Source organism: Sapajus apella, unplaced genomic scaffold (genome assembly GCF_009761245.1).
Source record: "Sapajus apella isolate SASKATOON/1434 unplaced genomic scaffold, GSC_monkey_1.0 scaffold102, whole genome shotgun sequence".
Lineage (NCBI taxonomy): Eukaryota > Metazoa > Chordata > Mammalia > Primates > Cebidae > Sapajus > Sapajus apella.
In genome coordinates, this window is record NW_022437042.1 from 2702817 (window position 1) to 2773474 (window position 70658).

The following is a 70658-nucleotide window of genomic DNA, read 5'->3' on the forward strand; positions in this document are numbered from 1 at the left end:
GTGGTGCCCACAGCTGAGGCTGAGGCGGCCGGAGCTGGTGACGGGGATGGTGGCGACTCTGGCCCCAACAGTGGCGACGTGGTGCCCACAGCTGAGGTGGCCAGAGATGCAGGGCCCATGGGAGGCCTTAGGGAGGAGGAGGGTGAGCAGGTGGCAGACCTGGCTGCAGCCCCCAGGAGCGGGAGCGCCAAGGAGGAATCCGACATTGGGCTGGTAGAGGTAGAGGTGGAGATGGAAGAGGAGTCAGAGTCAGATGATGAGGAGGAGGATGAGGAGGAGGAGGAGGACGAGGAAGAGGATGAGGAGGAGGAAGACGAGGAGGAGGAAGAAGAGGAGGAGGAAGACGAGGAGGAGGAAGAAGAGGAGGAGGAAGAAGAGGAGGAGGAAGAAGAGGAGGAAGAGGAGGAGGACGACTTCGACTTGGTCGCGGCCGCCCATCGCTACCCCATAGTAGGCTTTCGCGTGGAGTTCCTGGACATGGTCCACAACCTTCTCCACCGCATCTATCACAACGACCACATCCTGATTGGCATCCGTGGTGGCCGCCTGATGGAGGGGCCCCGCCCTGTGATGCCCAGCTCTGATGAGCCCCCACTGCTGGTGTCCGAGAGGCTGGGTGAAGGGGCCGGGGCCCCAGAAGGCGATGACCTGGGTCTGATCGAGGAGGCCGAGTTGGTCCCAGAGCCTGAGGTGCCAGCAGACCCGGCCGAGATGGCCAGGGAACCCGCAGAAGAGCCCGCGGAGGAGGCTGCAGAGGAGAAGCCTGCAGGGGAGGAGCCCGCAGAGGAAGCAGTGCCCAAGGGTGAGGAACAGGCTAGTGGCCCTGGTGGGGAGGCGGGGATCTGTACGCCTGAGGGCTCTAGGCAAGGTCACAGTGAGGGCACAGCTGGTAAAGTGGGTGGTGAAGCGGGGGTCGGGGCCTCAGATGGTGAAGTGGGGGTCAGGGCCCTCCTGAAAGCTAAGGCCGAATGTGTCCCAATGAGTTGAAGCCCAATTCTCTAACGACCTCTATGGTTTTGAGAAAACATGCCACCCTCTACCAAACTGTTTTTGATAGGAGATCTATCATCGATCTCAGAGGAACCAGCCACAGAGGAGGCCACAGAGGAACCAGCAGTGGAGGAAGCAGCCACAGAAGAGAAGCTGGAAGTGGCTGCAGAGGAACCAACCGCAGAGGAACCAGACTCAAAGGAGGCCGTGGCTCGTGAGGGTGAGGAACCGGCTAGCGGCAGCCAGGGGGGTGGGGTGGGGTGGGGTGGGTGGGGTCGGGTGGGGGAGGTGGGAAAGAAACATGTGCACCCAAGGGCTCTGGGCAGCGCCGTGGTGTGGGCACAGCTGGTGAAGCGGGTGGTAAAGCGGGGGTCGGGAGGCCCTCCTGAAAGTTAAGGCCGAATGTGTCCCAATGAGTTGAAGCCCAATTCTCTAACGACCTCTATGGTTTTCAGAAAATATGCTGCCCTCCAGCAAACTGTTTTTGATAGGAGATCTGAGATCAACGATCTCAGAGGAACCAGCCACAGAGGAGGCCGCAGAGGAACCAGCAGCGGAGGAAGCAGCCACAGAAGAGAAGCTGGAAGTGGCTGCAGAGGAGGAACCCGCTGCAGAGGAACCGGCCGCAGAGGAACCAACGGCAGAGGAACCAGCCTCAAAGGAGGCCGTGGCTCCTGAGCGTGAGGAACTGGCTAGCGGCAGCCAGGGGGCCAAGGCGGTGGGAGGGGAGAAGGAACACTTGCACCCAAGGGCTCTGGGCTAGCGCTGTGGTGTGGGGACAGCTGGTGAAGCAGGTGGTGAAGTAGGGGTTGGTTGGGACCTTCCTGAAACTTAAGGCTGGATGTGTCCCAATGAGTCAAAGCCCAGTTCTCTAACAACCTCTATAGTTTTGAGAAAACATGCCACCCTCTACCAAACTGTTTTTGATAGGAGATCTGAGATCTGAGATCTCACAGAAACCAGCCACAGAGAAGGAGCAGGAAGAGAAACGAGCTGCAGAGGAGGAGCCCCCAGAGGAACTGGCCGCAGAGGAAGCCGTGGCCCCCGAGGGTGAGGAACAGGCTAGCGACAGCGGCCAGGAGGCAGGGAGGCGGGAACCGTGCACCCGAAGGCTCTGGGCAGGGCCGCGGTGCAGGCACAGTTGGTGAAGCGGGTGCTAAAGCGGGAGTCGAGGCCCTCCTGAAAGTTAAGGCCGAATGTGTCCCAATGAGTTGAAGCCCAATTCTCTAACGACCTCTATAGTTTTGAGAAAACATGCTGCCCTCTACTAACCTGTGTTTGATAGGAGATCTGAGATCATTGGTCTCAGAGGAAGCAGCCGCAGAGGAACCGGCGGCGAAGAAACTTGCCGCAGAGGAGGAACCGGAAGATAAACCAGCTGCAGAGGAGGAGCCTGCAGAGGAACCCGCCGCAGAGAAATCGGCCGCAGAGGAACCGGCGGCGGAGGAACGGTCCACAGAGGAGTGGGAAGAGAAACCCGCTGCAGAGGAGTCTGCAGAGGAACCAGCCACACAGGAGGCCGCGGCCCCCGAGGGTGAGGAACTGGCAAGTGGCAGTGGCGAGGAGGAGGGAACACGGGTGCCTGAGGGCTCTGGGCAGGGCCACAGTGCGGGCACAGCTGGTGAAGTGGGTGGTGAAGTGGAGGTCGATGCCCTCCTGAAACTTAAGGCCGAATGTGTCCCAATGAGTCAAAGCCCAATTCTCTAACGACCTCTGTGGTTTTGAGAAAACATGCCGCCCTCTACCAAACTGTGTTTGACAGGAGATCTGAGATCATCGATTCCATTTGCAAACCTACAGATGAATGGCCGGGTAAATAGGGGTTTAGGAGGGAGCTCCACAGGAAACAGAAGGGACACCCAAAAGAAAAGAATAGGCAAATGGCACACATCCTTTTTGGTTCGTGGCTTTTCTTAGAAAGTTGATTCCCCAAGTAATGAAGTGATACAGGAGCCCTTGGTAAAAATGAAGCATTCAGGGGTTTAGGAACCAATGAGCTTCACCACAGAATTTGTCTTTTGAGGCAACAAATATTTTCCCAACAAGTTCTGACCAAAACACTTAGAATATGATCAGCCCTGATGATTCTGATCTCTTTTTCTCCAAAGAACTAGAAAGAATCAGCAGTTTTGGGTGGAAGATTTACTGGAAAAAAGGGAAATAGTGTCACTGTGGAAATGATCAAGTGGCAGCAATGTGAGGGCCATGGAAATGTTGTGAAAAACCAGTAGGAAGGTGCCTAGCTATTCCTTTCTTAGTTAAATCTATCCTCCTGCTCCTGAGGCTGGAGTACTGGATGCTAGTTGTAAATTAGGCTATATTTTCTGTGAATGCCTAGTCCCAACATCTGTATCATTCTTTACTAAAGAAGTCACTAAATATCAGTATGAAAAGTGGGATGAAGAGGCCCAAGGTGCTGCAGACGAGGAAGAAAAAGAACAAGAAAAAGAGAAGGATGCGAAAAACAAGGTGAAGAACTCCAAAGGCACAGCAGGGTGGAAGCCGAGGAAATCCAAGTATGTGTGTATAGCTTTCAGAATCACTCTACTATTCCTGGCATTTACCTGTTACTGACAGTTTTATTTTTTTTTTAATTCCCAGTAAACTAAGAAAAAGTTTTAAATTAGTTTAAAAATTCAATTTAACTTACTTAAAATGTTACTAGAATATTCATGTACCTAGTAATATGAACTGCAATGTGGTCTGAAATATACTTCATGGCTACTCATTTGTTCATGTTGAGGTCTTTTTTCCTCTAGCTGCAAGACTATTAACAAGTGGCCAATGTATCAAACCTAATACCTAAGACCAATATTTGTGTACAAACAGTTTCCAGATGCAGCAGCTAACTTAGCTGGGCCACATATTAGTTGGGCCTTCATTACTTAGCCACAGAAATGCAGGCTCCCATAGTAACTAGGAGACAACTCAATGCCCTTTACAAAGTGACTAGTTACAAATAGCAAAAAGCTAAGAATTTCAAGTAGGACCACATTTAATGACTAATACCTAAATATTTGTTTAGCTCTATATTTTTGTATTTTATGTGACAAATGAAAAGAATGTGTGTAATTAAGTCTTAAGGTATATCTGTCTTTGAGTATATTTCAATGGTTAACAACTTTTCTTTTTCTTTTTGCATTTTCACAGCTGTATATTTCATAACAGCTTCTTCCCCATATGGTAGATATGGAAACCAAGGGTCTGGGAGGGTAAAGGAGTATCATTTGTGGAACTAGCACAGGCTGTTAAAGCTTGAGAGATTTATTTAAATCCCAGAATTGCTTCTCACATAAAAACAACAACAACAAGCTTTTCTGGTGCTAGGCAGACAAGGTTGGTGTGATCATTTGACTGGAACCAGTTCCACAAGCACCCTGATATCTAAGCTTGCGAGTTACACACACACACACACACACACACACACACACACACACACACACACACACAAAAGGTGTTCTCTATTTGTTTAAGACATAGCACACAAATGTTGCAGATATACACAGAGCTGACCATTTTCTTCTATTTAGAAAGTTGGTGCTGGTTAATGTTATACCATTGTTTGTTTGTTTTTTCATTTCATCCTGCAGTTGGGAGGAATAGAAAGATGAAGAAAGAAAACTCTGTTGTTCATTGTTTTTATTTTATTTTTTTCAGATCCCTGTGAGAATTTATGACATGTATTATTCCAAAGTTTGTTACCTCAAAAGTAATATGTAGTGACACCTAAGTTTTATCTTTAGTGAATGTATTTGACAGTATTTGTTCAAGTTAAAAATAAAAGTTTGTTTCAAATGAATAAACTGAAACATGGCCAAAAATAATTAAAATGTCAAATTTAAAACAATTTTTGAAAAGAGAGAGATGGGGCTCAAGTCTTTAGAGCTGTGTCATCTACTACTTTAGGCACTAGTAATGTTATGGCTAGTGAGCACTTGTAATATGGCTAGTCTGATTTAATATATGCTTTAAGTGTGAAAATAATATTGCACATTTTACTAATGATTGTTACACTGGTTACATGTTGAAATGATAATACTTGAAATAAAATGAAATATTAAAGTTTGTGTTGGTTTCTTTTTGTTTTTTAATGTGGCTACTAGAACATTTAGAATTACCCATGTAGATCACATTATATGTCTATTGGACAGTGCTGCTCTAGAGCATGGTTTTGAAGAAAACTTCACGGATGGCCCATGTTGCCTGGAGGCCACATGGTATTGCTGAGCTTGGGTCCAGACTTTGATCTGGAGCAGTGGTTCTCAAAGTTTGGTTCCCCAAACAGCATCATCAGCATTACCTGGGAATTCTCAGACTCCACCCAAGACCTATGGGATCTGAAAATCTGGGGTGGGGTCAGCAAGCTGTGTTTTAACAAGTCCCCCAGGGGCTTCTGATGAACACTAAGGTTGGAGAGCCACTGGTTTCAAGCAACAGAGGAAGAAGCTGTGCTTCACCTCCTGTCAGACCGGCCTTAACTCACTGGCTAGGGGCTGTTTCAGGTAAACCGAAAGGGACAGCAAGGGCTGGGCTGGGGAGGAGACTAGAACTCACAGGGGCTGCGGCCTGCATAAAGGAAAAAGTCGGTCCAAAAGGATACAAACATGATACCATGTATATGACTTCTAAGAAAACATACTAATGATCACCATAAATTGATTGTGGGTATATACATAGAGACTAAAAGGTGTACATGTAAGAGATGGATACAAATGAGGCATACAGAAAGGTGTGCATTTGAAAGACGAGCACTTTTGAGACGATGGTTACCTCTCAGGGAAAGAAAGGGAGGGATATTCAAGTAGAGAAGGCTCCACAGCAGGCATCAACTGTATTTGTAATGTGACATTTCTTAAGCTGAGTAGTAGATACATGGATGTTTATAGTAATGTTTTCTACAATTCTGTGTAGGTCTGAAATATTTCTAAAGCGGGACGGGGAAGGGGAGCAGTTCTTCCCACACCGCTGGGGCAGGAGTCAGAATTCTAGAACCCAACCTGGCCTTTGAGGTCATTATGAAGGTACAGTTGTCATAATGATAACTGTAGATAAACCATTAAATAAAACATGTTGTATTCATTGATTTAAACATTTCAAATATTTAGACATATGGTATGTGGATCCCAAGTTGAACTCTTGTTCTGAAACCTGAAAATGTTACAGGTGGGACAGGCTCAATATCTAGCTGATAACCCCTTTCCCTTCCTCCCTCCCTGCCGCTTTGTTTCCTGAGCATGGTGGGGCCCCTTGCTTCTGAAAAGCACTTGTTCCAGTAGCCCATCTTGCTATACAACTTGGACTTAATCCCTGACCCAGGCTAGACTGCAACCACCAACCGCCGTGTCCCTTCTACTCACCCCCAAGCGCACCCCTCTCCATTCGCTCTCTTTGCTCTCCAGGCGTTCATACACAAAACCTAATAGCCCTTCTCCCCCATACCAAATATCAGTGCCCACCTGGAGGCCATCAGCTTGGTCAGGCACACCTGTGTGGAGGCCCTTTATTCTCAGCACCACCTCTTAAGAACATTTGACTTACCTGACAACCTTCAGCTTTGAGTTGTCAATATCCTATCTGATTTCCTGCCCCATGTCACAGACAGAGATGGACTACAGAATAGGCTTTATTGAATTTATTTGCTTTGCATATATCATAAATCAAGAAAGCTAAAGAAGTAGAAAACTTGTCAGAATGTGCTTTTAGCATTTAAAAAGAACTCAATCTCTTCATTTCAAAACAGAGCTTTGTTGTTAACTGTGGAAAAGAAATTGTTACTGGAGAGTTGTCAGAGTGAGAATAACTGAATACAGGTTCACTGTAAAAAAGGGAAGGGAGGTATAACAGCTAATCTACCAGGAGTACTGGGATAAAGGGCATCTACCTTAATATATTGTTCACTATGGGAATACAAAAGAAGTGAAATTCACTCAGTCAAAAACCTAGCATTATCCAAATGGCAAAGGCACAGTATCAGGAAAAATAGATGTTATATAGAGAAAATGCAAAATCTAGCATGTGATTGTACCATGTCACATTATACCAGCATCAACAAAATCCAGCACCAAGTGTTTAGCTCTGACACCTCAGTGCCTCTCTGGATTTTTTTTTTTTTTGCATGGGGCAGCACCCCACTCAGAATATAAAGGCACAGTCGGATGCCCAGGCCTGCATTTCTATTTAGCAAAGCAGCACAGTGTCACAGAAGCAGACACAGTCATAACTATACTGAGAAGTTACTTCTGGGTCTCCTAGAAAAAATGAGCTAGACTTACTACCCAGGCATCCAAAGGGAGCTCTCCTTTAGTGTTTGGTGGGTTTGGGGGATGGAATGAAGGGAAAGACATAAAAAGGAAGATTTAACTAACTTCTAGTGAACCTAGATGAGATTCTGGGGTGGTCTGCATATTAGAAAGCCAGCCAATTAAGGAACCGGCTCTGGGGGCAAAGGTGCCTACATCTTTACCCTCAGCCGAGGAGCTGTTAATGGAGGCAGTGCTGCAAAAGAAAAAGGCTGTGTGGCAAGATGGAAAAGGAGGCATCAACATGTGCTGGGCTACTTGCCCCCTCCCCTCATAGCTGACCATCCCTCTCATCCTCTTTCTCACTCTTCCGTTTTGGCCTTCCCTCTTCTCCGTGGCTGGGGGATGAGTGGGTCACTGGAAGGTAGGGTCTCTCCAGCCTAGTAACTTTTGAGGTGTGTGCCTCTAGGAATGAGTGGGAAAATACTGATTTACTCAAAGCTTCCAGTTAGCAGAAAGTTCATTTCTCTGTGGCTTTTGGATTGCACTCTTGCTTTGGGCTAAAACCTTGTGAAGCAAAGACAGCTGAGGAAAAAGGACAAGAAGCTTCATGGAGTTCTGCACCTTAAGGCTGGAACCAGAGAGGAAGGAACTCCAGTTGCCCCAGATGTGCATCAAGGTGGCAAGCTTGCCATCTGCTTGATGGTAAGTACAGCTTTTGGCACCTGTAGAGCTCTAATTTCAAAAGGGTCTTCAGTGCTTAACAGGATATATATGACAGGCAGTGATTTCTGTGCAATCAGCGGGGGTCACAGTAGTATTGGGATGAGAGGCAAAACACTGATGGACTAACCATCCAGAGGATGAAGATAATTTCCAAGAAGCATTCTGCCTCATAGGGAGGTGCTGCAGCCAGGCCTGTGACAGGTCGACATGGGGCATGTGCCAAGAGGGAGCTTTGTGTAAGTGTTCTGTATGTTACTATCACTCAAGGTGAAAGCATCAGGGGCCCTCAGGGACACAGGGAAGATATTTCAAGGGGTGGTAGGCTGATTGGAGAACTGGCTGTGCAGAGATTTTCTTGGAGACCCAGAATTTTCACTTCCACCACCTCTTCTAGGAGCCTTTGCAAAGCTTGGAGCAACAACCAAATAATTGTAGCATCCATCTAGGCTCATAAATCCTAAAGGCCAATCTTTGCATCAAATCATCCGAATGTTTCCATTAGAATCACTTTATTTGGCTAAGAGAAATGACAATTTTTTAGTTGCTCCAACAAAATGTTTTTGTTTTATCCCTTCTAAAGCACATTGTCCAAAGTTAAAGACTTTGCAATTCTACAGCAGTGCAAATGTTTCCCATAGTTTTAATAGAGAAAATGCTAGGTTTCTGGATGCTGGCAGTGACTATATGGAAGGTGAAGCATTCACGGCATTTATTTCATTCAAATAATTATGTTTTAATTCGCATTTCTAATGCTATGTTGCTTAATAAATTCTTATTTTGCTTAATAAATTCATACTTTGCTTAATACTTATTTTGCTTAATAAAAGTGGTCACACGGTGAAAAGATCACTACATAGAATTAATATGGTTATTAGCAATTATCATTTAAAATGCTGATGCTCCATACAAGAGCTCTTTATTCTGTGGTCTCTGCCATATGGCTCCATGCTTTGGCTTTCTTCCTGGCCAGGGAGAACCAGACAGGCTCAACTGGCTCACCTGGCTTTTGGAACTTGGCTGGGAGAGTTGAAGATCGTTTGGTTTCTTTTTCCATGGCAGGCATTTGCAGTATCTTCTGAGCCTCAAATCCAACTGGAACCACAGAAAATAACACACAAGCAATAAAGAACCCCAGAGATACTTGGGTATGTTGTTTATAGAATGTCCTAAAATGTTTCTTCCTTTCAGGTTTCCTCTGATCCCCCTGCTCTAGTGCTTTATAGACCCTTCTCCCTTTGGTGCCAGACCTTCTAAAAGTTAATGCCTACGTGATGCCAAGAGTGGTATGTCAAAGGGGTAAAATCAACATGGCTATGGCCACAGGGCCATGGGCATCAGAAGGCCTGGGAGGTAGTACTTATGGCTGTAACTGCCAATCTTCGGGTGGCTATTACTGGATTGTCTTACATCTTCGGACTGAGACCAGAGGGAAACATATCGTATCTGCTCAGTTTCGAAAATTTCACATAAGGTAATGTTATTTGTGTTTTGCATGAAGCGAATTGATTGATGACTCAATAGATGCACGCAGTAAAAATTGATGGTAAATAATATTGTACTAACCCAACTACCCCATCCAAGCAGACTACTTTCCCTATTCCTAATTCTACTCCCTCCCTCATCCTGCTTATGGTCAATTTACCTAGTGATTTAGACTCAACCAGTGGTTCTCAATCCTGGCTACACATTAGAATCACCTCGGGCTCTTTTAAAAATACCAATGCCCATGGTGTTTCCAGAAGCAAATGAACTAGAATCTCTAAGGATAGAGCCAGGACAATCTGTAATTTTTAAAAAAGCTCACCAGGTGATTCTGATGCAGAGTGACAGTTGTGAAACACTTGATAGTAGTATAGTGCCCATGAAGCCATTAATAGCTGTGAGCAAGTCAACTGCTGCTATTTCATGGCCAGACAGTGGGTTCCTGAATTCCTACTCTAATTTCTTAAAGATGGTTCAATATAAATCCATCCTGTCCTCCCCTGCTCCTGCTGAAAAAAAATTCTCTCTAGCACACAACTCTTTCTGGTGAGATCACATTCTATTATGTCCCAGTGGAGTATTCCTCTCAGCTGTCAACATTTCCTCACCACTTACACATCCCTGCTCAGAATACAGAGAAGCTGAAACAAGCCTACTAAATAATTTAAAACAATTTAATACCATTGGGCCTTTACAGTGAATTATTTTCAACAGTTTCATTGGAGATGTAGAAAGTGAGAAAATACCACTTTGCTATGAACTGGAAAGTGACTTGGTACTTTCCTCTTGCATAACCAGCCAGAAGAATGTTTCAGTGAGTGACCACAGTTTTGTGCCTAGACAGCTTCTTTGATGAGCCAAAAGACTGGAAGACCCTCTGAAAGTTATACACTGGACTTGTATAAGTCAAAATAATTAGATTTTCCTAAAATAAGCTAATATCTCTATCTAATTAAAGAGCCATGAGAGAAATCATTAAGCTGACTTGGGAGATAAGAGACAAGTATTATCTGAGCTTGAAATTGCAAAAGTTTCAAAACATTCTGCCAGGGCTGTTTTTTGAGAGATCGGAATATATGCTTTTACCTGATTTTATAGGCTTAAGTGGCTTCATCTGTGCTCTCTTCTCCTGTTTGTAGACATTGGAAGTGAAAATCTTTTTAGCTTGGTTTTCATTTGCAGGGCCAGCTCCCTTTAACACAAAAATGAAAACAGAAAGCTTGTTAAGTTTTGACATTAAAATGGCAGATTGCTTATACAGAGGGCCATCAAGTGCAAGCCCTGTCCTGGGTACTATGAGTTCAACAGTATCCAAAAGGAAAGATTAGAGATACAGAGATAGATAAGGAGAGAAATAGCATTGAGTCTTTTTGCTTAAAATTTACATTCACAAAACCTAAACTGGCTCAAGTTTACCACCTTTCAGACTAGAAAAAAAGAATTGTCTAAATTTACAGATAGTGTAAGCAGGTTAACAGGAGAATTATTTAACTTGAGAACAACCTTTTCCTTAGCACTTTACTAGCACTTAACAGCAAGCTAAGTTGCAAACTTAATAGTTTAATAATAGTTGCAAACAAATCTGATCAATTCATTGAAGTGAGTTCCATAAGATTTCTACTTTTCAAAACTAGCTGACATATGTCTTGAAGGGTTCCTCACATTAGAAAGTAATATAATAGTAGGTCTTTCCAAAATTTTGCAGTTTATTCTTTTTAAATTAACCTCTCCACAATTGGTCTAAATTAGTGAATTTATAAACACTAACTTATCCCTCATGACAAAAGCTTTAACCAGGCTGAGAGCTGAGTTGCCTATAATCCCAACACTTTGTGAGGCACAGGTGGGAGGATCACTGGAGCCCAGGAGTTCAAGACCAGCTTGGGCAACATAGTGAGCCCCATCTCTACAAAAAATTTAAAAATTAGCTGGACATGGTAGCACATGCCTATAGTGCCTATAGTCACAGCTACTGTGGCGGGGATGAAGGGGAAAGATTGTCTGAGCCTAGGAGGTTGACGCTACAGTGGGCTGTGATTGCGCCACTGAGCTTTAATAAAGGTGGGCTTTACCCCCATATGATCCTGCCCCCATGTATATACTAATGATGAAAAAGAAAAGACCTTTAAAGCAAAGAGTTAAACAGGTCCTCGCATGGTCCTTCAACAAATTTAGTAAGCACTTAAAAGTATAGGAACTTAAACATATCTCTTGATATGTGAATTTGGTATGTTTCCTTAAGTCAGTTTTCTGCAGTTTTGATGAGTGGGGAGAAAGGCATCCCATCATCTCTTATCCACATGTGGTAGTTAGCCTAGTTCACTACATAACATTTTTTAACTTACAGGTAGGTGCCACACCAAACCAAATCAATATATAGAAATCCAAACATCAAACGAAGAAAGGGAATTTGTGTACTGATATGGAAAAGGGCCTAGAAATAAAATGTTAAATGTAAAAAATAGTATTTATAGTTTGATTCCGTATACATTTTGATAGGCATAAAATATCTGTAAAGATAGTCAACTCTTACCCCAGTGATTACCTTTAGATATTTTTTTAAGCTATGAGGATGCAAAGGCATAAGAATGATACAATGGACTTTGGGAACTCCCGGGGAAAGGGTGGGAGGGGGTGAAGGATAAAAGGCTATGAATTGGGTTACAGTGTGTATTGCTCGGGTGATGGGTGCACCAAAATCTCACAAATCACCACTAAATAACTTACTCATGTAAACAAATACTACCTGTTCCCCCAAAACCTATGGAAATAAAAAATTTAAAATATAGTAAAATGACTTACTCCTTTTTTCTCAACCAATTTGTGGAACTTTGCTTTAGAATATTGAGGGCAGGACTTGTTGTGTAGATTCTCTCTATATTCATGACTTTGCATAACCTCTCCCCTACTTTTGAGACAGAGTCTAACTCTGTCACCCAGGCTAGAGTGTAGTGGTGTGATCATGACTCACTACAGCCTCCACCCCTGGGCTCAAGCAATCCTCGCACCTCAGCTTCCTGAGTACCTGGGAATCAGTGCATGCCATCACACCTGGCTATTTTTTTGTATTTTTAGTAAAGACAGAGTTTCAGCATGTTGCCCAGGCTGATCTTGAACTCCTGAGCTCAAGCAATTCACCTGCCTTGGCCTCCCAGAGTGCTGGGATTAAGCAGGAGCCACTGCACCTGGCCTGCACAAACCCTTTAAGAGCATAAAAGCAGGGCATGTTTGTATAAATGCAAAGCAAGTCTTTTTCCCCGAAGAGTCCCCCTGCCTTGATTAATGCTCCCAAAGAGATGGGGAGCTGCATGTCAGCAAAGTTCCCAAAGGAAGCCTAATCAGTGATTCCAGCAACCTTTTTGGAGTGTTCTCTAGGCTACCCCAGTTCCTACCCCATATTTAGGCTCCTTAGTTTCAGCCTTGGCTCCAGCTCTGCTCTTGGTTTTCAGCTCTTTCATAGGAATATGGGCCTTGAAACCCATCTGCTTCTGCTTTGCCATAGTTATCCAAGCTGGCTCTGAGATGGCATAATCTGACTGTTGACCAGCAGGCTTTCCTGAGAAAGGAATGAAAGAAGTTAGAACTGAAGCAAGGCAGGCAGGGTCCTGAACCTGGCTAGGGCTTACCCACAATAATATTCCAAATGGGAACTTGTTACTTGCCAAAGGAAAATAAACACATATCAAGCATAGAAGCCCCCCCCCCCCCATTTTGGGCCCTCCCTACAGCTTGGCAAGGCAGAAGTTCCTTGGGCAGTAAAGAAGCTGACTTAAAAGTGGGCATACTGTCCCTTTATTGGACCTTTCCCTTCCCTTGTCCATCCCTCTTCCCATCTGCAAATCAGGGCAAGACAACGTTTGCCAGGTGGGTAGGGAAAATTCCAAGGAGGCCAGAGGCTCAGGCCATTGATGCCTTTCCTCTAACTCCAAGAAAAATCTTAGAGTATTTATTGCTTCATAGTCCCTCGCACAAGTATGTGGTTACATGAGTGTGGTTACAGGAATATAAAAGACTTTCCCAAGGACAGAGTGTGAAAGTCCAAAGGTTTTGGGAGACGTTAGTGCCCCAAAGATTACCTAGCTCTGGATTCTTAGATATTTCAGGTGAGTGAAGAAACATTTATGGTAAATTAAGATTTCAGGCTGAGAGACTGAACATAATGCTCTACTAATGAGTTGGCCTCAAAAATCCACATGATGTTAGGGAGGGGCTTAATACATGTAAAAGTATTTTAAGAAAAGCATAAAATTCCATCCAAATATAAGGTGTACAGAGGGTGTGGAAGAGAGAATGGGGAGGCGGTTATGTGTTTATTATGGAATGTGGATGAATGTCCAGAGGGGAACTGTATTGGGAAAGGGAAGACTCAAAATTACCTCCGAATCTATTAAATCTAGAATGGGGCACTATTATGCTCCCAAACCCATTAGCAAGCCCTGTCAAAGCCACAATTCAGTACGCAAGGCCATAACAGACTTTAATGCCCATTCAAGGCTTTGCTTTCCAGTTCTTCTTTCCACTTGATATCTACTAGCCATCTGGAGAGATAAAAGCCTTACCTGGGGTCTTGCAAGCAGGTTGCTTCTTGGCCATGCTTTCAGATTTTGGCCTGCTCTGTTGCTTCTCTGCAAAGTTAGATATTTTGGTGAGGTTCCCTGCAGCACTCAGGAGCCCCTCGGAAGTGCTTCTTCTGATTTTATGCTCCTTACCTACAAAGGATGAAACTGGGCCCAAGGGCACTGAAGCAAGCTGGGTGAAGTAATCTTGTTTCTCACTCTCATACTTCTGCAAGGAAGGGACTCTTCTCAGTCGAACTCCAAAAAGGTTTTCAACATGAGCCTGGTTGGATAGGCCTGAATGCTGGTTATTATTTCCATCACTACTCTCAAGAACTTCTTCCTTGGAGTAAATGCCCTTAGAAGTGGATGTTTGCCCAGTAGGGGCAATAGTGAACTTCTCAGGTTTGGTAGCAGGGGCCAGGATGCTCTTTATGCGGTTTTTGGAACCTTGGCTGAACTTCTTGGTTTTGTTTGCAAAAGCTTGATCTCTTTGTAGGAACCAGTTGTCAGAATTGCTCTCAAAAATAGATCGCCCAGCACCAGCACCCACAGAACTTGAATGAACCTGTCGCTGGAAAGGGCTACTTGGAGGCAGGTGCTTCTCACTGCTGCTCCGCTTTATAGGTACATTCGCTGGGCCCATTGATGACATCCGTGGCTGGACTTGAGACCTATCTGAGGCTTGGGAAGAATGTTTGGGAGGCAGCTGCTTTTTGGAATTCCTCCACTCTTCAGGAGAGCTGGCAGAAACAGAAGAGACTTCTTGCTCATACTCAAGTTTCCCCAAGGCCTGGGAAAGCTGTCTGGGAGGCAGCTGCTCTTTAGAACTGCTGCATTTCCCAGGAGCACTCTGTGAATATGAGAAAACTTCTTGAACTTCTTGGGGGTCTTCAGGTCTCCCCAAGGACTGTAAAGGGTGCTTCATAGGCAGCATCTTCGAAGCAATGCCTCCCTTAGGATTAGCATTCCCCCAATCTGAAAAAACTTGGTGCTTGACTTTAGGCTTCAACGAAGATTTGGAAGGAAGTTTTGGAGGCAAAGGTGCCACATCACCACCCCTCTTAAGAGCAGAGCTCTCTGAAAAGATCTGCTGTGCCATAAACTTCACGAATGACTGGGCAGGACGTCTGGGAATCAGTGATTTCTTAGAAATGCCTTCAACAGCTGTGTTCTCTAGACGCGAGGCCATTTCTTGAACTTTAGACCTCGTTAAGAACTGGGTAGGATATTTTGGAGGCAGTGGCCCCCCAGAAATGCCTGCTTCAATGGCAGTGCTCTTGAAATTTGAGGACAATTGCTGGATTTTATCCCTCACAGTAAACTGGGAAGGATGTCTGGGAAGCAGCGGCTCCTTAGAAATGTTCCCTTCAACAGTAGTGCTTTCTGGATCTGCAGAGAGTTGATACAGTTGCTCAAATTTAGGAGTCACCCATGGCTGGAAAGTGTATTTGGAAGATGCCACAGGACTGCTCCATTCTGAAGAAGTGCTCATTGAACCTGAGGAGACTTCTTGCTCTACTGCTGGTCTCATCAGGGGCTGAGAAGGCTGTCTGGGAGGCCTCAGCTCCATAGAAGCAGTCCCTTCAGCTGCAGTGCTCTCTGGAGCTGCGGAGACTGGTTGCTCAAATGTAGGGCTCACCTGTGGCTGGAAAGGGCTTCTGGGAGATGTTGGCTCCACAGAGCTGCACCTTTCTGCAGAAATGCTCATTGAATCCAAGGAAATTGCTTGCTTGGCTCTTGATCTCATCCTGCGTTGAGAAGGCACTCTGGGAGGCAGTGGATCTGTATAAATGCCCCAGTCAGCAGCAGCAGTCTCTGGACCTGCAAAGACTTCTGCAAAGACTTGTTGCTCAAATGTAGGGATGACACATGGCTGGAAAGGATGTCTGGGAGGCATCGACTCCATAGAAATGCTCCCATCAGCTGCAGTGCTCTCTGGACCTTCAGATACTTGCCGCTCAAATTTAGGACTCGCCCGTGGTTGGAAGGTTTGTCCAGTAGGCATTGGCTCCACAGGACTGCTCCATTCTGCAGAAGTACTCATTGATTCTAGGAACTTAGGCCTTCCAGAGGGCTGGGAAAGGCATCTGGGAGGCAGCGGCTCCACAGAAGTGCCTTCCTCAACAGCTGTGCTTTCTGAGATTTGCTGGATTTGAGGATCTGTCAAGGACTGAGGAGAATATCTGGGGAGCAGTGGCTCCGCAGAGATGACTTTCTCAACAGCAATGTCCTCTGAATCGGAGAACATGTTCTGTTGAACTTTAGGGTTCATCAAGGGCTGGGAAAGAAGTTTAGGAGGCAGAGGCTTCCTAGAAACACTTTCTTCAACAGCCATGATCTTTGGAGATGAGGAAACTTCTTGCTCCACTTTTGGATTCACCCGTAGCTGGAAAGGGTGTTTGGGAGGGATTTGCTCCACAGAAATGCTCCCCTCAACAGCAGCAGTCTCTGGACCTGCAGAGACTTCTTGCTGGACTTCTGGGCTCATCAGGGGCTGAGAATGCTGGCTGGGTGGCGGGGCCTCCACAGAAGCAGCCCCTTCCATGCTTGTAATTTCTGGACTTGAGGAGCCTTGTTGCTCTGCTTTAGGCCTCATCCGGTGCTTAGAAGGAATTTTGGGAGGCAGGGGTTCAAGAAAAATGCCCCACTCAACAGTAGCACTCTCTGGACCTGTGGAGACTTTTTGCTCAGATTTAGGACTCGCCCATGCCTCGAAAGGGTGTCTTGGAGAGACTGGCTCCACGGAACTGCTCCATTTTGTAGAAGTGCCCACTGAACTGGTGCGAACTTGTTGCTGAACAGCAGGACTCATAATGGGCTGAGAAGGGCGTTTGGGAGGCAGCTGCGGCACGGAAGCATTCTGCTCTTCAGGAGTATTCTTTGAAGCTGAGGCGACTTCTTGTTGGTCTTTGGGCTTCTCCAAGGCCTGAGCAGGGTGTCTGACAGGCAGGTCTTCCTCCGAGCTGCTGCAATCCTCAAAACTGTTATACTTCTCAATATAACTGCTTGAGTCTGTGAAGACTTCATCTTCGGGCTCTTCTAAAGCCTGGGAAGGGCATCTGGGGTCCAGCTCCTCCTCAGAGCTGCTCCAGTCCTCAACCAAACTTTTTGATTCTGAGAAGACTTTTTGTTCATCTTCAAACTTCCACAAGGACTGGGAAGAGTGACCACAAGCCAGTTCTTCAGAACCATCCCCCTCCTCAGGAATATTCTCTGAATCTGAGGAGACGTCTTCAGCATCAGGCTTCCTTGAGGACTGAAAAAGGCTTTCAGGAGGCAGACTCTTGGCATAAACATCTCCTTTGGCTGGAGTACCTGTCGTACCCAAAACACTTGTTGTAAAGGCCTGGTGAACATTTCCAGAAGGCTTTTCTTTGCAGATAGTTTGAACATCCTGGGCTGACTCCGTTTTGGATTGGGCCTTTTGTGACTCAAAGCTGAAAGCTTCTTTCTCTTGTGACTGGATATGAGAAGGATCTGTCAACACTTGAGCCTCTGCTGCCACTGAGAGAATGGCCTCCTCTTGGGTTGTAGAAGGGCTTTCCACCATCAATGAAAGAGAAGCTGTGGCTTCTGTCTTCTCAGCTGCAGGAGCCCCATCTTCATGGTATGGTTGTGGATCAGTAGCCATGGGATTTTTCATGTCTTCAGGTATAGGCTGTGTTGCTGATGCTTTTCTGGATCCGAAATCTATGCCAGCATTTCTCTTTCCCATGTCATCTTTATCTGAAAGCAACCCCTGAGGGATAGTGGTTTCTGGTTGTGGAGTTGTAGGCTGCTCCGTGTTGTCCTTCTCCAAGGATAAGTGCCAGAAAGGCACATTCCTGGCAGTCTTATCAGTAGGTGAGGATGCAGCTCTATCGCCCAGGCCATACCCTTCACTGGATTGTTTAAGGCTTCTTCCTTTGAATTCACACTCACTCAATCCTGAAATACTTGCTCCTTTTTTTCTCCGTCTTCTTCCAGATGCTGCTGGCAGTGGATGGCCCTGACTCCCAGTAGCATCAGAGTTTGGAGCCTGGTCTGTTGTCTTCTTGTCATATATCTCAGTTTTGTTGCTCTGTTCCTTGCTTGAGGAACCTGCAGCAAATAGAAATAAGAAAAAGAGAAATAGTGTGACTTTGACTTCCTAAAATAAGAACACTGTGCCCTGGCCCAATGGTACCTATTTGCTAATGAATTCTCTAGTATGAGGAAGCAGGTATTTGGAAGACAGGAGGCAACTTGGTCACTATTAAGTTTCTGCAGTTGGACGTTTTTAAGCCAAAGGGGAATCCTAGTTCTAGGAACTGAGTGCAGGGTTGGCTTGTCACATTTTTACCAATAGTTTGGTCCACCATTTGGTGTGAGACACATCAGAAGGCAAATTCTGAACCTGTAACAATGATTGCCTTTGGGGAAACTGACAGGAAAGAGGAATGGAATTTTTTACTTTCTAACTAGCATTTCTATTTTCTACATAATATTTATCTGAACTACTTGAAATTTCATATCATGTGCATGTATTGCTGTTTTTTTTTTAGAAAGATGTCAATAGGAATTATCTGGGAGGTAAGATTATGGCCCTCTTCTTTTTTTCTACTCTCTCATATTAAAATGATCCTAGTTGTTTTTATTTCCAAGATGCAGATTGGAGGCATTGTTGGCATGTCTCTCCCACTTGGAAAGACAAAATAATATGTAGAGATTCATGTTGTGAGCTTTTTCCAAGAACCAAGACAGGAACCTAACAGAAAGACTTAAAGAAACCACAGACACCCCCCCCCCCAAAAAAAAAAAAAAAAAAAAAAAAAGAAACCACAGACCCTTTGAAAGAAGTGTCGGGCAGCAGGCTACACTGTGAACCAGATGAAAACTCCCCATAGGAGACAGTGAACCTGCGCACAGACCCAGCATATTACTACTACAAGCAGCATCTGAGAAAGCCATCACACAAAGATACTCTACAATCAAGGAACTCATACAGAGTGTTCAAAACTGAAAGCACCCAGAGCTGAAACCAGGTGACAATAAACTATAATAATCCATTAAAAAGTGGGCAAAGGACATGAATAAACAATTCTCAAAGATATTCAAATGGACCACAAACATATGAAAAAATCAATATCACTAATCATGAGGAAAACGCAAATTGAAACACAATATGATATCACCTTACCCCAGCCAGAATGGCCATTATTAAAAAGTCAAAAAACAATAGATGTTGGGATGGATGTGATAAAAAGGGAATACTTATACACTGCTGGTGGGAATGCAAATTAGTACAACCTCTGTGGAAAACAGTATGGAGATTCCCCAAAGAACTAAAAATAGATCTATGACTCAATCCAGTAATCCCACTACTGGGTATCTACCCAAAGGAAAAGAAGTCATTATATCCAAAAAGACACCTGCACACGTATGTTTATAAGATATGGAATCAACCTAAGTGCCCATCAACCTATGAGTAGATAAATAAAATGTGATATATATGCATATATATACACACACACACACACACATATACACACACACATATATATATATACCATGAAATAGTACTCAGGCATAAAAAAGAATGAAATAATGTTTTTGCAGCAACTTGGATGAAACTGGAGGCCAATATTCTAAGTGAAGTAACCCAGGAATCGAAAACCAAATACCACATGTTCTTTCTTATAAATGGGAGCTAAGCTATGAGTACACAAAGGCATACATGAGTGGTATAATGGACATTGGGGACTCGGACAGGGAGGAGGGTGTGAGAGGGGTGAGAGATGAAAAACTACATACTGGGTACAACGTACATTACTAGGGTGACAGGTGCACTAAAATCCTAGACTTCACTACTATACAATTCATTCATGTAACCAAAATCCACTTGTACCCTGAAAGCTGTTGAAAGAAAAATTTTAAAAAAACCAATTGTATGTAATATACATGCAAAGAAATTCTCGGAATGCCTTAGCAATTGCATTGGTCCACTGGCTTCAGGTCAAGCACAAGGTCATAGTTGTACAGGTTGCTCCCCTCCTTTCTTGTAGTACTTTTCTAAGAAACTCAATTTGATCTTCAGGTGGACCCCTGCTGCCTTTCTTTACTCACTATCTGCTGCATCCCTAGCTCTATCTAGTGATTTCATAGCCAGCATACAGCGCTGAGAATAACTGATTGTGCTCCAAACCACTTCCATGATATGGAAAATCAAGTAAAGTGTCTGCCCCCATGGACACTGGCTCAGTTCTATCCTCTGTGTGCAAAAGAGACAACTATTAAAACATAAATCTCAAAAAGATAAAAGAGTACTAATTTAATCTTTCTTTTTCTTTTTTCTTTCTTTCTTTTTTTTTTTTTTTTTTTTCTGGAGAGTTTTGTGGTTTTCTTAGTTTTCATGGGAAAATGTGCTTAGGAATATCCTGTCTTTGAACCCACATGTGAAATCCTTTGTGGCAAAAGCGTGACATAACTTTCAACTTAAGTTGAGGAACTGGAATTTTTATCAAATATTGCTTGAAATTAGCTTGCCATCAGTTGGAGCCAACATCGACATATGTACACACAGAAACAGAGAGCTTTTCACTCTGGTGGTATTTGTTGTTTGGGAATTTGATAGGTGTTGGCTGCCAAGGACATCTGTCTGCAGCTGCCAAACCCTCTTTGTCCATGGATGTGGGCAATAGTCTCATTATTAACAAGGACATTTTCGCTCTACAGGAAGAGAAAGACAACTTTAAAAAATGATTTTTTTGGCCAGTTCTGTTATTCCTTTCTGGTTCTGTTGCAGAGGGGGAATGCTGAAGGAGAAATCACTGGCTGTCCTCTCACATCTGGGCTCACTGAGGAACTCAGCATGTACATTACCCTCAGAGAAGATGAAATAAATTTATAAACAAAGCACCTCTCTTGTTGGAAATTCATTTAGATAAAATAAGAATCCAGGTATGATCCTTTACCTGAACCCCACACAAGTGGCAATTATATTACTTTGGCAGTTTAGATGGAGAAGTCTGGACCACATTATCTGCATCTTAAATTGAAAGGACCAAGGACAGCAGTCTTGGGTAATTCTTGGGTATAGCTCCTATCAACATAGCACTGTGTGATGAAGTCTGTCATACATGTTTCTGGGTGAGGGTAAAAATATGCTAACCTGCACTGTCCGTACCCAGCTTCTTTTGGTTGGTTTCTTTTGGTTTGGTTATACTCTTTTCTTCTCCAGAAACCAATGGAAGGTTTGGCTCCTCCTGGTTTGGTTTTACCTGAAACAAGAAAAGAATGAGCTTGAATCCTACTGAAGTGCTTTCCAACAACTCCTGCACAGTTGTAAAAAAAAAAAAAAAAAAATCAGGAAAAAAGTTCTTGATGCTGGGCATGTAACAATACCTTAAAAGATGGAAGTTATTTCAATGGAGATATTTCCAGGGATTTCTTAATGGAATTCTTTCCACCAAGAGATCCCTGGGGATCATTTTACCTATTGGAAGTGGTTCCCAGGTTTGGAGTTTCCAATCTCTGAATGACACACTACAGGGATCTCTCTAAAATACGCTGGAAACTACTGAACCACACTGGAAGGCCACGAATCTGAAAATGGGGTCGTTGGGGCTGACAATGATCATGCCCTTGGCCATAATGGGATTCTCAGATTTGCTTCATCAGACCTGTGAGCCAAATTCAAATCCTGTTTGGCTTCTTTTCAGGGAATTTAATGAAAGCATGAATTATCTCTTTCCAGATCAAACAAAGAAAGAGAATTGGGGTTTTGTTGATAGGAAAAGGAGAAAAAGCTGAAGGGTTCAGCCCTTACATTGGATGGGGTGAAGTTGGTTTAGTATAAATAAGGTTTTCTGATAATTAGAATACAGCTCTGGAAATGTCAGCATAGCACTGCACTGAACAGTGTATGGAATTTGCTTAGTGTAAGCCTTTATGGGATGCATGTAAAGACAAACATACAACTCTTTACACTCCCACTCAAAGTGCCTGTGCAAACAGACACAGCTCATAATAATTTATTTTTGAGCCAATGTGGTCAGATTGGCCTGGATTCAGGATCTCTTCATCGTTTACTTGCTGCGTGACCTTGGGCAAGTTATTCTCTGAATCACTGTGTCTACATCAATAAATAAGAGGCTAGGAAAAACCTCCTGTGGGACTTGCAGATCTAATAAATCCCAGAGCAGGGAGAAAGTGGTAGTAGTCCCTGTGTCGTAAATGATCTCAGAGCTTTTCATATTTATCCACATGTCAGGGAAAGAGTCACAGGGAAGAAGTGGATGTCCTGGCCTTCTCAGAGGGTGATGCCCAGGCCTTTTCTCAACTAGGCTATACAGAAAGAAGAAACTTACAAGGATCACACTGTTTCCCTCAGCCAAACTTCCCCATCTCCCAGGTCTGTGGTGAGGTATTCAGGGGATAATGCATGCATGGGGTTTGGCACCTAGTAATTGGTCATCCCTTATTTGACACCAAACTAAGAAGATATTCTCAAGGCCACCAGAGGGCTTCCCTCTGCCCCCCTGCTCCTCCACCTGTTCTTTCAACTCATATTTTGTGTACTACCTAAAGTGAAATTGAGATGCCTAAGCTAGAGGCAAGATGGTGGGATGAAAAAAGTGCTTAGCTAGAAGTCAGAAGACTGGATTCTGGCCCTAGCTCTCCCACCACCTGGGTGTTTGACTTTGGGTAAGTATCTGAAATTATTTGTGCTTTAATGTCCTTCCCTGTAAAATGTTTATACTATACAATCTGTTAGTCTCTTTACCTCTGATTTACAGTCTCTTACTTTCAGACCAGAATCACTGGTGAATTCAGTTTTTGATAAAAGTGAATTTTGTAGCCAACTGACACATCCCTTTAAACACTGACATTTTTTAATCCTTAACTTTTTTTTGTTTTTGAGACGGAGTTTTGCTCGTTGCCCACACTATAGTGCAATGGTGCAATCTCAGCTCACCGCAACCTCCACCTCCCAGGTTCAAGCGATTCTCCTGCCTCAGCCTCCCAAGTAACTGGAATTACAGGCATGCACCATCACTCCTGGCTAATTTTGTATTTTTAGTACAGACAGGGTTTCTCCATGTTGGTCAGGCCAGTCTCGAACTCCCCACTTCACATGATCAGCCCACCTCGGCCTCCCAAAGTGCTGGGATTGCAGGCATGAGCCATCATGCCCAACCCTAATTCTTAACCTTTACTGAAAGCCTTTTCTAAAAGCATTATTTCTCTATCTTTTTAATTAAACAGGGATCACAAAACATAATCTACTTTTTCTAGATGACTTGGACAAATAATGAAATGATCTATTACACTGGACTGTGATATAGCGTGGCCCTGAAGGACCTATTGAAGTGGGCAAGGTTCTTGAGCCCCTATATTAAATGGCCCCAGATTGTTTCTGTCATTCTCTCTGCTATCAGCTGTCGCTCTCTTTGCTGTCAGATCTGCGTCTAATCTGTGGCCATGTTTTTTACACAGTAGGTCTGCTTCCTAGAAAGTCATGTGACATCTATTTGGAGATCTTTGGAGGGGTTAACAACTAAGTTCTGGATGTTTAGAGTTGCTGAAAGATTGACCTCCAAATAAGTGGAATGGTGCTGCAATTTGTAACTCATGGATCTCATCTGATTAATAACTGAAAGAATCCTGATCTGGGGTAGCATTGAATATTCTCTACAAATAGAGCTGAGTGAACTTTCACATGCTAAGCCAATAAGCAGTTTATGGGGGTTTAAATCATTCACTGTTTGTGCTTCCTTTTAGTCCCTTCTCTAATATAAAGTTCCACATGGATAAGAAACACACCCAATAGATGCAAGCTTGCTCACCCCTCTGGGGTTGTCAAGCTTAGGGCAGTGCCCTTGACCTTGCCAATCTTACTTAGGGCATGGGTCTCCTACACCACACTATTTCCCTAGTAGTAGTTTGCAAAGATTGGAACTTATCTTTTCTTATACAGGAGTTTAGTCCCCTGTCTCTTGAATGACTTACAATCGCTTGAAGGTTCTCCTTCTTTTGTTTGCGGGGATTTAAAGCCATCTTGTGGCGAGCAGCTGAAGAATCCAAACAGCCCTCGGTGGTGGCTGGGGTGCTGAAACCAACGGGCAGCGGGGTGCTGCTGTCAGAGGCAAGTGTGGCAAATGCAGTCAAGGACTGTGAGCAGTCAGGTCCAGGTAATAGCTCAGAGAAACTCTGGAGAAGGTGAGAGAAAATAGACGAGTCAACCATATGCTGTTACTGGTCTCAAAAGTTGGAAATTCTTCTGACTGAAGAATTCCTAAAGAAGAAATACTTCATGAACTATTGTCCCCTTTTCCTACATTTCCAGTCAATAGGCTTATTCATTATTAGTAAGCTCCATAATTTTACTGGTTTCCTTGCAGATAAAAACAGGAAACAGGAAGAAGTTTGGGTTACTCCCCTGCTTAGAAAGCTTTCAGGGGCACCCCACTGTCCTCGAGATAAGAACACAACCACTTAATTGAGTTTGCAAGATCAGAGGGATTGCATATTCTCTTGTCCTAGATCCCCTTCTTATCAACAGGACATCTGGCTGGGGTGAGAGGCACAATTGGTATCAGTGAAACCCAGCAGAGCTCTGGGATTTCTACATTGGAGGATTGGGTGGAGGGAGAAAAATCAGGTTGGAAGAGGGCCTGTCTGCAAGCTGCATTTTCATAGAGAGCACACTACCTTTTATGTGTATTGACAGTTCATGGGTGCAAGACTGATGGGAGGACCCTCAGGAATTGAATGCTCCAACCTCCAGTGGGATAGATATGGAGCCCGTAAACCTGTCCTCATTATGGCTGCCCTCCATATCGCCATACTATTTGGTTCTGGGACACTTAGTTGAATTCCTCTGTAGGACCTTCAAAACGGTCTCCTATGGGCTTCTGGATAGTATTTTCCATACCTCAAAGAGCCTCCCCAGAGCTCTTTCCATTTCTAAGAAGATTCCGATTCCTGTTAGCAGAAGACCCTTTGAAGATCAGCTAATAAACTGTCTCTGCTAGATACTAGTAGCAATTTATATAATGTAGCAAGTAGATAGAATTTCCATTTGTGTTTAACCACTACGTTCTCTTCAGACTAGTTTTGCACACTGCCAGGGATCCCATTGGTACTTGGAGCTTTCACATGTCTTCACGATTCCCACCACTGTTGTATGTTGATGCAGTGATAACTTTAGCTACTATCTTGGTTATGAAGAAGGCACTGTAATTCCAGCGCCTGGGGACTTAACACAGAGCTAATGGGTCAGGCAGACGACAAATCCTGCAGACCATTCTGCTTGGGATTCAGGGAGAAGACAGAGAAATAGTACAGTTGCCTTTTATAGGATCAATCAAAATTAAGATTAATCCAAAGATTTCTTTAACTTCTTTATGCAATTTTCATCCATGAATTTATATACTGCCTCTTCCTGATATTGTCTAGTTAGATTATGTTATCTACTGGAAAAATAAATTTAATATCAGTGTATAGAGTAAAAGCTCTTCTTTTATTGTTCTGAATGTCTTCCCTACTTCAGAGTAGTGTCAGAGTTCTGGTCTTTTAAGGCTGGAGGATAACATCTATGCTCCCGACAACCTCACATGATCTGTCTTCCTTTTGTCCCTGACCAAATTACCAGCCATTTCCTGCTGCAGACACACTGCTGGTCTGCTGTTCTTCAAGCACTTCAGGCATGTTCTGCCCTCAGGGCCATTGTGCCTGCTGTTCCCTCTGCTGGGCATGCTCTTTCCCCATGTTTGTGTGGCTAGCTCCCCTACTTCTTTCAGGTTTTGATTCAAAAGCCACCTTTTCACGGCCGGGTGTGGTGGCTCACACTTGTAATCTCAGCACTTTGGGAGGCTGAGGTACACAGAGCACCTGAGATCAGGAGTTTGAGACCAGCCTGGCCAGCATGGCGAAATTCTCTCTACAAAAAATATAAAAATTAGCCAGGTTTGGTGGCGGACACCCGTAATCCCAGCTACTCAGGAGGCTGAGACAGGAGAATCACTTGAACCTGGGAAGCAGAGGTCGCGGTGAGCCGAGATTGCCCCACTGCACTCCAGTCTGGGCAACAGAGCAAGAAACTGGAGTCTTGGCAAATATATTGGAACATTGACACTCTGCAGCTGGGAGGGCTCAGCTTCCAGAGGTCTTAGCTAACCTCTACCTTTTCAGTTATGTCTTCCATGGCCAATCTGTTTAAAATGTCTTAGCCACTTCATATTCCCTTCCCTGCATTGTTTTTCTCCTTGTCACTTTTCTCAGTGTCTGACATATTATGCTTTCCTTATTTAGCTTGCTTATTGTCCATGCCCCCCATTACAATATAAACTTTATGAAGAAGATTTGTATCTGTTCTATGTATTACTGTATTGGGGACACAGTATCTCCAACTGTGCTTAGTACATAGTTGCTCAAAACATGTTTTTTTAAACTGGGGACTTGATTATGTTAAAGGCTTCCACCAGAAGTTGCCTTTTTGAGATGTCATCAGAGCAAGCTCCTCTGTTGCTTGTATCACTTTAGTTATTCTTTTTGAGGCCTCACTAGCTCCAGTCAAAGGTAGAAAGAGAAAGACAAGGAGATCTATGAATCAGAAAACCCTAAAAAAGCACCCTACAACTTGCTTTGCATGAAAGCCAACTTACAATGCCCACATGGCAAGTAGATACACATTTAATAAATATAAAAAATTTTCAATTCAGTTGGCATCCCAAACCTTGTGGTAGAAACACTACAGATAAAGCATTGTTTACTTTAGTGAAACTAATTATATAGCGTAACAGAAAAACCAGGCTCAGCAAAAATCTGGCAATTTCTAGATTGGACATGTGCAGGACAGTTTATCTGTTCCCAATCACAGCCTAAGCCAAGAGTCCATCAAACTTAATAGCAACCACTGATCTCCCTGTGTTAGCTTGACTCTCACTAAGGAATCTGTATCTGTAGACATCAGTCTAAACACAGACCCACATCCATTCTCAAACTGGTGTTCAAAATTAAAGAGCAAAGCCATCAAGCATTCTCCTCATCTGACTATGGAGCTCAAGCTCAGACATGTGATTTAAAACAGTCCGAAGAGGATCTCTATTGTTAGGTTTAGAGTATGTTACGTGGGTGTAGATTATGTATATGTGTTATGAGTTCTCTTAACTCACCAGTGAATTAAATGAATTATTTATACACTTTCTGGAAGTCTATGCAGTATTCCTCAATGTATGGTCTGAATCCCCCAGTACCAAAATCACCTGGAATGAGTGTTGGAAAAGCACATTTTGGGGACATATCAAGACCTAATGAGTAAGAATATCAGAGGAAAGGCTTTAGAATAGCCTTAACAGGGTTTCCAAATGAGTCTTTCAGGAGCCAAAATTGAAAACCACTGCCTAGTCCTATAGCATGAAGAGAAAGGCTCCTATTTTCTAATATGACTACAGCAAGTCCGGAAATAATCCCAGCAGTTGCCTTAGAACAGGAGTCAGAAATATCTTTTGGGAAGTGTGGTTCCTTCTTAGGCCTTCTTAGGTCCTCGTTCCCTCAGCCCTAGTGGTTAACAGCAACCTAGAAAAGTTACCACAGGAGCCAACCACAGGATTTTATGAGTTACCCAGGAAAAGCAAATAGAATCCCTTCCTGGCAGAATTCTGAAAGAAAAATGAATGGAGAAAGTGGAACACCGTTCTTTACTTTTCCTTCCTTACTCCCCTCCAACGCTATTCCTCCTTTCATGCACTCTGACAGCCAACATACCAACATACCCTGTCTGAACCCAATATGCATATTATTTTTTCGTTTGTATAAATTTAAGGGGTATAAGTGTAGTTGGTTACACGGATATATTGCATAGAAGTGAAGTCTGAGCTTTTACTGTAACCATCACCCAAATAATATACATTGTACTCACGAAGTAATTTGACATCCCTCACCCTTCTCCCTCCTTCCCACCCTTTCAAATCTCTAATGCTTACTTTCCACACTCTATGTCCACTGTGTACACATTATTTAGCTCCCACTTTTAAGGGAGAACATGTGGCCAATTATGCATATTATTAAGTAAGGCTGAGATGTTTCCATTTCTTCTCCTGTGTTTTAGAGGAAGTTTAGCACAGACATCTTTAGATTAATATCTGGAATTAATGGGCTCCTCGTTCCTCAACATCTGGAAGATGTGCCTGGCTAGGTACCTATTAATCCAGAATCTTCTTAGAGAAGGAAACTGGGTTGGACCTTGGGCCAGGGAAAAGGATTCTTCAGCACTGGTTGGTAGGGAGCTGGATACTCTTTTGCTGTTAGGTGGGATAAGGGCAGCTCTTTGGAAAATAAAAACACATTTTCACTTCTTTTTTCCCTTCTGTCAAGTTTCTAGACCCAGCGCAAAGCAGTTTAGTCAATAAAGCACATTTTGGTAGTACTTTTAATGATTTCTTTTTCTGTTGTATGATGCTAGGGTTTTCTCCTTTTGAGCAGGGATAAAGAGCAGTTTGACTGTCTTCTTGGAACAAATGAAAGCCCTGATTGTAATGGCTTAAATAAGAGGATTACCAGTGGGCTGTTTAGGTCCAGGTTTCATCAAGCATTTGGTCCATAAAGCTGTCACTCCGGGAAAAACATACACTCTGAGACTGACACTGGGATGCTGGGGAGCTGGGTTCTATGTGAGTCAAAAGCAAAAAGCAAGTCGTCTTTGGAATATCTCCACAAGAAGCAACTTTTGGTGGAAAAAGTGGTTCTTGGTGGGAGACTTCTGCACCAAGAGGTACTGGCACAGAGTGAGACCCAATAATGGCTAAGATTTTAATTCCCTGGGTGTGGCAAAGTGGCTTCTGTGCCCATTCCTGAGATTTCCTGCACAGCTGCTGTTTAACTCAAAATCTCTGTTACTTAAAAGCTGTTATGGTCAATATTTTTGCCAACTTGAAAGTTCTTGGAGGTGGAATTTCTGATATTCCCTGCATCCCCCTTCTATCACAATCTCTTCAATTTCTTGAATGAGAGCCTTTCTCTTCATTTCTAGTATAGAGAATAAGAACATGGACTTTGAAACCAAACAGGCCTGAATATGACATCCTAGCTATACCATTTATTGGCTGTCTGACCTTGAGCAAGTTCCCTAACCCTTTTGAGCCTCAGCTTTCATGTCTGTAAAATGGGAATAATCATAATACATACTTTGGTTCATTGCTGTAAAGATTAAATAAAATGATACATGGAAAGTGCTTAACACAGTGCCTGTTACATAAGAAAGTCTTGATAAATGTTAGCTGCTGTTGCTATTGCTGAGCATTGGTTATACAAAGTTAGAGGACTGCTAGAAGCCACACAGTTCAGTGAAAGTGCTATAGATTTGATCAGGAGTCCTGGGATTAAGCCCCAGCTCTATCTTGGATTGGCTCTGTGGCTTTTGCCAAGTCACTTCACTGCTCTGAACCTCAACTATTTTCATCTATAATGGGAATCTTTCCTAGCTGCTTTACGGAGTTATTGAGAGAATCAAATGTAACTATATACGGAAAATCACTTTGAAAGTTGTACATTTGTATACAATCATGGGGAGGGAGCATATGTTCTCCTTTGATGTATGAGAAGATTTTAAAATTAAAATTTTATTTTATTTTAGAGACAGAGTCTCACTACATTGCCCAGGTGGAAGTATGGTGGCTACACACAGGCATGATCATGGTGCACTACAGCCTCGAGTTCCTAACCTCAAGTGATCCTCCTGCCTCAGCCCCCAAGTAGCTGGGACTACAGGCTTATGCAGCAGAGGATTGCTTTAAAAAAATTGTTCTGGGCTTTTGAGACTTATTTGTATTCCATGCTGGGGAATTATGGAGTAGCCACCCAGCTAAAGCATGAGATATTATAAAAAGAGGCAAACTTGCAGCACTCTAACTTTTTGTTAGCCAATTCAATGGAATAACTTAACCCCCAATATGTTAAATACCAGCATTTATCCTGCAATGTGACTGAGGCCAGGGAATTTAATCAGCTCAAACTTTAAGCTTTAAGAATTTTACCCTGACAATGTATATTGATAGCTTATCTTCACAGATGTGGGACAAAGGACAAAACTCAAACCCATCCCTCTGCTCACCTGAGACAAATGCATATTTGATTGCTTCCACTGATGTAAAAATGCAGATTCACTGAGGAAGATGAAGGCATAAGTGACTATTCCTCTATCCCCTCTCACATGTAAATTGTGTATTGAGTGAAAGGCTGATCAAAAACTCAAAAAAATGCAACCATTTGTCTCTTATCTTCCCACACCTTTTAAAAATGTGTTCCTCTTTCCCCAGTATCCACCTTTTCCCCTTTAAATATTGAAGCCCTCAAAATCATCTTTGGAGAAAGGCACAGACCTGTCTCCCAGGTGCGCATCCTTAACCTTGGCAAAATAAAATTTCCAAATTGATTCTGACCTGTCTCAGATACTTTTCTGGTTTACAAACTCAGCAAAAAAAAGACAAGTAACTCAATTAATAAATGGATAAAGGAGAAATAGATATTTCTCCAAAGAAGATACACAAATGGCTAATAAACACATGAAAAGATTTTTAACATCATTATTTACTAGAGAAATGCAAATCAAAACCACAATGAGATACTACTTCACACCCACAAACATGACTATAATTTTTTTTTTTTTTTTTTTTTTGAGATGGAGTCTTGCTCTGCTGCCAGGCTGGAGCACAGTGGCGCAATCTCGGCTCACTGCAACCTCCACCTCCTGGGTTCAAGTGATTCTTCCACCTTAGCCTCCTGAGTAGCTGGGACTACAGGCACATGCTACCACACCCAGCTAATTTTTTTGTATTTTTAGTAGAGACAGGGTTTCACCACGTTGGCCAGGATGGTCTCGATCTATTGACCTCAGGATGTGCCCACCTCAGCCTCCCAAAATGCTGGGATTACAGGCGTGAGCCACCATGCCCGGTCGACTATAATTTTTTAAAAAACGAACCTAACAAGTGTTGGCCAGGATGTGGAGAGATTGGAACTCTCATAAATTGCTAGTGGGAATGTAATGTAAGGTGGTGTAGCTGTCAGGGAAAACAGTTTGGTAGTTCCTCAAAAAGTTAAACATAGAATTACCATATGACTCAGCAATTCCACTCCTAGGTATATACCCAAAAGAATTGAAAACAGGTGTTCAAACAAAAATTTGTATGCGAATGTTCGTAATAGCACCATTCACAATAACCAAAAGGTAGATAGTACAAGTGTCCATCAATGGATGAATAGCTAAACAAAATGTGGTACATTAATATAGTGAAGTATTATTCAGCCATAAATTGAAATGAAGTACTGATAAATGTCACAACATGGATGACCCTCAAACACATTATGCTAAGTGAAAGAAGCCAGCACAAAGGCCACATATTGTATGATTCCATTTATATGAAATATCCAGGGTAGGCAATTACAGAGATAGAAAGCAGAATAGTTGTTGTCAGGGGCTGATGGGAGATACAAATGGTGAATGACTGCTTAATAGGAACTGGGCTTCCATTTGGGATAACCAAACAGGTTCTAATCCTTGATAGTGGTGATGATTGCATAACATTGTGAATGTATGTACTGTCACTGAATTGTATACTTTAAGATGGCTAACATGGTAAATTTTACATGATCTGTATTTTAGTACAATAAAAAATGCTATCTAATTCAATCCTTCCACTAATTCAGACTATACATCCCAATTCATCTGATTTAGTGGCATTCTGCAGAAAATACTTGTAGTCACAGCCCAGATTCATAAAACAATAAGCATCCACCCCCCTACTACCAGTCTGTGCTTTAACTTTGGTTTTAACCTAACTTGTTTCTTTGTTGACATATCTAACTGAGGGCTGCTTCACTTCATAGGATCTTTTAACAACAAAATGGAGTTTTGTTCTGACTGGCCAATTCTCTTCATTATAAATTAGGTTTCTGTTTACTTTTTATTTCCAAAGGTTAATCATTCTAAACTCTGCTTCACACTAAGAGCCCTTTCAAGTTCACCAACAACCAATTCAATTAAATACACATTAGTTTAGGAATGGAGGTGTTTATATGGGCACATGCTACTAATTTGCTGATTGATATTATCTGGTTGACAAACTTAGACATATGAAATAGACACATTGCCCTCTCATGTGTCAACTGATTCTTCACATGAATATGTATCTATCAAATAATATTATATGCCCTAACCACTGATATTTTTTGGATTTCAAAGTGTAGAGACTAAGCTTCAGTAAAAACTTCTATTTTTATCTTCATGAAATACTCAAAACATCTGCAAACTATTACTGCTTCCAAAATACTATCTTCCATTGCTTATACATTAAAATTATGATTATTTGGTTTGTAGAATTGGATGGAAAACCACCAAGCAAATCAAAAGCCAATAATGTCAGCTCCTTCCCCAATCATCCCCCTAGTGGTGAGCTCCAGCAGGAGAATAGAGAACACAAGAAGAAATTATGCCTCTGATCTGTGAGCCCGCCCAACCTGCCCCTTAATATACTCACCTGAGTCGCTGTCAAAATCTCATGTGGTAAAGCCTTCTTTTGTGGATTCTTAGGTGACTCATCATCGACAGAAATTTCTACCAAGTCCTTAGAAGTTGAGTCAGTTCGGATAACAGGTGGGATGATGCTGAGTCGGCGTCGGCGCGATGGTGGGTTCTGTCAAGAGGGAGAATAGAAGGAACAAGTTAAAATCTGTGCATTTTCTCCCAAATTAGTGGTTTTCTCTTATTGTTTAATAAGAGAAAGAAGGCCGGGGTGGTGGTGCACACCTGTAATCCCATCACTTTGGGAGGCTGAGGCGGGCAGATCATGATGTCAAGTGATCGAGACCATCCTGGCCAACATGATGAAACCCTGTTTCTACTCAAAATACAAAAATTAGCTGGGTGTGTTGGTGCGTGTCTCTAGTGCCAGCTACTTGGGAGGCTGAGGTAGGAGAATCGCTTGAATCCAGGAGGTGGAGGTTGCAGTGAGCTGAGATCGCACCACTGCACTCCAGTCTGGTGACAGAGCGAGACTCCATCTCAAAATAAAATAAAATAAGAGAAAGGAATCAAAAGTTTGTTGAAGACTAAGAATCCAAAGTAAAAAAAATAAATAAATAAACCCAGGGAAGAATTTTCTACCTCCCTGTCTTCATTTCTTGTACCTACTCAAAACAAAGACTAGTAGCTTTGATTTCCCCTCTGGGGTGCTGCACACTTTTGCCAATCCCCAAACAAAGACAGAAACTTCAAATTGCTTGTTCATGCAAAATCAGAATCCTGATGTTATCTCCTTACTGGTGTTAAATACAAATATTATTTAATTCTGATCTTTGTTTTAATTTTGGTCATGTCTTTGGAAGTCCAGTTCTCGTAGAGGTGAGTCTTTTAGTTATGACCTGGATTGGAATTGGCATCCAAACTACACTCTTCGCTCATAGTATTGCAGGAATTATCTGGATTGAATCTTGACTGGGTTAGTTGCTTATCTTAATCCTGTCAAGATTGATTTTCTGGGATTTTTAAAGAAAATCTACAGAACTAGTCCTAGTTTCCCGAAGGGGAAAAAATTGACCATTTGGACTTTCCTTGCGATTCAGCAGACAATTTAGTTGTTTCCATTTTGAAGAAAATGGTACACTTGACTTGGAGGCACTGGTCCCTGCCATGGTCCTCTTGATGTGGATCAGAATCCCTGCTTTTTATCTTTAACAAATACTGGCTAAGCATCTACAATGCATTATACCCCATTCCAGGAACTGGGCCTGCAACAATAAACAAATTCTTGCTGTCATGAAGCTGACATGCTTGCTTCTGTTGTAGACTCTCCTCAGCTCAAAGCAGATAGCTTTCAGACACTGTAGCCAAAGAAGGCGCCACAATGGAAGCTTGCTGGGGTTATGTTCCTGGGGTGCTCCTGGCCAGGTTCTCCAGGGCTTCCTTATTACTACTAGGCCCCATTGGGAGCTCTTGGGAAGAGGCCAGATCAACCAGCCCCAAGCCCAGCTTTAATAATAATAACTACAATAATGGCAACTAACTTTTACTAAGGGCTTACAATGTGCTAAGCAGGGAGTGCTCTCCATAGATACGTCTCATTGAAGATTCACAACAATTCTTTGAAGCATTTACTATTGTGGGCTCTGTTTTACAGATGGGAAAAACAAAGTTTGAGAGATGATGTAACCTGCCATGATTCTCCCAGTGGCAGAGAAAGCATTTGAAAGTTCTGTCCAGTTTGATTGTCCTTGTTCTTGATCACTATGAACTCCTGTCTCCTAATTAAAAGGGCCAGAAAAGGGAAAGCCCATACTAAAGGCCAAGTTCAAGAAGTTTAGAGTCAACAACCAGAGCAGATGGTGTGCCTGCTTCCTTAAGAAGGGCTGAGGGACAGTCAAGCCCGTAAGCAATAAGAAAAACTGTTTTGAAGTCTCCGTTGCTTAAATGAATAAATTCAATTTGATTCAACAACAGCAAGATGCTAATAATCTGCTGTTGTATCTTCTTAACTATTTGTGCTCAAAAAAGGGAACAGAGAATGTCTTGGAGAGTAATGTAGACATCTACATTCTTAACACTTCAGATAGGACATTAGGTGAAAATCTGGCAGGAAATAAAATGGTCTCAGTGTCAGTATTTCTGACATAACTGTATACCTGTATTTCTTCTTTCACAATCTCCTAGTTGTTCTGAATGTCACTTCATCCATTAGGATCCTGCCCCTTCAAAGGAATTGACCCCACTGGCCAATTCCATACTTGCACCAGCTTCTATGTAGCACTGGGTGTCAAGACTCTTGACTTAATGCTGTCAACCACCCTTCCGTTTGGGGTTGTCATTTTGGTACTTAAGGGAAGTTTCCCATGCAAAGGTCAGGCTGGTTGTTGATGACTTAGGTCTTATTGATACCTTGCTGTCTTCAGCCCTGTTTTCCAGGGTATGAACTAAGGGGTCTGGTCAAAAGTATGAGGTGTAGGCCCAAGCCAAACATTTAAGAAAACTTGCCTTTAGGCTATTGTGGCCTTTCCCAGCCACTTCCTTGTGAGAAGCAATGTCCCTAGAATGTTTTCCTTTAGTTTTCACAAAAATTAATTTTTTAAAAAAATGGGACTGGGCGCAGTGGCTCAGACCTGTAATCCCAGCACGTTGGGAGGCCGAGGCAGGTGGATCACCTGAGGTTGGGAGTTCGAGGCCAGTCTGACCAACATGGAGAAACTCTGTCTCTACTAAAAATACAAAATTAGCCAGGTGTGGTGGTGCATGCTTGTAATCCCAGCTACTCAAGAAGCTGAGGCAGGAGAATCACTTGAACCTAGGAGGCGGAAGTTGTGGTGAGCCAAGATCATGCCATTTCACTCCAGCCTGGGCAACAAGAGCAAGACTCCATCTCAAAAAAAAGAAAAGGAATATCTCTGCTACATGAGTCTCTCTGTTGCTGGGACTAAGAGGAGGGGAGAGAAGGAGGAGTCTAAGAAACCAGTTTCCTCTTTCTGAATGTGAGAACCCTGTGGCACTTGGTCGTGGTTGTGAGGCCGCAGGAAGTGTAACTATGGAGGTGAGTGAAAGCTAGTGTTGATATTTAAAACTGAAGATTGAATAGTTCATGGAAATGACTTTTCCTGCTGTAGTACAAGACAGCAACAGTCTTCTGACTCTAGGGGTTGCTTAACAACCTTAGGGTCAACACAATTAGTGTCTATCTCAGTGTTTTCTCCTCTACCCTTCATAGCTAATGGATCCAGAAGAAAGGAAGCCAGAGTGAGAGATGTGGGGTCTTAGCAGACATGTCAGAAATAAGCCCCACTTACTTTTCGCCAAATGGAAAATAATCATCTCTCCAGTGGAGAAGGGTGTCCTCCTTGTGTGGTCTTCCCACTTACACAGGGACCTTTGGACATAATCCCACCCACAGGCTGAGAGGGGGAAAGCAGCTGTTAAGGGTTGTCTCCTTGACAATATCTCCAGCTCCCCCTGGAGCATTTATAAATCAGAGCTATGGATCCCTACCATAAGTTTAGGATTAGCTGGAGGCAAGAAGCCACATAAATGCTACATTTAATAGGGGCTAAGGTGTACCCTTCTTTCTGTCCAGACAGGTATAAAGAACTCGAGCATCTTGGGATAATGGAAGGATCAAGGGTTTTGAGGCTAATATACCTCGGTCAGAGTTCCAAGTCTACAATTTACTGCCTGGGTAAGCTTGAGCAATGTCTTTAACTTCTCTGAGTCTTCATTCAATCCTCACAAACAACCTTTTCAGGCAGATGTTAATATTATATCCACTGTAGATAAGGAAAAGAAGGCTCAAGCCGGGCGTCGTGGCTCACAACTGTAATCCCAGCACTTTGGGAGGCTGAGGTGGGTGGATCACAAGATCAGGAGATCGAGACTGTCCTGGCCAACATGGTGAAACCCTGTCTGTACTAAAAATACAAAAATTAGCCGAGTGTGGTGGTGCACACCTGTAGTCTCAGCTACTCAGGAGGCTGAGGCAGGAGACTCGCTTGAACCCAGGAGGCAGAGGTTGCAGTGAGCCAAGATTGCTCCACTGCACTCCAGCCTGGTGACAGAGCAAGACTCTGTCTCAAAAAAAAAAAAAAAAAAAAAAAAAAGAAGACTCAGAGAAGTTAAGCAACTAGCCCATGGGTCACACAGCCAGTAAGTAGCACAGTAAGAATTCAAGCATAGATCTGTCTTTCTGACTCAGCTGCCCATGCTCTGAACGATTCCAATTCCACTTTGTTACCTCAGTGATCTTGGGGCTCGTAGCCCAGACTGCACTTGTAGGCACAGCTCCTGACATGGCTCCAGACACAGCTCCACGCACATTACTCTTAGGTTTAGGCAGAGTTCTGGAAATACGGGATCTCTGTATAAGAGAGAGAGAAAAACTTGAGGGTTGGTATGCCAGCACACAAACAGTAGAATGTCACTGCCAAAATATTCTTATTGTATGTTAAGAGAAGTAAATATAGGCCAGGGATGGTGGCTCATGCATGTAATCCCAGCACTTTGGGAGGCCAAGATAGGAGGGTTGCTTGAACCCAGGAGTTTGAGACCAGCCTGGGCAACATGGTGAAACCCTGTCTCCACTAAAAGTACCAAAAAATCATCTGGGCGTGGTGATACAGAACTGTAGTCCCAGCTACTCGGGAAGCTGAGGTGTGAGGATCACTTGAGCCTGGGAAGTTGAGACCGCAGTGAGCTATGATCATGCCACTGCACTCTAGCCTAGGTGACAGAGTGAGACCTATCTCAAAAATAAGTAAATAAATAAATAGAAAGAGAGAAGTGAATATGGAAATACTAATCAACACTGTGTGCCAGGTAATAGGCACATTATATATTTATACATCCTCTCATTCAAGGCTTACAACAGCCCTTTGGGGGTAGGATCAGCTGAGAAGCAGAAACAAGTTCCCACTCCTATTAATTTTGGCAGGGTTACAGTAGGGAACAGAAGAGTAGTCCAATTAGACATTGATGCTTGAGTCCACTATTACCTGTCGAGGTCTGCCTCTCTGGGGATCCATAGAAGGACTCATTTTACTTGCTGATCTTTCAGGCTTAGGATCCAAGAAGAAGATGCTATCATGGGATAGGGCTTTGCTCCCCATGCCACTCTTGGCCCTGGACAGAAATGAAAGGTCTTGTAAAATCAACCCAAGGATCATAAGAACTGAAGACAAACGTATTTTCATAATATGGCCTACAATAGATACCTCAGAAGGAAAGCAGGGATGCATATGTATTGACATAGAAAGCTGCTTATGAGATTATAGGTGAAAAAAATAATAATATGATCCCATTTAATATATACACATATATTACACACATATATAGTTCATACTCAAAGGAAAAAATCTAAAAGGATATCCACAAATTGTTAGAGGTGGTTCCCTCTGAGGAATGGTGCACTAGGGACAGGAGGGAAATTTTCATTTTTCTACTTCTTGTCCTTCTGTATAATTTTAATTTTTACATTATAAGCATATATCCTTTTTATGTAACAGTCTTACTGAGATATGGTTTACATACCATACAATTCACCCATTTAAAGTATATAATTAAATAGTAGCAATTCTAGGGAATGGGAGGAAAGGCCATGAGTTTTGCTATTATTACAATGAGAATTATAAAAGATCTTTCACACCCAAATTTCTCTCTAGTGTTTTTTTTTAAGTGTATCAAAGATCTTCCCAGATATGGCAGGCTTTCATTCATCAGATTCTCTCCTCTTTCACTCAGGAGACCTACAATATATCTATCCTATTTTCAAACTCATCTTATGTACCACCTGCCCCTCCCTTCCCCAAGCTTGCTAAATCCAGATGAGAATATCTTCTGATTTGGAATGGTGCCAGGTTGATGACAATTACGTGTTAAGAAAATTTAGAAGACAGAAACAAATGAAAGGCTAAAGACATGAAAGATGACTTTTTGGAGTGTGGTAATGTATTTTACCTTAAAAAAAATTCAACCAAAGACATCATAGGAAGAGCAAACTATAGACCAATACCTCTTATGAATATAGATGCAAAAATCCTCAATAAAAAACTCACAAACTCAATTCAGCAGCATATAAAGAAAATTATATACCATGACAATGTAGGATTTGCAAGGAACGATTGGCTTAACATATGAAAATCAATGAATGTCAAACACTATATTAATAGAATAAAAACAAAAACTATATGACCATTTCAATAGATGCAGAAAAAAGATTTGTAAAAGTCAACACCCCTCCATGATAAATGCACTCAACCTTGATAGAAGATATCTGTGACAAACCACGGCTAATATCATGGTGAAAGGCTGGATGTATTCCCCCTAAGATCGGGAAGAAGACGAGAATGACTGCCCTTATCATTTCTATTCAACAGTGTATGGGAGGTTACAGATAGCAAAATTAGGTAAGAAAATGAATTTAATGGCACCAAGAATGGAAAGGAAGAAGTGAAATTATCTCTATTCACAGATGACATAATTCTGTATATAAAAACTCCTAATGAATCCACTAAAAATGACTAGAACTAATAAATGAATTCATCAAAGTTGAAGGATACAAGAACAATATATAAAAATTGTATTTCTATACACTTGCAATGAACAATCTGAAAATGAAATTATGAAAACCCTTCCATTTACAATAGCAACAAAAGAATAAAAACTTAAAAATAAATTTAACAAAATATGTGCAAAGCTCATACTCTGAACACCATAAGACACTGATGAGAAAAGTGCCAAAGGCCTGAATAAATGAAAGAAAATCTCATGTTCATTGGAAGACTTGAACTTGTCAAGATGTCAATACTTCACAAAATGATCTACAGATTCAATGCAATCCCTATTGAAATTCCAGCTGGCTTTTTTTCCATAAAATTGTTTTTAAAATTCATAGTTAAATGCAAGGGACCACAAATAGCCAAAATAATCTTGAACAAGAAGTACAAAGTTGGATAACTTATACTTCAATTTCAAAACTTACTATAAAACTACAGTAATCAAGAGAGTGTAGCACTAGCATAAAGGTAGACATATAGATCAATGGAATAGAGTTAAGAGTTCAGAAATGAACCTATACATCTATGGTTGATTTTCAGCAAGGGTGCCAAGACTATTCAATGAAAAAAGAATAGTCTCTTCAACAGATGGTGCTGGGGCAACTGGGTAACTACATGCAAAAGAATTAAGTTGGACCTTTATTTCACACCAGATAAAAAATTTAACTCAAAATGCATTAAATGCCTAAATATGAGAGCTAAAACTGTAAAATTCTTAGAAGAAAACATAGGGGTAAATCTTTGTGATCTTGGATTTGGCAATGGATTTTTAGATATGACACCAAAACCTCAAGGAACAAAAGAAAAAAATATAGATAAATGGTGATATGGTTTGGCTGTGTGTCCCCACCTAAATTTCATGTCAAATTGTAATCCCCACATGTTGAGGGAAGGACTTGGTGGGAGGTGATTGGATCATGGGGGCAGTTTCCCCCATGCTATTCTTGTAATAGTGAGTTCTCATGAGATCTGATAGCTTAAAAGCGTGTGGGAGTTCCCTGCTTGCACTCTCTCTCTACTGCCACCATGTAAGACGTGCCTTGCTTTCCCTTACCCTCTGCCATGATTGAACTGTGAGTCAATTAAACCTCTTTCCTTTATAAAGTACCCAGTCTCAGGTAGTTCTTTATAGCAGTGAGAACAGACTAATACAAATGGATTTCATCAAAATTAAAAATGTTTGTGCATCAAAGGTTACTAGCAAGAAAATGAAAAGATGACCTACATAATGGAAGAATATATTTGCAAATTATATATCTGATAAGAGTCTTGGATCTGAAATATATAAAGAACTCTCTCACTAATAGGAATTCTTATTATTGAATTCTTAAGGAATTCAATAATAAAATGTTAACCCAATTAGAAAATGAAAAAAGGATGTGAATAGACATTTCTCCAAAGAAGAAAGCTATACAAATATCTTTTCCAAAGATATACAAATGGCCAATAAGTACATGAAAACATCCTCAACATCACTAGTTGGCAAGGAAATACAAATCAAAACCATAATGAGATGCCATTTCACACCCATTAAAATGGCTAGAATCAAAAATTCAATTCAGATAATAACAAGCATTGGCAAGGTTGTGGAGGAATTGGAACACCCATACACTGCTGGTGGTGCCTCCATACATTGCTGGTGTTAAAATGGTGCAGCCGCTTTGGAAAACAGTCTAGCAGTGCCTCAAAAGGTTAAATATGTAACAGCCATTTGATCCAACAATTCCACTCGTAGGTATATACCCCAGAGAAATAAAAACATATATCTGGCCAAAGCTTGTACACAAATGTTCACAGCAGTATTATTCACAATAGCCAAAAGGTGGAAAAAACCCTAATATCCATTAACTGATAAATAGATAAAATATGGTATAGTCATGCAATGAACTACTATTCAGTTGCAAGAATGATAAAATTCTGATACATGCTACAACATGAATGAACCTTGAAAACATACTGAGTACAAGAAGCTAGTAAGAAAAGATCACATTCCATTCATGTGAAATGTCCAGAATAGATAAATCCACAGAGACAGAAAGCAGATTAGTGATTTCCAGGGCATGGCGGGCATGGGGTGGAGGTTGAATAGGGAGGACTGGTCAGTGGTAACAGGAGTTTCTTTTTGAGATGATAAAAAGTTCTAAAATTTATTATGATGATTGTACAACTCTGAGGATTTACAAAAAAAATGAATTTTACTATTTAAGTGGTTTAATTGTATAATATATGAATTATATCTCAATAAAACTGCTACCTACCAAAAAAGAAATCAAGTTCTTGATGCATGATTTTAAATGAATGACCCTTGAAAACATACTAAGTAAAAGACCCAGTCAAAAATAGCCACATATTATATAACTGCATTCATGTGAAATATTCACAGTAGGCAAATCCATAGAGGCAGAAAGCAGATCAGTAGTTTGAAAGAGGAGAGGGGAAATGGAGAATGACTGCTACTGGGTGCAGGGTTTCTTTTTAGGGTGATGAAATGTCCTAAAACTGAGTAATAGTGATAGCTGCATACCCTAAAAGGTAGAATTTTGTAGTATGTGAATTATATTTCAATAAAGCTGTTATATAGAGACGTAAAAATTTTAAATGATAAAGTTATTCCTGTTAGGTAGGAAAAAATGTGTATGTGTATATAAAAGATGAGATTAGACATGAAAAAAGAAAGGAAGCAAAGAAGGAAAAAAGCAAGCAAGCTGATACATGCTGCAACATGGATGACTCTTGAAAACATGCTAAGTGAAACAAGCATGCTAAGTGAAAACATGCTAAGTGAAACAACCTTTGTATGATTCTACTTACATCAAATATCCAGAATAAGCAAATTTATAGAGGCAGAAAGTAGATTAGTGGTTATTTAGGGGAAAAATTGTTCATTGGTACATGGTTTCTTTTAGAGAGTAATAGAAATGTTTAAAAATAGATAAAATAAATTTTAAAATGTTTAAATACACTTTTTGTACTTATTACCTTTATTACAAAACAATACATATATGTTGGCACTTTAAAAAATCTTCAGATGGTAACTAGAGTAGCAGCTTGAGCATTGTGGGGCTAGCACCCACCCTATCATTATGAGCCTGTGGGGCCATCACATGGATATATTTGATAATGACACACCATAAGGACAATCTCATGTTATGGGGATTAAAACAGAACCTGCTCTCAGATGGCTTGTGGGCCAGCAAGAGAGGAGAGGAGAGAGATGTTTGCTACTTTGTGCTAAACTCCTACTTACCTTTTCCCTATAAAACTCTGCTCTTCATGTGGCCCTGGTGTTGAAGGCAATGTAGTCTGCTTTATAAAACAGCAGTCCAGCAGAAAATTACTGACTCTCTAGATAAACACTTAATGGGCATATATGTTTGACCCAACATTGAGAGAGTAATGTTTCTGGACATCTCTATATACACGCATATGCTCAGTATGCACCCATAATACACTTTGATTCTGCTGCTCTGTGATCTACTGACTCAAATCAGGTTCAGAACCAGTGTAGCATCTGTCACTACCTTGCCTCCCCTGCTTTGTGTGCAGAAAAACTGACAGGAAATCTTGGGCTATGAGTGGGCTTAAGAATGTCTCTCATTTCCATGCTTTGCATTAACCAGAGTGAAACTGTTGAATTGGCTCTATAGTGCCAAGCCCTCCCTGATCAAAAGATTACATTAGCACCAGTTGTGACCAAGTTTGTCAGAAATCAAAACTCTTGTCCACTTAACATATCTAGTGCTCATTGATCTTTTCCTGGAAGTGAAAAGAAAAAAAAAAAATCCAAAATCTCAAAATCTCAGCCTTAAATAAGGACAGTGAAGTACGTTATTATAACAGCACTCATTAAGAAATCAAATGAAGGAACGGGATTTGTCCATTCCATCAGATACAGCTTAATACAGTCTTGGAAGTAGATGCTGGTCCTGTGGTACAGGCCAGGGGAAGGCTGGTCATAAGTTTCATTATGATTGATTGCTTCAGTGAATGAAAAAAGCTGATCTCCCTTCTCTGAGGTGACATATTCCAGGGTTTCTTCCCCAAGCACATTAAGCAAAAGATTGAGATCAGGGGTGATCTTCAGGCCCCCTAAGTTATATTCTTTTTTTTTTTTAAGACAGAGTTTCGCTTTTATCCCCCAGACTGGAGTGCAATGGCACAATCTCGGCTCACTGCAACCTCCGCCTCCCAGGTTCAAGCGATTCTCCTGCCTCAGCCTCCCAAGTAGCTGGGATTTTAGGTGTCAACCACCACGCCTGGCTACTTTTTTTGGTGTGTTTTTAGTAGAGATGGGGTTTCACCATGTTGGTCAGGCTTGTCTCGAACTCATGACCCAGGTGATCCGCCCGCCTCAGCCTCCCAAAGTGATGGGATTACTGGCATGAGCCACCGCACCCAGCCAAGTTACATTCTTTGAGTTAATTTATGTTCCTTGCATACAAAAAAAAATACCCCCCTTCTCTCTCTCTCTCTCTCTCTCTTTCTCTCTCTCTCTCTCTCTCTGTCTCTCTTTCAGGTTCATGTGTGCACACACTTCTGGAAAGGAAGGAACAATAAGAGGGGGAAATGTAGAACTTTAGCAGAGATAGTAAACCTGAATGTCCCTCCCCGAACTCCTGCCTGCTTTTAGCAGGTTAGTCTTAGTCTTACTGAACACTATAAGGTGATGGGCTATAATAGTATTACCTGTGAGGTACTGCATAAGCCCCTCTTCCAAAACCATCTCCCCTACTCCCAGCAAGACTATCTGAAATTCCTCACACTGGATGCACTCATGAAGGTTGTTCTTAAGGAGCCATATATGATAACTATCAGGCCATTATGTTATAGAATGTATTGGGGGAGGTATTGAGGACAGTATAACATGTCAGCTAACTGCCCCATTCCCTTAAGACTGCATGGTTGGAATGGATAGCAGGAGTGGTGAGCTCTGTGGAGAGTCCAGGTAAGTCTGGCATTTAAGGCCAGGAGAACAGGCCTAAGTAGAACTCCATAGAGGGGGTCTGATTGATCCAGAGACAGCTGGGGATCCTAGGTGTCCAGACAGCACAATAGGTTGTGGAAATTTGGGCACTGCAGATGAATATCTGAATAGTGATGGCAGTGGTAGCTGGAAACAGTCTTTCCTATGCGCTTTGTGACTATAGCATTTCCCCTAGTATCCTGGGATGTGGAGAGAGGGATTTGGGTTATTTGCTTGAGTATGTGTTTTTATAGCAACACAGTGATTTCATGCTCACAGCCCAACCCACTCCCAGTTGATAGCTTTACTATATGAGGCTTTCATCACTCGTTAGGAGATTTTGGCCAGATCTGTAGTCTGAGAGCCAGGCAAGCAAACCAGACCAAGCCTCTTGAACGATGTAGGCCCTTCTTACCAGATCAAATAGGCCTCCAGCTCCTCAATGGCTGCAGGCCCCACATCTCAACTTATTTTAGCTGTGACAGGAAGGGCTTCCCTGAATATCTGTACTCTCTCAGTGCTCTTGGGAAACGGGGTATGCATTTGCCATGCTCTAACCCACTGAGCTGTGCAGCTCAGACAACAAACACGCATATGCACACAGAGAATAGCACTGTCGCCCCTCCCACCTCTGACATGACTGCATTGGCAATGACTGCAAGCCTGGCCCCCATAGGTGGGGACTCTTGGTGCTCCTAGTGATTTAGCTGCCAAAAGATGACCTAGATCCAACTGTTTGCCTCTTCCCCTGTCACCATCACTCTCCACCCCATCTGAGCTTACCTGGCCCCAGTTGGTTGCTTTTCCCGAACAGGCTCCAGAGAAGAGATGTTAATGTTGCTTCTGGACAAACTCGGTTCTAGAATTTCTTCTTCCTGGCTATCTTCAGCCTCTTTTTTCTTCTTCTTACCAAAAAAGCTCTTAAGGGCTTTAAATTTGGATTTCTTCTTTCCTGGAAGTGAAAAGTGAAAATGAGTCAGAGTGTGATGGTAGAAGGGAAGACAAGAGAGGAAACAGGGACTTCATGACAGGAACAAGGACCATGATCCCACCCAGGTGGCCTGCAGAGCTTGGTCTCAACCCCAATGCTCATAGCACCATTCAACATTCATTTAATTAGTTGTCCCCTTAGTAACTCAGTACCAAAGTGTCTCAGTTACTGGTGAAAGCAGAAGCTTAGGCCACAGCTTGCGATCTTTGGGCAGCCTCTATTCAGGCCAAACTCACTAGGAATTAATTTGCCTCTCAATTTCAGCTATTAACATACACACTTCTTTCTTTGTCCTAAGAAGTTCATGCATGTGAAGCAATGATTGAGCCCATGAAAGCACTTGATACTCCCGTAATTTTACCCCAGTGGCTGGAGTCATTGCAATCCAATAGGAGAGCCAAGCTTCCACAGGTGAAAAACACTTTAGAACCCTTAGAAATCCAAGTCCAAGTGGGAGTTGATACTTCCCAGCCTGCATGCTCAAAGGATGCAGACCTAAAGAGTGAGTGCGGTTGGTTGGTGCAGTCCAGGAACACTTCCTTGAGGAAGGAATTTATGAGCAAAGGAGGTGGCCGGGAATCAAAAAGAAGAAAGGGCTACCCAGGCAAAGAAGCTGCCTGTGTAAAAGGCATGTCAAAATCAGATACTAAAGAATTTTTCAAGGAGAGAGAGGAGAGAGAGAGAGAGAGAGAGTGTGTGTGTGTGTGTGTGTGTATGGTGTGTGTGTGTGTGTGTGTCTGTGCGAGATGATCATTGTGTGTGTTCTTCAACTCTTGCCAATTGGTTTGGATTATCTACAGGGCTGCTGCCTTTTGCACATGCAGCTAAATGTGAGTTTGCTCCATCTATAATAATCACCAGGGCAGCAGTGAGGAATGTGAGCTTTAAATGCTCTTAAGGTGCTGATTGTTTGGGATTTAGTTTCTTTTTCTTTTCTTTTCTTTCCTTTTTTTTTTTTTTTTTTTTTTTTTTTTTGAGACAGAGCCTCTCTCTATCACCCTGGCTGGCGTGCAATGGTGTGATCACCGCCCACTGCAACTTCCATCTCCTGGGCTCAAGCGATACTTGCACCTCAGCGTCCCTAGTAGCTGGGACTATAGGCATGAACCACCACACCTGGCTAGTTTTTGTAATTTTTTGTAGAGATGAGGCTTCACCATGTTGCCCAGACTGTTCTCAACCTCGAACTCTTGGCCTTAAGTGATCCACCCGCCTTGGCCTACCAAAGTGCTATGATTACAGGCCTGAGCCACCACTCCAGGCCTCTTTAGCTTCTTAATAAGCACATATGTCTTTATTGTGCTTATTAAGAAACTAAAGGGGATAAGGGGGAGAAGGCTTGTGATACATTCTTCAGAGGGAAGGAATTAGCAGTTAGTGATTTCACATGCAATAAGTACCAACTAAGCTATCTCATTCCAAGTCTCAACTGTCTGGTCTCCATAAGGCCTCATCCGCCCAGCAATTCTGTGCTGGCAATGAAGGGCCCAGACAAGGGAGTTGGCAATGCAGCAGCCATCATGAAAGGCTTGATGGTGTAATGGAAAGCATCACCCCAAGAGTCAGAAAATTCTGGAACCCTAGGCTTGAATCCACTATCAATTAGCTCTGTGACCTTGAGCAGGTCACTCAGCCTCTCTGGTACTTAGAAGGAAAATGAGAGGATTGCACCTGATCAGCATCTCCCAAAGTGTGTTCAGAGGGATGCTCATAAGGTTTGTTGCATGAAAAAGGGATTTGCAGTCCAGTCAATCTGGAAAAATCTGGATTAGACAAAGTTCAGTAGTCTGCTTTCCAACAAAACTTTTGTGAAACTCCAAAATGTTTATGTATATGGTGAAGTTCCAAGAAACCAGGCAACAATATTATCTCCCAATGTGTGTAAGCAGAATGTCTGGCCAAACACACTTTGGGAAATGCTGAACTAGAGTTCCTTTAGCTCAGAAATGCTGTGACCTATTTGTGCACTGATTAACCCTGAGCCTCCAGGGTAAAAGTTCCTAAACTTCAAGACCTGCCTTAAGTCCAGTTTCCCACCAATCAATGCAACTCATGCTTCTCTCTGTTCCCTGAACAACTAAAACTTGGCTGTTGGTATCACAAGTTTTGTATCTGAATGTTCTTAGCCTGCTCACTCATTCATTTGTTCATTCATCTACTCAACTAATATTTATGAAGGTTAAGAACTTATCATGTCCTGGGTATCAGTGAGAAAGAACTAAGATACAGTTCCCTATGTCTTAGCTACTGTCCCCACCTTAAGGCTGTAGGCAGGCCCCTCTTAGCATCCCCCCTTAGTAACTAGCTCAGTGCAAGGTGTGCAGTAACAGCTGTGTCCACTGGGGGATGAAGAATACCAACACAGCTTGTCACTTCCTTTGACTTGAGACCACTGAGCAGAATCATCCTTCAGCAACCTGTAATTTAAACACTGGCCCTTATAGGGGTTGATGCAAATTATAAATGACATAGGTGAAGAGCTTAGCATATGACCTGGCATGTAGTAAGTGCTCAATAAATGTGAACTAGTGTCAGGGATTCGATAATTACTTGCTTATTAGGGCCAGATTCAATTCTATCTATGGTCATCAGAAGCAGCCCCATATCTACAACTGAATAGTGAACTGTACAATATGCATAATTGGAGGCAGAAGCCAGCATGGAGTAGAGCAACGAAAGATCACAGATCTGTTATTTGATAATTGCTGCTTAAGTAATTTCTGTTTTGGATGACTTGGGCAATTTCTTGTCTACTAGAATGCACCTGTATAGGGCATGGTTGGGAAAACTTGGCAATTCTACCTAAAGAGAGAAAGAATAAAAAATGAAAAAGCAATAGGAAGCATATCTTTTCCCCAAGATCCCTTTTAAATTTTTTTCAGAAAAAAATTTAATTTCTACAATAATAAAATAATTAAGGCTGAGCACAGTGGCTCACATCTGTAATCCCAGCACTTTGGGAAGCCAAGGCAGGAGGATTGCTTGAGCTAATGAGTTCGAGGCCAGCCTGATCAATATAGCCAGACCTCATCTCTATTGAAAATTTTTTTAAAAATTAGCTGGGGATGGTGGTGAGTGCCTGTACTCCCAGCTACTCAGGAGGCTGAGGCAGGGGGATTGCTTGAGCCCAGGAAGTTGAAGCTGCAGTGAGCTATGACAATACTCCCACCTGGGCAATAGAGCTACATCCTTCCACCTCTGCCTCCCAAAGTGCTAGGATTACAGGTGTGAGCTACTGTGCCCAGACGATTTACTGATTCTTGACAGGTGGGTCTCATTCTGGCCTTCTGAAAGGGGAAGAACTTTATGCTCAGAAGATTTAGAAACACAGCAATTGTTGCCTCTCTTGCTTCAAAATCCCTTAGTGGAAGGGAGGAAGGCACAGCTAGGGAATTTGGAGTTGCAGACCTGCTTCTCATAATCCAGCAAAGACAGAGAAGAGAGTCAGCAGCTAGTAGCTCCCTTTGTGATACAATCTATAAACACTGAATAACTGCATAAAAACATGTCTAATAAACTCTTTAGGCTGTAATAATGAATTCAACAAACAATCATTGTATGAGCAGAAAATTCTACATTAACACATTTTTATGTTCCTAAATTAACAAAATGACTAGTGCTGTTGGAACTGTAACAGGTGCTAAAAGTTAAGTATGCATATATGCATATAGTCCAATTTCCCCCCAATTTTCCATTCTTTTCTGGCCAGAATCAACAATTATTTTCCCACAAAGATTCAAAAATAGCTAAAGCAACACGTGTGTCTTTTAACCATAGGCCCTAGAAGGAAAAGAATGTTTCCGTTCCAACCTGTAGGGCGGCTCTGAGTGTGGTGGTGCTTTGTTAGCTTGGTTAGCAGGGAGCTGGGGCGGCACAAAGAGATGGTAACTGCCAAACATGGTGGGTTGGCTGCTATTGCTCTAGGTCAGCTGGATACGACCTTTGTGACAACCCACTGCCAGACATACAATGTCAGTAGCAAGGGTCTATGTCTTCAGCCAGCTTTCCATTAGATCTCCCTAACCCAACTGCATTCGACACCCCCACCCCATCGCCCCCACTATCCCGTGTATGGAGACAAGCCCTGGTCTCAGCCCTGGGAACGAGATACAAAGCTGGGTACTGTCCACATGCTGTGTTACTTTTGAAACGCTAATGGAACCTGAGATGGTTGACATATATTCAAGTGTATACATTGGCCTTTCAAGCTTTCTTTTTTAAAGTAGGGGGAGCACCTTTAAATTGCCGGCAGCTGAGCCCTCCACAGGCTGGTTTTCAAAAGCTACAAAAAGCACAAAGGGTAGAGAGATCTAGACAGCAGGTATGGGTCAAAACTCACATTTGTATCCAGCAATGTTTATATGGGTCACCTATACATTGGGTAACTTATGGCACCACAGGGTACAGCAGTTGCAGTCAGTGAGCTGACAGCTGTCTGGACTTCTATAACAAAGCTATTGATTTCCCCGTGCAATCCTAAAGACTATGCATTCCCAAACAGCAAGTAGCTTTCAACATCCTCATCTAGTCAGGGTCTGCAGTGTGTCAAGTGCCAGAAAACAGCTCATTGAAGCAGTTTTTTCCCTAGAGAAGTAAACATAGCTAAATTTAATAAAGAAATGTTTCCCTCTGGGTTGTATATTTACTTATCCACCATGCATGCAGGCAGCCCATCTGAAATGAACTGAATGAGCTTTTAAAATGCATCACATAATGATGACCTTGTTCTCTTGCATTGCTGCTTGGAAAGAAAACATTTTCTTTGTTTTTTGAGATGGGCTTTTGTTCTGTCACCCAGGCTGGAGTGCAGTGGTGCAATCTCAGCTCACTGCAACCTCCACCTCCCGGGTTCAAGTGATTCTTTTGCCTCAGCCTCCCAAGTAGCTGGAACTGCAGGTGCCTGCCATCACACTCGGCTAATTTTAAAAAATATTTTTAGTAGAGACAGGGGTTCACCATGTTGGCCAGGCTAGTCTCGAATTCCTGATCTCAAGTGATCCACCCACCTCTGCCTCCCAAAGTGCTGGGATTACAGGTGTGAACCACCCCACCCAGCTGGAAAGAAAACATTTCTAACTAAACTTTCTTCCCTTTAACCTCCCAACAGCCACTTTATTCTCTGGCCAGCCCTAACTAGCTCTAAAACCGTACTCAATTATTCGGTCTTACAAAAAAAACCTTGAGAATGGAGAAAAGGCATTTCCTTACCACCACTCTTCATCAAGATGTACTGCACTGCCACCTTCTTTTGTAGGCATCTGCTTAGTTCATATCCAGAAAGATAGGTCAACTGGTTAGGTAGTTGGGTCTGCCTTGGTGAGGAGGCCTTTCACTCATTTATTCATTCATTCATTTATTAAATATTTTGGAGTGCCTTATCTCAATCTCTTCTCTTCTCTCTCTCTCTCTCTCTCTCTCTCTCTCTCACACACACACACACACACAACAGTGATAACACAGAAGACCCAAGCACTGCCATTAAGAATCCATGATCGGGTGTTCAGCATCCCCTGCCCCACATCATGTGTAAAGTCAGGCCCCTAGGAAGCCACAAGGCGGTTCCCCTCTGTTTTTCTAGAGTTTTCTGTACCATACACCGCTAAAGAAAACTCAGCAAAAGAATGGAAGAACAACCCAATTAACTGTTAAATTCAATTCTGTCTTCAAACTCAATGCCTCACATTCTGTCTTATGATTTCTTATTTATTTATTCATTTATTTATTGTGTGTGTATGTGTGTGTGTGTGTGTGTGTGTAAAGCTGATCATGTTTAGTGACATTTGCCTCCCTTTCTAATTTTTCCATTCATAATCACCTATCACTCACAGATGGTGCCACAATTTAGGCAATGGATACATGAGTAAGTTTTGCCAAAGATTTTCGTAAATTGAATCCTATTTAACAGAAGCCCGTTGTGGCATCTTTCGTTTCTATCTCCTTTCACTCCTCAACAAATTAATCTCTTGCTTAGATCTGAATTATTATCCACAATAAAACCTCAGTTGAATTTGTCAGATCATGGTCTGTTCTGATTGTATTTTTTTCTGATGAAGCAGGAAAAGCCTTGGTAAGTAAAACCTGGTAGCTATTTTCAAGGAAGATTGCAGGACCTCAGACAAATCTTTTGACTATCAGAGTTGGAAGTGACAAAGAAGAAATTAGAAAACTGAAAAGTAAACGTGACTGAGTCTAATGATCTGAGCTTGTTTTCTTATGTCTTGCTTCTTTGTCCTAAGAGCTAAATAAACACAGTAAACAAATCTAGTTCTGATTATCAAGGTTTTATTGGGTTACTTACCCTCATCACCAGCCTCCAGAACATCAAGACTGTCAGAAATTTCACTGGGTGATTCAGCCATGGTGGGATGACTAAAATACAAAGCAAAAAAGCAGAAGATCATCATTTGATATCAGGGTGTAATGCAATCCTATCACCCTACCCCTTATCCTTCAGTTATATTCTAAAAACAGTCTAGAAAACATATACAAATGGTATTGCCATTACAGAGAATTATCCTTCCTTTAAAAAAGACAATGATTTCATTTACATAAAATGTCCAGAATAGGCAAATACATAGACACAGAAAATGTCATGCTTAGGCCTGGGAGAATGGGTTTTATTTGAGGGGGGCACGTAGTAAAGAGTACAAAGTTTCTTTCCTTCCTTCCCTCCTTCCCTCCTTCCCTCCTTTCTTTCTTTTCTTTCTTTCTCTCTCTCTCTTTCTTTCTTTCTTTCTTTCTTTCTTTCTTTCTTTCTTTCTTCCTTTCGAGACAGGGTATTGCTCTGTTACTCAGGCTGGAGTGCAGTGGTGTGATCACAGCTTACTGCAGCCTTGACCTCCCAGGCTCAGGCGAAACTCCCACCTCAGTCTCCCAAGTAGTTGAAACGACAGGTGCATGGCACCATACCCAACTAATTTTTGAACTTTTAATAGAGACGGAGTCTTGCTATGTTGAACTAGAACTCCTGGGCCCAAGCAATCCTCCCACCTTGGCCTCCCAAAGTCCTGGGATTACAGGCATGAGCCACTGTGCCCTGATAGGGTTTCTTTTTGAGACAATGAAAATGTTCTAAAATTGATTGTGGTGATGATTGCACAAATTTGTGACTATATTAAAAATCATGGAATTGTATACCTTAAATAGGTGACTTATATAGTATGTGAATTATATCTCAATAAAGCTGCTACCAAAAAAAAGACAAATGCAAAAAACCTGATGTATTGTTTTGTGCTGGGTCCCATTAGCTTTGAATGCCTATTACTATTCATGAGTGTGCCCAGGGAGACAAAATTGTTTTGATAAATATGCAGAGACATAAAGAAAAGACTGAAACATCTGACTGCACAAAAATTTCAGGCCAGGTACAGTGGCTCATGCCTGTAATCCCAGCTCTTTGGGGAGCAAAGGCAGGAGGATCACTTGAGCCCAGGAGTTTGAGTTGAGGCTGGGAAACATAGCAAGACCTCATTTCTACAAAAAAAAAAAAAATTAATAGCTGGGAATGGTGGCATGTGTCTGTAGTCCCAGCTACTAGGGAGGCTGAAGTGGGAGGATCACTTGAACCCAGGAGATTGAGGCTGTAATCAGCCATGATCACAACATTGCACTCCAGTCTGAGTAACAGAGCTAGACTCTGTCTCAAACAAAAAAAAAAAAAAAAAAAGTAAAACTTATGGCCAAAAAATAAGTCAACAAAAGAATGACAAACTAGGAAATAATACTAGCAACAAACATGACAGATACAGGGGCCAAATTTCTTAATTTATAAAGAGCTCATATAAATCAATAAAAGACAAACAACTTGGTCTAAAAGGGACAAAGAATATGAAGCAGTTAACAGAAAAAGAAATACAAATAATCATATATGAACAGGCTCCATCCTTCTAATAATTAAAGACATAGAAATCAACATATCAAATGAATATTGTCATTTATCAGATTGTCAAAAACCTTAATTTGGATGATATCACATTGCTGACAAAGGTGGGAAAAATAGGGACTCTCATACACTCTGGAGTAAATAGTTCTAACTCTCTAAAGAGCAATTTGGTAGTATCTATCAAAATTTAAAATGCACATACCTTTTGATCCAGGAACATCACTTCTCAAACATTACCTTATAGATATATAATCACACTCGCACAGAACAATATACATACAAGAATGTGTATCAGCATTGTTTTAAATAGTTAAAAATGGGAAACAACCAAAGTGATCATGAAAAGGATAATTCTCCCATGACTCTATGTCATGCTTCTAAGGAAGCATGATGATTGATAACCAAACTTTTAGAAATCAATGCTGACATTATTTTTAGAGACGGGGCCTTTCTCTCTTGCCCAGGTTGGAGTGCAGTGGGACAATTATAGCTCACTGCAGCCTCAACCTCCTGGGCTGAAGCGATCCTCCCACCTCAGCCTCCATAGCAGCTGGGACTACAGGCATGCTCCACCATGCCCAGCTAATATTTTATTTTATTTTATTTTATTTTATTATTTGGGGTCTCACTATGTGCCCAGGCTAGTCTTGGACTCAAGTGATCCTCCTGCCTTGGTCTCCCAAAGTGCTGGGATTACAGGCATGAGCCACTGTGCCTGGCCCAATGCTGACATCCTTGATGAATGTTTGTGGGTGGGGGGGAGCGCAGGGGAGATCTGATGAGTACCATAACCCAGAGAAAGAGAAAGTGTGCTATATTCATCCATGCCAGAAGGCTGTAGAAAGGCAAGCAGAGACTTTGCTCCTATGATTACTCTCCTTGAGTTCTTGCTGTAACTGAATGAACTATTGTAAAGTGGGGTTAAGTAGATTCTAGAGCCCCCTCGCCCGCTCCAGATTTTCACTGTTCCCAGACATAGCTATGCTGCCATTGCTGTTTATGGGTGGGCTTCAGGCCCATCCTGTCCTGCTTTCTAGCTGTAAACCCCTGATGCATCTCCAGAGGTTGGGGGAGGGCGTGGGTGGTGACCACAGGCTCTAAGGCTAAGGGGAACTTGAGAGTTCACATAGCCAGATTGACTGAGGCCTTGGAGAACAAAAGGTTCCAAACCACCATGAGAACTCACAAGGCTGTGCTATCAAGATTGCTTCAGACCCACTTACCAAGATGCCCTGTGGTTCCCCACAACGTGTATTCTCCCTCACTGCCACAAGTAATAAACCCAATATGTTCAACTACAGTTATGTTCCTGGCTGGAAGGTATTGATACTTAAAGTCACTCAACCTTTATGAGTTAATATTACAATTCTGCCTAAAGATGACTGAGTCCCAGGCTCTCACAGTGATCAGTAATTATCCCCCTCCACACACACAGGGACACATGCATATACACACCCTCTCCACTCCATAACCATGCCGCCTTTCGAGAGCCCACATCAATGCATTTATATACCAATGCATTGTCCTAGAATGAACGGCTTTTCCTCTGGCATTCCTGTCTCTGCTAGTTTTCCAAGATCTGGAGATCTGGCAGGAGCAGAGGTAGGAAGATTCAACATCTGACTGGGTGCAGTGGCTCACACCTGCAACTCCAACACTTTGGAAGGCCAAGGTGGGTGGATCACTTGAGCCCAGAGCTTCGAGACCAGCCTGGGCAACATGGCAAAGCCCAGTCTCTACAAAAAATACAAATTAGCCGGACATGGTGGTGCATGCCTATAGTCCCAGCTACTCAGGAAGCTGAGGTGGGAGGATTGCTTGAGCCTGGGAGATTGAGGCTGCAGTGAGCCATGATCATGCCACTGCACTCCAGCCGGGGTGACAGGGTGAGAACCTGTCTCAAAAAAAAAAAAAAAAAAAAAATTGAAAGCTTTTAGGAAATTCAGAGGGAGAACAGGAGGAATTCATGTCACTGCTAAGTTCCTGGCCATCTTAATAAACACAGCAGCACCTCCCCCCACCCCTGCCACTATAGAAGCCTTTTTAGACATTAACCAAAATGTCAGGCCATAGTAGGCTAACAGTGCCCTTGACCTACCACTGTCAGGGGTAGAAGAAAGAAAGGGAAAAAAAGGATACTAAAGAGAAAAATATGAAAGAAGAGGGGCAACAAAGAAAGCAGGCATCTTGCCTGCATCTGAACTTTTAGAGCACTAATAGAATCATTGCATTTAACCCTTGAGCTTAGACTGTCCTGTCCGAAATTCTTTGTAGCGTACTTGCGTTATTTCCTCAACCAAATCCTAAAAGCCCTGAGGCTTTTAGCAGGCACTCTTTTGACAACACCACCATCAGCAAACCAACTGGATACGTGGAACGATCTCCCCTCCTAAACAACCCAGCAACTACAGCAAAACACGCAATTTCACCTTGAGTTCAAATCCCCTTGCTGTTACCATCCATTCCTCTGCATCTCTTTAAAATAAAACTCTTTAAAGAGTTATCTATACTTACTGCCTCTATGTCCTCACTTTCTATTCTCATGAGCTCTCCAATCAGGCTTCCAAGCTGAACTGCTTCCAAGCCATTCCACCAACACTGCGCTTGTTGAATTCCCAGTTACTTAAACTTTCAGCAGCATCTGACGTGATTGGTCACGCCCTTCTTTTTGAATAATTTTATCACTTGCCTTCCAGAACACCACACTCCCTTAATTTTTCTCCTACCTTATTGGCTGTTCCTTCTGGGTTGCCTTTGCTGGATCTCTCCCCCCTCCCTGATTTTGAAATGTAGCACTGCAGGGCTCTGACCTTGGCTCTCTTCTTTGGTCTAAAATCACTTCCTAGACCCTCACCATTAAACAGAAATGTTAATGTGAGCAGAATTGCAAGCCACATATTTTCAATTTTCTAGTAGCTACATTTTTAACAAGAAAAAAAGGAAACAGGTGAAACTGCATTTAATAATATGCTTTAACCCAGTATAACCACATTATGATTATTTCAACATATAATCCCTATAAAATAATATTTTTTATATTCTTTGTGTTCACACTAAGCCGCCACATCAGCTGCATCAGCCCCCTGCTCCAAACCCCCCAGTGGCTTGCCATCAAGCTCAGAGTAAAATCCTAGCCCCTTACCATGGGCCTTACATGATGCAAGCCCACCCCCATGCTCCACTGACCACTAATCCAGGTACCCCCCTACTTCATCCCTTCACCTAGCCTCACTGGCCCTCCTGGAAATGCCCCCTTTCAATCCCAGAATCTTTGCATTTGCTGCTCTCTCTGCTTAGAAGCCTCTTTCCCCAGATAGTTACATGGCTGGCTTCCTTGCAGCATTCAAGCATCCAGTGTTACTTCCCCCAGAGAGCACGTCCATGATCAGCCTAGTTAACATGCTCCCACTCTCTCTCCATCCCAGTATTCTTTATTAACATCTTCATAGCTCTCACTGCTACATAAACTTATGTTATGTTAATTTAATTACTAGTTTATTGTCTGTCTCCTCAACTATAATTTAAATTCCGTAAGGTCAGGTGTCTTGTCTATTTTGTTCATCACTGAATCACCCAGGACCCAGAATGGTATTTACAATGAAAGAGGCAAAGGATTTACTATTGGATTAGATGTCAAGGGACATCTGTGTCAGGGTAATAGCAGGCACTTGATAAACGTTTGTTGAATGAATGCATAAATTCAATAAAAGAAAAAATTTTAAAAAAATTTTTATTGAAAAAATTCAGTAAAATCCACCTTTGTGGATTTTACTCTGAGCTTGATGGCAAGCCACTGGGGGGTCTGGAACAGGGGGCCGATGCAGCTGATGTGGCAGCTTAGTGTGAACAAAAAGAACATAAATCATTCTTTTTATAGTGAGTGTATGTTGAAATAATCATAATATGGTGGGTATATTGGGTTAAATAAAATATGTTATTAAAATAAAAGGTGGTTCTTATCAAAGAACCACCTTTGTGGTCCAAAATTTCTTCAGACACTGAGGCATGCTATAGGAGGCAGAGGAAGACTTGTCCTGGAAGAAGAACCCCCTTGATGCAAGAACTGCCTTCCCTCTCAGCCGTAGGTTATTCACTTGTCCAGAACCAAGCACTCTTGGACCCCTCCTTCCCTTGATACACAGAGCCCATCCCTAGATATCCTAGCCACGTGAACCCTGAGTGTGGAGCCCCATTCAGCTGGGCTAGATCTGGACTCTTATGGAGAAAAAGGTTTCAGTAAAAGAAATGCTGCCTCTTCCTGCTTTCCAGCCACCACCTTTTCTGTCCTTTTGCCCCCCCAAGCTGATCTTATTAAACAAAGCTTTGCTTCCCAAATATCTCCTTTTAGAGACATCACTGTATGATTCTTTCATGTGCCTCATTATGGCTAATATAAATTTAAAAGACATTTGTTCCTTAATTATACCATGATTTATTGGTAGTGTCCTTGGGGCTGCCTCCTCTGAGCTATACTTTTATTTATGATATTTAGAAAAAGCTACAGTCACCTCACAATCTCAAAAAAGGCACAGTGTTCTCTCTGAAATATAACCATGAGCCTCCCCTGCTTAAACTTGTCCACCAGCTTCCTGCTGCCTGCAAGATAAAAGCCAAGTTCTTAATACTCAAGGCCCTCTGCAATCTGGTGTTCTCTGCCCGCTGGAGGGGGTCCAGTCTCCCAGCAGCCCACCCCTGACTCAAACTCCCATGCTCTGACCTCCCAGAATCACCATGTTCTTTTGCTTTCTCTGTGTTCCGCACAGGTTGTGCACTTGGCTTGGAACATCATCCCTCTAATTCCCAAATCCTTGAAATCTCACATATGCTTTAAGACCTAGCTCAAAGGTACCAGCCACCCATGCCCCTTGCTCTCAGTCCTTTGCAGACATCTCCTGTCATAGCTGATATCACCTTGAGAACAGGAACCATGTATTAATTATCTGAGTATTACTAGCACCTAGTGCAATACTAGGCATGCAGAAGGTGCTCACAACATGTGTTTATGGATGGATGAATGCAGGGTCTGGAGAGGGTCTTGCAGTGGCAAACAGAAGTCAGTGGGAAAAGTGGTCTTTTGTAAACATATGGGGACACATTGAGACACACTCTCAGTAAAAGACCCTTAAAAGACCCTTCTGCATGAAGCCCCATGAAAAAGCTAGCAAACCGAATAAGGAAAGAGGAACTATATGCTTTTATCCAGTAAATGATGAGAGGCCTTCAGAACCACTTCCAAGGACCATACATAGTCATGTAATAATGGTTATCAGGAAACCTGGCCAAGCAGAGGTATTGAGTCTCATTATCAAGTAATTGTTAAAGTGCTTTGGGCCCGGTGTGGTGGCTCACGCTTGTAACCCCAGCACTTTGGGAGGCCAAGGCGGGTGGATCACAAGGTCAGGACTTCGAGACCAGCAAGCCTGGCCAATATGGTGAAATCCCATCTCTGCTAAAAATACAAAAGTTAGCCGGGCGTGGTGGCAGACACCTGTAGTCCCAGCTACTCGGGACGCTGAGGCAGGAGGTCGCTTGAACCTGGGAGGCAGAGGATGCAGTGAGCTGAGATGGTGCCACTGCACTCCTACCTGGATGACAGAACGAGACTCCATCCCAAAACAAGAAAAAATAAAGGGCTTTGTTTGCTTCTCTAGGCCAACCTCAGATGCTTAGACCCCAAAGCTATCTTTTCCTTCTCAAACTGGCTCATTTGAGGGCTGAACAAGGGCTCTGGGGGAAAAAGAGGGAAAAAAAGGGGAAAAGGCCCTTCTTTCAAGGTTGTTGAATTTTTTAAACCACAGCCTGATTCAGCTTCAGGGATTCAGAAGACTTTTCCTGACAGCTCTGTTGCCCTCCCAGAATGGAGAATGCTAATGGAAAGCAGCTGGCCTCATGTTGTTGGTTTTCTTTAAACAATGTAATAGGATGAAATGTATTTCATGGAGGCTGTGGTAAACAGAATTCTAAGATGACCCACAAGATTTCCACCTCCTGGTATGCATGTCCTGTAAATCCCCTCTCCTTCAGCGTGGGTGGACCTAACCCAATCAGGTGGGCTTCTAAAAAGGAGGGTTTACAAATGCAACATGCTCCCATTTATACATGGGAGCTAAACATTGAGTGCGCATGGACATAAAGATGGGAACGACAGACACTGGGCACTGAGGACTACTAGAGGGGAGAGGGTGGGAGGGAGCAGAGTTGAAAAGCTACCTATAGGGTACTATGCTCACTTTCTGGGGTGATGGGATCAATCATACCCCAAACCTCAGTAAATGCAATTTACCCATGTAATAAATCCGCCCATGTATCCCCAAACCTAAAATAAAAATTGAAAATATTTTTTGAAAATAAGTAAATAAAATGAGGGATTAGAGGTCAGATAACAGAAACCAGAGAGAGTCAAAGCTGCAGCAGATGTTGTCCTGATGGCCTTGGAGTAACTAAACGTTGTGGAGGGCCACATGGCAGGGCATGACATGTGGCCTCTAGTAGCTGACAGAACCCCTTAGCTAGCAGCCATAAAGAAACCAGGAACCTCGGGCAGGGTATAATGGCTCACGCCTATAATCCCAGCTCTTTGGGAGGCTGAGGCGAAGGATCACTTAAGCTCAAGAGTTTGACACCAGCCTGGGCAACATAGGGAGACCCCGTCTCTACTAAAAATACAAAATGTAGCCAGGCAGGGTGACGCATGCCTATAGTCCCAGTTGAGGCTGAGATGGGAGGATTGATTGAGCCCATGAGGTTGAGGCTGCAGTGAGCCGAGATTACTCCACTCCAGCCTGAGTGACCCAGAGTGAGACCCCGCCTCAGAGGGGAAAAAAAAGAAACCAGGAACCTCAGCCCTACAGCCTCAAAAAAGTGAATTCTGCCAACAACAATTCAGTTTAAAAGATAACCCTGTACCTCAGAGGAGACCTCAACCCTGACAGTGATTGACCCTTGTGAGACCCTGAGCAGAGGACTCAGCTAAGCCCAGTCTGGACTCTTAGGTCACAGAAACTGAGAGATAGTAAATTTGTGTTTTCATAAGACACTATTTTTTTTTTTGTCATTTGTAACACAGCATTAGAAGACTAATAGAGTCCTAGAGGCTCTAGCTCTAATTGCAGATGAAGCCAAAACTGGGGTAGGTTTGGAGCCATGTAAGCTGCAACACAGACCTGTGTATAGAAGCACACGAGGGGATTAGATGTTCCCTTCCCCCAGCGCACCCCACTGCAAACACTTCTTTACAAAGAACTTAAGTTGTCAGCTGGACTGATTAGACCTTGCCAAAATGTTAGAACATGCAAAAGCCCCTTAAAGGCTCAGCTTGTTTGAGATGGCTTTCCCTATCCCCAAGACAATGTCTTTAACCCCTTTCAAACTATTTTTTTTTTTTTGAGACAAGGTTTCACTGTGTTGCCCAGGCTAGAGTACAATGGCATAATCTTAGTTGACTGTAACCTTGAACTCCTGAGCTCAAGCAAGCCTCCTGCCTCAGCCTTTTGAGTAGCTAGGACTTACAGGCACGTGCCACCACACCCAGCTAATTTTTTTAAAAAAATTTCTTGGTGGAGGGGTTTTGTTATGTTGCCCAGGATGATTTCAAACAACTGGGCTCAAGCAATCCTGCTTCTGCCTCTCAAAGTGCTGGGATTACAGGCGGGAGCCACCAGACCCACCCTTCCAAACTATTGCTGTACTTCGTGCCCTCAACCAGGAGTGTGTGTATCCACGAAGCAGTGGCTAAAGAGCCCTGGAGTTGAACATTCTGAGGCATGGTAAGGGGAGAGAATGGTGGTGACTGGATTCTTCTAGAGGAAATGTCTGATGCCAGGATGTCAACTCATTGAGGAACCAGGAACCACCATGAAAGTATCAGAAAGGGCCCCTATACTCCTTAATTGCAAAATAAGGTATCCTTTAGGGGAAAGGAGGCTATAATCACCCCCAGCTTCCTCTTTCCTTGCAGGAGGTTGGCAGGAGGGCACCAGATGTCCAGCCAGCTCTTGAAATGCAGTCTTTGGACACTCCATAATGAAGATGGCTGCCCTTCACATTGCACGATGAGCCCCAGAAGTCCTACTCCATGAGTCCACCAGTAGTTGGGAGGGTTCCATTGTGGAGAGTCACTCCACTGATTGGCAGAGTTCATTTGGTGGGGGATGGGCTTGACACCAAGTTCCACCCAGGATACAACTACGTCCATGCACAAATCAGGGTTGTGGGATGTAGACGGAATGATTGGCATTTGCTCAGCAGGGGCCAAGAGCAGCAACAGATCTCAGCAAGCTCGGGGCCAGCTAACTAGCCTTGAACTTCTGTTTGCTTGTGCTTCTAGGAGCAGGTGTGAGCACCCTCATGGGAACCTGGGTAGAGGAGACCAATCTTGATGGCCATTTATTCTGGCTCTGAGAGCCCTGGGTGGATATCTACCCAAAGCAGAAGCTGATGCATGGCTTTGGTAGAACTTTATTTATTTATTCATTTATTTATTTATGAGACAGAGTCTCGCTCTGTTGCCAAGCTGGAGTGCAGTGGCACGATCTTGGCTCACTGCAACCTCTGCCTCCTGGGTTCAAGTGATTCTCCTGCCTCAGCCTCCCGAGTAGCTGGGATTACAGGCGCATGCCATCACGCCCAACTAATTTTTGTATTTTTAGTAGAGATGGAGTTTCACTATGTTGGCCAGGATGGTCTCCATCTCTCGACATGATCCACCCCCTCGGCCTCCCAAAGTGCTGGGATTACAGGCGTGAGCCACCGTGCCTGGCCTATTATATTTTTTAATTTGGAAATTTTGTATTGATACATTATATTTGTACATATTTATGGGGTACATGTCATATTTTGTTAGATGCATAGAATGCATAATCAATCAAGTGAGGTATTTAGTAGATATCACCTCAAATATTTATCATTTACGTTAGGAACATTTCACATCCTCTTTTCTGGCTATTTTGAAATATACAATATATTATTAATTATAGTCATTCTACTTTGCTATGGAACATTAGAGCCGATTCCTTCTATCTAACTGTATGTTTGTACCCATTAACCAACCTCTCTTCATTCACCCCTGCCACCCGTACACCCTTCCCAGTGTCTGGTAACTATCATTCTACTCTCTACTGCCAGGAGATCAACTTTTTCCGCTTCCACATGTGAACAAGAACATGTAGTATTTGCCTTGCTGTGTCTACCTTATTTCACTTAACATAATGTCCTTCAGGCTCATTCACGTTGCTGTGACTGACAGGATTTAATTGTTTTACATAGCCAAGTAGTACTCCAATGTGTATATATACTGCATTTCCTTTATCCATTCATCTGTTGATGGACAGTTAGATTGATTCCATATCTTCACTATTGTGATAGTACATTACTTAAAATGACATCTTCAGCAAATTCTGCAAAGTCAATCTTCCAAATGCCCATGGATGTCAATGGCAAGACACACCAGGGAGAGAGGGTCACTCCCTACATTCCACACCCTCACCTGCGGGTATTTGAGCATCTGGATCATCAAACAGATGCCCAAACATACTCTAGAGGATGTCTGCCTCAGATACTTGCTGCAGAGTAATTGGCACTGAAGCCTTTCTTACACACTAGGAAGCCAGAGAATAATGGAATCTACCCTCTCCGCCTCACCATCACGAGGAAGCCCATTTCAGGAATACCTCTGAGCACCCTGATTGTCATCCAGGGAACATGCAAAGAACTTGGCCTAAAAGGTCCTTTCTGAGATCTCTCTAGCAGCCTCAAAGCCTAGAAGACAGGGACTCCTATTTTGTCTTTCAGTCCACAAATGCTATCATCAAAGGCTCTGTTCTTGTGCAGTGAGGGGCAATTAATATTATACAATTAATCTAACTCATGAAATTGCTGGTGCTCAGTCTGTACCAGGCAGGCATTGTGAGAAATTATTTTACGTGCATTATCTCACTGAGGCCTCACAAGAGTCCTACGTAGTAGGCATTGTTATTTTGTTTTTATTCTTTTCACCCCAATTTCCCGGATAAGGAAACTGAGTCTTGCTGAAATTAAGTAGTCTGTGCAAGGTCATACAAGTTGTAATAGAGTTAGGACTCAAACCCAGTTCTGGATTTTAAAGCCCATGATTTGACCACTATACTCTTCTCCTTCCTCACTTCTCAAAATCTGGTTAGTATGAAATGCCCATCCACTCCTGCCCCAAAGAATCTTCCTTACTTTCTATTACATGACCCAAAAATAGAATAGCTCATCAGCCCCTAACCCCTTTGCAGGTATTTGTGAATCGTTTTAACAACAAACAGAGTCCTGCCAAAAATGACCCACTAGATACATATATTGTGATGAGGGATCTTAACTTAATGGAGATAGGTCTGTAGCATGGGGACTCTTGGGTGGTCAGGTTGAAGTGCTGTTCCAGCACTGGGGAGGGGGGACAGGAAAGCATGAGGACACTGGGAGACTCAAGAAAAAAGTCAGAACTGAGGGGCCCTAAGGAAGGACTTCACAGCTTTGAGTGTGTGTTGGGTGCCGAGAGCTCTGCCCGAAATGCTCTGCCAGTTCTCAAGTCCATCCCCACCAGAATGTGTCTGAGACTTTTGATCTTATTGTTGAGTTATAGCAGTGGCTGTTATTACTGCTTCTAGCAGTCAATAATACACCAGTTGAGGGAGGAGGTAAAAATCTCCAAAGAGAAAAAAGAATTCAAAGTAGAAGAAAAGGGGGTTGCTGGTGCAGGATGTGAATTTTATATAGCTCATTGGATTCTGTGGGATTTGATGTAGATATCTCCTGCCCTTAGAATTCAAAAGTCGTCAAGGAGTGGAGATACCAGGAGTCATTTCCTGGCCAGGGGAGGAAGGGAAGATAAGGAAGCAAGAACAGCCAGTCCTCAGGAATGTGTCCCCAGCCCAAGCTGAACTATCTGTGTCCTTTTTGCAGGCACCTTGTAACTTCCTAGTTTCATCTTGCAGTCTTTTGGCCCATGGGGTGGGGATTGGGGAAAGCAATCTCAACATCACCCCATGGTTATGATAAATGTAGCCTTCAGTCTCCTAGTTCTGGAAGGATATAGAAGTCTCTGAGTGAATTTCATCTCAGCAGGAAGGGAATAGGCATAAGGAGGAGTGATGCCATTGTCCCCAGAGAGCACATACCCACAGAAATAAAAATGCCATGGACAGGTGCAGTGGTTCATGCCTGCAATCCCAGCACTTTAGGAGGTCAAGGCCAGAGGATCACTTGAGCACAGGGGTTCAAGAGCAGCCTGGGCAACATAGCAAGATGCCATCTCTACAAAAAATACAAAATAAAAAAAATTTTTAGAAAAGAAATAAAAATGCCTCCAAGATTCTGAGATCACTGGACATTCTCAGTCAAGGTGATATCTGAGCCTCAGGTTTCTTTAGCCCTTAACCCCATGGACAGCCCTGCAGCTCGGCAGAGGCAGCTCCCTACCTGAAGTTGTAGGAAGAGTTATTCAAAGGTTCTCTGGCCCCAAATCTTTCCTTTTACCCCAGCCATGGCATCACCCTCTCTTTCCACCTGGCTTAAAATATCCACCATCAGAATTATTCCCCTTGAACTAGACAACAAAGTCAGAACATTATTTCCCAGGGCCTGTCTCATTAGTGACCCCAAAGTCTTTATGCACATCTACTATGTGCTCAGATCTGTTCTAGGTTTTATGTAGCCAATGACAAAATAAAATCCTTAACATTTACTTGACACTGAATATGTGCAAACGCTGTTTGAAGTGCTTTGGATACATCATCTCATTTAATCCTCAGAGCAATCCTATGAAGTAGGTACTAGTTATTTTCACTTTCTCCTGTTTTGTAGCTGAGGAAACAAAAAGACTAAGTAACTGCCCAGGGGCACATGGCAAGTTCAAAATCTGAACGTAGAATTTGAATCTAGGCAATTTGACTCCAGAGCCAATAAGTGCTACAGAAAACGACCCATTCCCTAATGACAAAGAGGAAGAATACACATGAAACAGCTGAGAATAGAACTACATTAGGAATCACAAAGCCTGTGTCCTGAGATCTGCTGTTCCAACAAGTTGTCCTTGCAGCCTTGCTCAAGTCATAGCCGCTTTTTGGACCTCAGTTCTCACATTTGTAAAATAAGATGAGGCAAAATTATCATGTGTTAGAACAAGGATTCTCAGGGTTAAACTGAGGGCAAGCTTGTCCAACCCACGGTTCCTGTGCCACATGTGGCCCAAGATGGCTTTAAATGTGGCCTAACACAAATTCGTCAATTTTCCACCTGTAATCCCAGCACTTTGGGAGGCTGAAGCAGGCGGATCGCCTGAGATCGGGAGTTCAAGACCAACCTGAGCAGCATGGAGAAACCCTGTCTCTACTAAAAATACAAAAAAAAAAAAAACCAAGCCTTAGTGCAGGGGCGGGGGAGCGGCTCTGTAATCCCAGCTACTCAGGAGGCTGAGGCAGGAGAATCACTTGAACCCAGGAGGTGGAGGTTGTGGTGAGCCGATATTGCGCCATTGCACTCAAACCTGGGCAATAATTGTGAAACTCTGTCTCAAAAAAAATAATAATAATAAGTAAATAAATAACCAAAACATTATGAGATTTTTTTTGTGTTTTTTTTTTAGCTCATCAGCTATAGTTAGTGTATTTTATGTGTGGCCCAAGACAATTTTTCTTCTTCCAATGTGGCTCAGGGAAGCCAACAAGATTGGTCCCCCCTGCTCTAAGGCATTGGCTACATATAGGAGGAGTCTGCAGGCCCCAAGATGTGTGGAACAAGAAGGTGGAATGCACTTTACTTATATGTGTGGTACAGGGTGCTAGAGGCCAGAAATGAGGCAGAAGGGTAAGATCAAGCCAGAAAAAGGTGTTCATAACACATGGCAAAGCTGAGATTGCCAGGGAACAGCAAAGCAAGGCTAGCATGCTGAGATTTAGATGTAAATGAGGTCAAAGAACAAGGGAAAGTGAGAGTGAAGGGGAAACAATATAGGAGGCCGTCAAGCCACGGAAGGGATCAGAAGGTACTTTTGTGGGTGGCTCCATCTACAGCAGCGGAAAGAGCTAAAACGGACCTCTCCATGCAGGCTGGAGTCACCATAAATGGCTCAACTGAGAAGGCAGAACTTTATTTACTTATTTATTTTTGGAGACGGAGTCGCTCTCTGTCACTCAGGCTAGGGTGCAATGGTGCAATCTCGGCTCACTGTAACCTCCGCCCCCTGGGTTCAAGCCATTCTCCTGCCTCAACTTCCCCAAGTAGCTGGGATTACAGGCATGTGCTACCACACCTGGGCTAATTTTTGTATTTTTAGTAGAGATGGGGTTTCATCATGTTGGCCAGGCTGTTCTCAAACTTCTGACTTCAGGTAATCCACCTGCCTCAGCCTTGAAAAGGCTGGGATTACAGGCGTGAGCCACCACTCCCAGTGGAGAAGGCAGAATTTAAGATTCTCCAGGTGTTAGGCAGAAGTTTGCTGACAGCTTGAGCACTGAGGCACTGAAAGTCAGCACAGGTGAGTTACGGATGAGGACAGAGAGAACAGGTGACATCCACAAACCTTAGTGACCAGGAAGGAGTAAATGATGTGCCCAAGCTCTTCCTCCTAGAGTATACTACCTGGAAGGAAAAGAAAAGTGGCAGTGAACCCAAGGAGAGCAGAAATCTGTCAGGCTTCCCTAAACTTTAGGCACAAGAATCCCTAGTCCTAATGACCTAGGAAAAAGAAAAAGCCACACTGGGAGTAGCATCTGTCCTCAGAGTGCCCAGGAGCAGCTCCTAAATGGGGGTGACAGATGGCTGTCCCCTGACCCAGCTGGACACTGTCCTGTTGTCCACTTGAGCATAAGAGAAAAGCATACCCCAGTATGTGAGGAATAAATGAGACAACGCATAGAAAGTAGCACAGTGCCTGGCACAAAGGAAGTGCTCAATAAATAGTGGGGTTTTCAAAACTCCCAGGACAGATAAGGGCAAAGTGTGAGAACAGGGTTCAAGGAGGAAGGCTGGAAGTGAAGAGTATGTGTAGCAATCACTGATTCCTTGGCACTCACTCCCAGGGATGCTGTTTCTTCAGTGGGAGTGGGGCTCAGGAACCTGCAAGTCTAGACTCTCCCAGGTGACTCCTGGGAGGTGAGGGCTCCAAATATCTCACTTTAAGGAAACCCGGCTGTAAATCACGCTGAGTACAAGGCATAGCTGAAACAGAAAACCTGAATTGGGAAGCCATGAGAAATGGATGGGAGCTAGAGAGTGGATTAAGAGACATTGGAGCCTCGGGAAAGTGGGAAGGTGGGAGGGGAATGGATGGTGGGAAATTACATGTTGGATACAATGTATACTATTTGGGTGATGGGTGCACTAGAAGCACAGACTTCACCAAGTATCCAAACTATATCACTCATATAAAGCTCTTGACATGAGGCATAACACACAGTAAGCACTCAATACATGTTCACTATTATTGATATTACTCTCCCTTCTCCACCAAAAGGCTTTCCTCCCCATAGTGTTAATGACCTGTGTTCCCTGCTCTTCATCAGTTTTCCAAAAGCAGGGCATGAGACTTTCTGCAGTCGCCCACAATATACCCATGTAACTCAACTGCACTTGTACTCTCTCCATCTATAAAAATAATCAATAATGAAAAGAAATGAATGGTAGGGCAAGCATGGTGAAGAAAAAGCAATTTGAATGATATCTAGAGAGAATCGTGACCACAGATGAAGGTATTTTTCTTCTAATAAACACCTAAGATGTGAGCCTCCAATGAGGCCTCTAGCAATTTTTGGACAGTTCAAACCCCAGCTCTGCGATTAACTAGCTGTAAGGCCTGGGGCACATGGAGTCCTTTCTTGGAGACTCCGTTTACTCCCCTAAGGATTAAAGGATTGAGCTAGACTTGGAGTCTAGGGTTCTTTTTGGCCCAGGCATTCTTGGATTCTATGATTTCCTGAGATGATCTTTCAATGTTCCCAGTTCATCGCAGAAAAGCCAGATTTTGGAGGCTCACTAGAAGCCCTCCCTGAGTTGGTCAATGGCGGCCCAGCCTTCAGAGCAAGCCCTTCGGAAGCCTGTCAATATTTTCAGAACACTAAGATTCTTTAGAAAACTAAGCTATTTTGCACCGGCTGGGTGTAGTGGCTTACACCTGTAATCCCAGCACTCTGGGAAGCTGAGGCGGGCGGATCAACCGAGGTCAGGAGATTGAGATCAGCCTGGCCAACGTGGTGAAACCCCATCTCTACTAAAAATACAAAAATTAGCCGGGCGTTGTGGCATGAGCCTGTAATCCCAGCTACTCAGGAGGCTGAGGCAGGAGAATCACTTGAACCCAAGAGGCAGAGATTGGAGTGAGCCAAGATTGCAGCACTGCACTCCAGTCTGGGTGGCAGAATGAGACTCTGTCTCAAAAAAAAAAAAAAAAGCACAGATTGCAGATTTAACTTAAAATTCCTCCACTCATTCTTTCCTCCACTTCTAAAGAGATTTTTAAAAATCTTTTTAAATCAGGAGTTCATCCCCATCATAGAACTTATTACCTCATCCCAAAGGGTTTCCTCCTTCCTCTAACTCTGAATAAGCAAAATAAGGCATTTCTGTGTAAAATAAGGTCTTATAGAGTCATTGATGTTTGATTTCTGGAGCCACAAGGACAAAAGAAACAAACATTCTTCACATGTAAAGTTAAAATTATGTCCTTCAAAAATATGGCATGGCTGGGCATGGTGGCACATGTCTGTAAGTCCCAGCTTCTCAGGAGAGTAAGGCAAGAGGATCACTTGGGCCCAGGAGTTCGAGGCCAGCCTAGGTAACACAGCAAGACCCTATTTAAAAAAGTTTTGGAGGTTTAGTGGGAATTTACCCCACCTCCTTCCCTTAAAAGGTTTCTGGGTACCCCTCCAACTATCACAAATGAACAGTGAACTAATGCAGAAACTTCTGTTCACATGCTTGATGGCAAACTCAAGACAGGAGATTTTCCCTGCCTGATCTACTGGGTTCTGCTTCAAATCTGAGGAGGCAGATGCACCTGGGCTCCCAGGACCCTGACCCTTTCTTTTCCTCCCATGAGCTCAGAAGAGTCTCCCTTTGACTTACTTTCCTCTCCATTATCCCAGGACAGTTGGGAAGGGAATATCTAAATGCAGTAAGAAAGAAGTATTCACGATCCTTAGTCCATAGGATGGTCTAGTCCTTAGCTCATGAAGTTCACAGACCAGGAAATAAGAAATAAAGACCTTGTTAATATAAAAATGCAACATAACTAACAACCTTCTGTAGCAATATTTTTCTGAGATACAGTGCCTCCTGTGCTGTTGCTCTTTTCTTATCCATATCTGGACTTTCCCATGTCCATATCTCTTCTTTTCCTGTTCTCTTGTTTCTATCTCTCACTTTGAACATCTTCTTTATATGTAATGGTAGACAACTGAATTATATTGTTATAAGTTTTTGTGTTTGTAGCAATAAATCTGGTTCAAAATGTTCAAATTAGATGGGTAAAATATTTTCTGTGTCTATTTTAAAAGTTCAAGCAAGTTGCTTTAACAATACAGGGCCCTTTGTTCATTTCTTTCCCATGGGGCCTTGGCCTTATTAGATGAAAATTTCCCTCTCCCTATCAGGCTGGGAATTTTTTGAGGTCCAGAACCTCAGACTAATGTGGAACTTGACAAGCTGTGTGACCTAAATCATATAATCTCTTCATGCCTCAGTTTCCTGATCTACAAAATGAACATGATAATAGAAGTGTCTGGGGACAGAATTTAGGAGATTGAGGGAGTAGGTGGGATGAAAGAAGTATCAACATCATAATAAATCTTGGTGTAGCACTCTGGGCTCTCTGATCCAGCAGTTTCTAAGCAGATGTGCTTTTGTCACAGAGAAAACTGGCACATTGACCTCCTGAGGAGGAAGCATAACATAATTGTGAAAGGGTTAGGCTATGGAGCTGGCCAAATCTAGATTTGAATCCTAGCTCTTATCAATTACCGGGTGTGTGATCTTGGGTAAGACACTGAACTGTTCAAAACCTAAATTTCCTTAGCTGATAAGTGGGCTAAGTGTAGTACTTTCATCATAGGCTGTGAAAATTCATTCTTTTTTTTTTTGACTCATTCATTTAATAATTGCTCATTGAGCTCCTAGTATGTGCTAAGAAGAGCCCAGAGTAATGTTCAATGAAGAGAAGGGCCCTGCTCTCACAGACAGTTTGGTGAACTTACTCACTGTATTAGTCCATTTTGCATTGCAACAAGGGAATACCTAAGGCTGGGTAATTTATAAAGAAAAGAGGCTGATTCAGCTCATCATTCTGCAGCCTATACAAGACTGCAAGCATCTGCTTCTGGTGAGGGCTTCAGGAGGCTTCCACTTATGGCAGAAGGGGAGCCGATTTGTGGAGATTACATGGTGACAGAAAGGAAGGAGGCTGGGTATGATGACTCACACCTATAATCCCAGCAATTTGGGAGGATGAGGTAGGTGAATCACCTGAGGTCAGGAGTTCAAGACCAGCCTAGCCAACATGGCGAAACACCATCTCTACTAAAAATACAAAATTAGCTGGGTATAGTGCTGTGTACCTGTAATCCTAGCTACAGGAGGCTGAGGCAGGAGAATCACTTGAACCCAGGAGGCAGAGGTTGCAGTCTCAAACCCAGGAGGCGAAGGTTGCAGTCTCAAACCCAGGAGGAGGAGGTTGCAGTGAGAAAAGATTGTGCCACTGCACTCCAGCCTGGGCAGCAAAGTGAGACTCCATCTCAAAAAAAAAAAAAAAAAAAAAAAAAAAAAAAAAAAA

The 70658-nt window shown here is 42.8% G+C and overlaps 2 protein-coding genes across 2 annotated transcripts; one reads left to right on the plus strand and one right to left on the minus strand.

The window, feature by feature from the left end:
- Window positions 1–1346: 1346 nt before the first annotated feature.
- Window positions 1347–5055, plus strand: LOC116536604 (cancer/testis antigen 47B-like). Its single transcript, XM_032258352.1, has 5 exons — window positions 1347–1670; window positions 1921–2040; window positions 2276–2524; window positions 3359–3506; window positions 4648–5055. Exons 1-5 carry the CDS (start codon window positions 1451–1453, stop codon window positions 4655–4657), a joined length of 747 nt encoding a protein of 248 aa, XP_032114243.1. The 5' UTR covers window positions 1347–1450; the 3' UTR covers window positions 4658–5055.
- Window positions 5056–6607: 1552 nt separating this feature from the next.
- KIAA1210 (KIAA1210 ortholog) lies at window positions 6608–51353 on the minus strand. The gene is made up of 11 exons (XM_032258316.1): window positions 51293–51353; window positions 44787–44955; window positions 37481–37607; window positions 36724–36846; window positions 32494–32649; window positions 23966–24166; window positions 21141–21234; window positions 13997–18076; window positions 12830–12993; window positions 10524–10629; window positions 6608–9047 (listed from the first exon to the last, which is right to left on the minus strand). Exons 1-11 carry the CDS (start codon window positions 51351–51353, stop codon window positions 8872–8874), a joined length of 5457 nt encoding a protein of 1818 aa, XP_032114207.1. The 3' UTR covers window positions 6608–8871.
- Window positions 51354–70658: the final 19305 nt, after the last annotated feature.

Bases quoted from the DNA above. Each gene is read 5' to 3' on its own strand.
- KIAA1210 (XM_032258316.1), bottom strand. From the start codon at position 51,353: ATGGCTGAATCACCCAGTGAAATTTCTGACAGTCTTGATGTTCTGGAG. The intron at 37,608-44,786 runs GTAAGCTCAGAT...ATTTCTGTCCAG, and splicing joins AAGCAACCAACTGGGGCCAG to GGCCAAGAGTGGCATGGGGA. The intron at 12,994-13,996 runs GTAAGGCTTTTA...TTCCTTTCTCAG, and splicing joins ACCTGCTTGCAAGACCCCAG to GAAAGCCTGCTGGTCAACAG.
- LOC116536604 (XM_032258352.1), top strand. From the start codon at position 1,451: ATGCTGCCCTCCAGCAAACTGTTTTTGATAGGAGATCTGAGATCAACG. The intron at 1,671-1,920 runs GTGAGGAACTGG...TGTTTTTGATAG, and splicing joins GGAGGCCGTGGCTCCTGAGC to GAGATCTGAGATCTGAGATC. The intron at 2,525-3,358 runs GTGAGGAACTGG...TCTTTACTAAAG, and splicing joins GGAGGCCGCGGCCCCCGAGG to AAGTCACTAAATATCAGTAT.